Source organism: Neovison vison, chromosome 11, assembly GCF_020171115.1.
Source record: "Neovison vison isolate M4711 chromosome 11, ASM_NN_V1, whole genome shotgun sequence".
Lineage (NCBI taxonomy): Eukaryota > Metazoa > Chordata > Mammalia > Carnivora > Mustelidae > Neogale > Neogale vison.
In genome coordinates, this window is record NC_058101.1 from 58778592 (window position 1) to 58850680 (window position 72089).

The 72089-nt window shown below is 39.8% G+C and overlaps 1 pseudogene; it reads left to right on the forward strand.

Annotated features, from left to right (window-relative positions):
* The first annotated feature begins 13823 nt into the window (after positions 1 to 13823).
* Positions 13824 to 46782, forward strand: LOC122890227 (annotated as a pseudogene).
* Positions 46783 to 72089: the final 25307 nt, after the last annotated feature.

Sequence of the window (72089 nt, forward strand, 5' to 3'; positions counted from 1 at the left end):
TGGGTGATTCAGTCAGTTAAGAGTCTGACTCTTGATTTTGGCTCAGGTCATGAAGGTCGTGAGGTTGAGCCCTGCATGTGCTGGGCTCCATGCTCAGCAGGGAGTCTGCTTAAGATTCTCTTTCTCTACCCATCCCCACCTCTAAAATAAATAAATAAATCTTTTTTTAAAAGAATGTAACATTTCGTGAACTCAAATAATAATAATAATAGCAATAATGGATCCAGACAAGGATCATGAAGCACTTCTAATGTCACAGAAAGTCCATTAGATGCAAGGGAAAAATACACCATCTTCTAAAGATCAAGGTATTCTTGCCAAAAACTCCAACCTGAATCTATTGAGCTTCAAAATCTAAATAGCAATTTACCTGAAACAGAGAGGCAGAGGAATAAGATAAATGATGCCATGGGGATTCAATCAGCAAAGTCCAGAACATGGGAAAAGCTACACAGGAAGTGCTATAGGACAAACAAGCAGTTTTTCAACAAATAAATTACACAGGGAATAAAAGACTAGAGAAAGAGGAGAAAGAAGAGATTTTTGTTTTGTTTTTTTAATTGATACATATCCAGCAATTGCAATGTATGACACTTATTGGACTGTTGATAGGAAAAAACTATAAAATGGATATAAATTAATTGGAGAAATTTGAGCACTGACTCAGTATTTCATGATTATAAGCAATTATTTTAATTATTTAGATATAAAAATAGTATTGTCATTATGTTTCCTTAAAGAGTACTTCTCAATTAAAAACATGATGAAATTTATATGGATTGAATTATACAATGTCTGGGATTTCCTCCAAAATAATTCAGGAGGAAGGAGGAAAGTGGATGTAGGCACACATGTAATAACATTGGCCATGAGTTGGCAACTTGAAATCGCATCATGGGTGCAAAGGAGTAATTTATTACATTACGCTCTCTACTTTTCATGTTTCTGAAATTTTTCATAATTTTTAAAATGCTAACCAAGCTCAAAATGAATAGCATTAAGCAAAAATATCACTGAACTTAGCCAAAAGTGAAAAAGCCATTCTGAGCCAATCATTTCCCTCAGAACTGGCAGAGATGTCTCCCCAGTGCCCCAGTGGAGAGAGCCTGAAGCTGATATCAGAACTAGAGAACCCTTAAGCAGAAAGTAACAGTATAATAAAACCTATTAATTCTATGCAAGATATTTCCTTGTGTCTTATCTGCTTATCATTTTCACAAAGTCCTGAATTTAAAAAAAAAAAAAAACACTCTGGATTTTATTATAAACACCTGAACTGTATGATCCTATCTTACCACAAAAATCAATGTAGGATTTCCCCCAAAGGATCTAAAGGAGGTGAATAGCTCCTTGGTAACGTGGACTTTGCAAAGCTTCTTCTTCTCTCTCTCTCTCTCCTTCTCTCCAGATATGGCTCCAGTTACACACCCACATATATTTTTCACATAATTATGAGGGTTTAAAGAAAAGAAAATGTGACTCAGAGAAGGCAGATAGTTTTAAAGATATTCCAAATAAATTTGTGCATTCACTTAGTCACAAATATTTGAGTGCCTACCCTCTATTGAACATTGTCCTGGGTTCTAAGAAATGGTGCTGAAGAAAAACAAGAGGTTCATTTTTTGCCTGGTGGAACTCCCAGCATGGAGACACCTAAGGAAATAGAGGAAATAGAGTATACACCCAAGACACCCATGAGTAAGTGTATATAACAATCTACATTCATAGCAGTATTGTTCTCAGTATCAAAGAGGTGGAAACAACCCAAGTGTCTATCAGATGAATCTAAAAAAATAATAATAATAAATAAAATGTGGTAAATACACACAGAGGAATATTATTTGGCCTTTAAAAAAGGACAAAGACATTCTAGCACATGGTACAATTGGATGAACCTTGAGAATATTATGCAAAGTGAAGAAAGACAGTCACAAAAGGACACACACTGTATGAGTCCACTTATAGGAGGCATCTAGAATAGTCAAGTGTATAGAAATGGAAACTAGCACAGTGGTTGCCAGTGCCTGGGGATGGTGTAATAGGGGCTTACTGTTTAATAGAGTTTCAGTTTCAGTTTTTAAAGATGCATAGTGTTCTCCCCAGGAATGGTGGCAGTGCTGGTTGCATGACAATGTGAATGTTCTTAATGCCACTAAACAGTACCCTTAAAAATAGTTAAGTTGCTAAATTTTATGTTATGTGTATCTTACAACAATTATTTTTTTAAATTATAGTCTTCAGTAAATGCTACCAAGAAGAGTTATACAGCTATTTAAAAGGACGATATGTGTGCCTCCCTGTGTTTAGTCCCCATGCTCTCCTTCCCAACATACCCTATATTAGCTTAAGGGTCTACTTCTCCCACACATAGTCATAATGATACCATCTCTGCCTCTATTGCTATATACTGATTAGCCCAAGCCAATCACACCATGATACTGTTCTGACAACTATCATTGGTCTGAGGAGTGCTTTGGCACATGAACTACGTTGGTCCAATAATATTGAAGTAAATCATTTATATTCTATGGTTGGAAGAGATGGAAACAAGGAAGCACACTGGTTCCATTTGCTGCTGGCAACCATTTTGTAAACACAAGGGGAAGCCGCTTTGGGCTGAAGGTAATGCAGGAAGCAAATCATAGAAAAACTCAAAGGACCTGGTCACAGAGAGAAGTCACTGACATTGCTAAGCCCCTGAAACAACCAATTATGTCACCATTCCTACCTCTAGACTTTGTGGTTCACGCATATTCCTATTATAAAAGTCAGTTTAAGTTAAGTGTTTGATAATTCAGCCCAAGTCATCCTTTCTGAAGTAATACCAAATCATCCTTTCTGAAGTAATAATATCAAAGAAACAACAAAGAGGAGTAACTGCCCTAGTTGTAGAATTCAGGACAAGTAATACCCAGGCCCAGGGAATAGCATATGCAAAGGCCTTGTGGCAAAAGGGAATGGAGTTCCTATCCTTGAGTTTCAAAACGTGAAAGAAGTCCAGTCTGGCAGAAGCTCAGAGGAAAGGGATAGAAGGTGAACAAAGTTATAAGAGGAGGCTGAGAGATGGGGAAGAGGTGCCAGATCCTATATATAGGTCATACAAAGATTTGAATCTTAATCTTAATATCAGAAGGCATTGAAGGGTTTTATAACATCATGGGGACATGCTCCCATTGGCTACAATGTATAAAACTGATTGGAGGAAGGCCAATAAGAACACAGACAAATGAGTATTTCCGGCAGCTGATGGCAACCTAGGCCAGGGCAGTGGCTGTGGAGATGGAGAAATGTGGACAGATTTACAAGGTTTCAAAAGGTACCATCAGTAGAATTGGTGCTGGACTTAATACATGTCATGGAAGAAGAGGGAGGTGTCAGGGATGATTTCCAAGTGTCTGGATATAACAGGATGAATGTGAGTGTTTTTGTCATAGTAGGGAACACTGAAAGACAACTAGATTTGGGAAGATTGATCCAGAATTATAAATAAGGATAGAACTAATACCTAAAAACTTGACTCACTAAAGTAGCCTTCTTATTTTTTAAAAAGATTTTATTTATTCATTTGAGAGCAGGAGCACATGGGTGACAGGGTGAGGAAGAGGGAGAGGAAGATGCAGACTCCTCACTGAGCTGGGAGCCTAATGCCATGGAGCTCAATCCCAGGACCTGAAGATCATGACCTAAGCCAAAGGCAAATGCCTAACAATCTGAGCCTCCCAGGTGCCCCTAAGGTAGCATTCTAAAGTATAGCTAATAGAAATAAATAGTAGCAGTTAACCATTTACAAAGCATGTATTCTGACTGGGTCTCACAGTACACTGCAATATAATTATAGTCAACATTGCAGCAGAGAATATTTTCCCAGGAGCCCCTCAACAATGCTTCATATGCCACTATAATGTCCCCTTGTTCCTGCTTCCATCAAGAGGTAATGTCTATGTCCCCATACTGAATGTGGGCAGGACTGTAACCACTTCAATCAACAGAATGGGTCAGCAGTGCTGCTATTTGATCTCTAAGGTTTAAGTCATAAAAAGCCACTCATACTGAGAAGTGCTGTAGGAACACCCATTCTAAGGGAAGCCAGACCATGCAAGTGACCCAACTCTTCTGAGACCACCAAGCTGGGGAGTTCATATAAAGGTACTCTGGTTACCAGATTTCACTGACCTCCTGGCCAACAGTCAATGCCAACTTACCATTCAGGTGCAGGGGCCACCCTGGAAATATATCATCTAGCTCCACTCTGATTACCACCACTGTTTTCATGAGGAGAAGAAACAAGCTATCCCCATCAAGCCTTTCCCAAAAGAAATAATAGCTAATTGAGCAAAGTAACTGATTATGGTTGTTATTTTATGGAGACTTTTGGTGGAGTTTGTAAGACTCTCCCCACCATCATATAGGTGAAAAAGTGAAGACTGACAAAGATTAATGTAACTTGCCCAGGGTCACAGAGCTAGTGAACATAGCAGCCAGAATTAAAACCAAATCCCTCTGGCCCAGAACCTGGGCCAGATTTATTTCTTAAATCTCATTGTTGTCCCACTTCTGGTCACATCCCAAAATTAAATTGCTATTTCTATTACAAATCTTTCACCTTATCCCCAAACACATCTTCAAACCCAACCTCAAACACGTGCATTTTGAAAGTGATCTATTTTGCTTAAAAAAGAACAACCTGCCAGTAAACCAGAGAGATTTGGAAGTGCTTGAATAGTTTGTGTGTGTGTGTGTGTGTGTGTGTGTGTGTGTGTGTATGTGTGTGTGTGTGTGTGTGTCTTCCATCACTCTTCCCAAGCAGTAGGGAATTGATAGGAAATTAAAACAGACAACTTCCATTTTCTTTCAAGAGAGATTTATGACCACTGTCTACAGAATTTCAAGCTGTGAAGTGAACTGTAAAACAAAATGTTTTAAAATAATATGTTTAAAGCAAAGCAGTGTTATGTACAATTAATGTAAAAATTATCAGAAGTGATAGTTGCTGAGAAAAAGTAGAAGTAGAGAAATATGAGTAACGAAGTTACTGGCATTTCATGAAGCAGTAATCCATCAGCAAGGAGCACAAATCAAAGGGATAATCAGGTATATTAATGACTTCAGAGTAACTTCTTACTAGTCAGACATCTCAAAGTGGAGTTCAATCCCTTTGTCACTGCCTTAGTCCAGCCCTTAAGATTTTGCCCCAGCCCCGGGAAGCCTCCCTTAGCTGATCTTTCTGTCCCCAAGCCTCATCACCAGTTTTGCACAAACACCGCACACCGCACTCCCACTGGAATACCCAGTGTCTTCCCTGACCAGGATAAATCTTTCTCATTCTACAGACTTCCACTTATGTGCCAGTTCCTCAAAACTGCATCCCTGCTGGGATCCCATAAAATAATGTATGGAAACTGTTGTGCCAGGTAAACCTCATCCTGGTCTTGATAGGTCTGCTCAGAAGACAAATTCTCACCCTAGACCCCCATACAAAGCTTTAGCCTTCTTTGAATCTTTTCTGAAAGACAAAGATTTGATCAGAGTCTTCTGGACAAAAACTAAATTGGATGAAATAAGGAGGAGAGTGAAGTACTGAGGTCCGAATCCTAGTCTCCTGACTCACTAGGTATACGATGTCAGGCAAGCCAGTGACTTGCTGAGACCTACTTTCCCTATCTAGAAGAACAAAGTTTATACATGTATATCCCCTAATCCCAGAAATAAATGTAAGAACAAATAAAAACCCAGAGGTGATGAAAGGTGAAGACTCTGTAGGCAAGCTGACAAGAAAGGGAAAGAACCATGGATAAATGTACCTTCCCCTGACTCAGGAATCTAAGCCCAAGGGTGCTGGACCTCTCCTGACCCAACCTTCACACTGGTTTGAAAAGTTTAACCCTCACTAAAGTGTCCTCATTGCTCCTGTGAAAAATATGGTCCCACTACTAAAACTGTCTGGAGTAAAATATATTTCTCCCAGAAAATGCTAGTGGATTTATCACAACTGGGCCATTCATCTGTTAAAAAGCAGAATGGCATTTATTGCCAATTGCTCCCTTTATGGGAGAAAAGAAACAGGGAGCCTAATAAGCTTGGTTAATTTTTTTTCTTTTATGGCTCCAGCAACTGCACTAAATATTCCGTCTGCTTTTCTTACGCAGTTTGGAGGCGGCTCTGAACTTTGGAAGTGTTACGGGGAAGATTCCAGCAGAACCACATGCTGCAGCCTCACGAGAAGACACTGGGTGGAAAGAGACTCTGAGAACTTGTCCTTCCTGGGGGTTACATGATCACTGATCAGTTTACAAGGACCAAACTTCTAAAAATCCCTCAGGCAGTGAGCAAGCTATCTTGCAGGGACTTGACTGAGATAAATCTGAGATACAGTAAGGAGGCTTTTAAGTCAAATAGAAAAGCAGCATAGGTTTCTGAAGGAAGGTTTGTGGAGTTACACCAGGTCTGAGCCCTGACACTGGTTAACTGTGTTAACTTGGTTGACATCAAGGCACCGCAGAAGGCCCATTTCAAGGGCTCACCCCCGACATCCCACAGTACACACACATCCACCCTGATATTCCTGCTAATTTCATTCATCTCCCACTTCAGGAGTTTGAGAGCATCTGCTGTAGATCACACACTGCTTTCTCTGGAGCACAGCACTGCATAAAAAAGCACCAAAGGTTGGCTTTTAGAACCCAGCTCTACGTTTAAATGAACTTCCAGGCCAGCACTATCTGAAAGAACTTCCTGAGATGGTGAGAATATTCTCATATGTGCTGTCCAATATAGTAGCCACTAGCCACATTAGCTAATGAGTACCTAAAATGTGGATGGGGGGACTGATGAATTGAATTCTTAAGCTTATTTAATTATAATTAGTGCAAATTTAAATCTAAACAGCCACATGTGGCTACTGGATATCACACTGGACAGACAATTCAGATGGAGCCTGTTTGAGCCTCAGCAACTTTATCTGTAAAATACATCCTGAGCAAGATTGCTTTGAGGATCATATGTTATAATGCATAGAAAGCCCCTAGCCTTGTGCCCAGCATGTAATCAATGTTGGTAAGACAAGGAAGTGGGACCTTTCATGGATCTGTCTTCCTTTGGCTCTAGAATCAGAACTTTGAGACTTGATATTAATTGGGAGTGTCAGCATAAAAATTCCAACTAGTGGTTATCCTCCAGCCATGGGGAAGCAATCTATCTTTTAGCGAACTTTTCCACTGGTGGCCAAGAATGTTCTGCATGAGGAAATCTATTAACTACTTCATGTGAGTGAATATTTACAGGAAGTTAGAAACTGCTGACTTTAGCTAAGGAAAATGCCCCTCTGTGGAATTTCATGGCCAATTAAAGCTCTGGAATTTCATTGAGGGGATTTATAGATAAAAGTTATTAACTATACAAGTGCATTTTTAAATATGCTCTCACCAACTGCAGGTTATATTAAAGACGTGGCACTAGATTTCCAGTGGGCGAAGGAGAGCTCTTTTGGTGCAGTACTGAATAATAACAGAACTGTGATGCTCCAAGGTTGTCAACCACAGGCAGCATTTCACAAAGGCTTAGACCCCCAGACTCAGAAGGACCTTGAAGGTCTTTAAGACTATCTCATCCCAGCCCTCCTCCAGTGCTCAAATCCTCACAACATGTTAGCTTTAGCTTGAGCAACTCTTATTCGAGGGGATCTCCTTGTGTCCTAAAGCAATCATTGCATTATTGGACATTTGATATTGTTAGAAAGAACTTCCCCTGGTGAGCAAAACTCCAGCGGAGAAACATGGTATCATAGAAGAGCATTGAGCTCTGTCATTTTCAACTCTGTGAGCCTCAGAATCCTGAGACATAAAAGGGAGATAATAAAAATGTAGTGTAGGGCCACTGGGAAAACGGAGCTAGAAAGAGATGTCATGGAGTATGTTCCACCCCATTCTTTCTGCTGGCTCTGCTTCTTCAGCTCTGAAGGCAAGCTGAAGACGGCTAATCTCTCATAGTGCCACTCCCCACAGTGGTAATAACAGCAGTAGAAGTAGAAGTAGTCACACAACTACTGTTGTAATTTTTTTTACTAATATTATTATTCCTAATAATTCTTGCACATATTTGTAAATATATGGACACATGCCATCTCCCTTCACCCAGCTTAGCAAACGTACTTCCATTAATATCTCTCATGTATTAGAGTTTCAGATGCAGCATGGTTTTAATTCAATAAGTCTAGATTGCTGTGCTAGACGCCAGTTGACGCTGGGGACTGTAACCTAAGTGACATCTAAAACCTGTCCATCCCTCCAGCTTCACTTTCCGTGCAGCTGCTGGTGGTGGTGGTGGTTATACTACAAGTAACACTGATAACACTGGGTTCTCAGGATGACCATGAATTAGGCACTATGCTAAGTAGTTAGCATAGATAATTGCATTTAATCTTTAAAACAGCATTTGGAAGTATGTATAGCATTTTTGTCTACAGATAAGAAAATGGAGCAGGGCAAGTTAAGTAACTTCCCAAAAATATGTAAGTGAAGCTGGAAATTCATCCAAAAAATACAACCCCAAACTGTACTCTTTCCCACTGCATAATAGAGGTGTTAAATGCTTAAGCGCTGAAGCCAACCATGAAAGGTTCCAATCCCAAAGGTGGAGACACTCTCAAGAGATTATTACATAATAACAGTCCCAGCAAGAGACCAGGGGAACTTGAGCTCAAAGTGGAGACAGAGAGGATCAAGTGGATGGCTTCATGGGACTTGGGGCTTGATGGAATGAGAGATGGCAGAACCTTTCTCTGAGGGAGGGCTTTAGAGAAAGATAGGAAGAGATAGGGGAAGGATAGCAAGACCAGTGTCCATCAGGTAATGAGATCCATGAAAATTTACAAAATGCTGTTACATCAATCCACTAGCCAAGAGAACTGAAATATTCTTAAAGAGAATGGATACAAACTAAACATTCTTTTACCATGCTATCTGGCTATCGGGCTCCTTGGCATTTACTCAGAGTTGAAAACTTATTTCCACACAAAAACTTGCACACAGAAGTTTATAGCACCTTAATTCATAATTTCCATGACTCTGAAGCAAACAAGAAATGAGCTATCAAGCCATGAAAAAGACATAGAGGAAACTTAAATGCATATTAATGGAAAGGACACATATTGTATATTTCTACCTATATGATATTCTAGGAAAGTCAAAATTATGGAGACAATACAAAAAATCAGAGGTAGAAGGCACCTTGGTGGCATAGTCAGTTAAGCATTTAACTCTTGGTTTCAGCTCGGTTCCTGGTCCCAGGGTTGTGAGATTGAGTCCCACATTTGGCTCCATGCTCAGTGCAGTTTGCTTGAGATTCTCTCCCTCTCCCGCTGTCCCTCCTGCTCTCTTTCTCTCTCTCTAAAATAAACAAATAAATATATTTTAAAAATCATTGGTGTTAGGGTGTGTTGAAGTGGTGGGGAAGGGAGGAAAAGATGAATAACCAGAGCAAAGGGAATTTTAGGGCAGTGAAAATATTCTGTATGATATCACAATGATAAATATATGCCATTATACCTGTGTCCAAACTCCTAAAATGTACAACACTAAGAGTAATCCATGGATTTTGAGTGATTGTCATGTGTCAGTAGAGGCTCATCCTTTGTTTAAAAAATAAAAAGTCCATTTCCAATAAGTGATGTTGATAAGGTGAAAGGCGATGCATGTGTGCAGTCAGGAGATATACAGGAAATCTTTCTACCTTCTCTCAATTTTGTTATAAACCTAAAACCGCTCTAAAAATTAAATCTCTAAAAATTAAAACAAGAAACAACAGGAAAGGAAGCAAGGAAGGAAGGGAGGGAGGGAGGAAGGAAGGGAAGAAGGAAAGGAGGGAAAGGAGGGAAGACAGTCTCATAGAAATAATTTGACTTTTAGGCCATCAGAATGAGCATCATTCCCAGAGAACTGGTTCTCAAGCTCCAACATCTTTAGCCATTTTCATTTTATAGCCTTCCATCTGCCCTTTAAGTGTGGTCGTCTCCAAAACAAAGTTGCAACTTCTTCTAGTGGTCCAGAGACTTCCTTTTTTGAGCCCCAAGTCTGCTTCTGTCTTCTGCTCAGTTCTATTTCAGACCTCAGTATCTGAGGTGGATTTCTAGAAACCATGGATACACATCAGGGTTCTGCATTCTGTGTGAATGTTCCAATTTTTTTTTAAATTTTATTTTTTTTATTTACATTCAATTAATTAACATATAGAGTATTATGAGTTTCAAAGGTAGAGTTCAGTGTGTTCCAAATTTTTTAACTTGCCAGGAGTCACTGGCATTTCTTGAGTATCTATTATGAGCCACAAACTGTTCTAGCACTTATATGCATTAACTATCCTTGACTGACCCTGTAAGATAGGTGCTATTAATCATCCCAGTTTAACAGTTGAGAAAATAGACATCAAGTAATTTGCCAAGTACTAAATAGTTAAGCAAGTATTTGAACCCAAGCAGTCTGATGCCAGAGCCTGTGATTTAAAGCATTTGGTATATTTTTAGTTTGGGTCATCAAGTTCGTTGAGCTTCTTAAGCTGTGTCTTTCAAGGTGTGTGGGACTACAGCTTCCACTTTAAGTAAGTCAAAATATAAAACATCATAGAAAAGGAGAGTTCAGGTCTCAAATCAGATAGGGAAATTGATACCCAAGAAGGACAGTGACTTAGGTCACTTTGCCATGATAAAACTCAATTCAAGCTTTGGTCTCTCATTTCACTGCACTTTCAATGAAACAATGCAATACATGAAAATACTTTGAAAAAAAATTGCTATACAAGTTCAAGATATACTTATTATTGTTAACATTCCTCTCTCACAAGGCAAAATATTTTTCACACAATAGGTGGCTGACAGATATGTTTAGGCTATAAAAAGTGGACCTAGGAATATAATTTAAAATACAAGGTCTTAGGTAAGAAAGGCCTTTTTGGAAATATATAGAAAGACATTTTTGTATGGCCAACATTCCATTAGTACTCCAAATCATTAATCATATTTTGTGCTTCAAGTGAACCCAATGCCTTTGCCTGTAAACTTTTAACAGATTAGAAACAGGTGAGCTGCTTCCTGGACTCCCCTTCAGTATGAAAGCACTTGAGAAAATCTGCAGGGGTAGAAACTCAGGTCCAGGCTAATGAGGCCTGCACTGCCCATAAAATGGCCTTGTGGAATCAGCTGATGTGTCATAGAAGCTCACAGCTCAGACCAAAGAAACCAGTCAGAGAAATAAGATGACCACTTTATAGACTTAAAAACTAAAATTCCCCCAGGCCTGTGTGTATAGTGGTATTTTATGTGAAGTTAGACTGGTGGAAGTAGAAAACGAACTCACATCTTACAACTCCAAAATTCTAGGGCACTAACCAAGTATCTTCATCCTAAAGAGATGATTCCATCATGGAGGGAAAATGATCAATAGCTAATTGAAACACATCTACTGAGCAACTGCCTTTTGTCCAGAAGTGGACTGTGTATCTTGAGATTTCATGGTTAAGTGTTGGACATGATCTCAGCCACTCAGTGTCTATACCAACAATTAGTATTACAAATATTTTGAAAAAATCTCTAATGGTCCTTTCAATTCTTGAATGATCCTGGTTAATCTTTTTTTTTTTTTTTAAATGGAACTTATTTACTTGACAGAGACAGAGAGATCACAAGTAGGCAGAGAGGCAGGCAGAGAGAGAGGAGGAAGCAGGCTCCCTGTCTCACAGAGAGCCCGAAGCGGGGCTCAATCCCAGGACCCTGAGATCATGACCTGAGCCGAAGGCAGAGGATCTAACCCACTGAGCCACCCAGGTGCCCCGATCCTGGTTAATCTTAAAGCCACATAGAAGAATGACTAAAACATAGACTTGGGATCCAGATTTTAAAGGTTCAAATCCTAACTCTGACACTTACTAGCTGTAACACTCAGCTTGATCAAGTATCTAACTTGGGCAAGTTACTATCTTTCTGAGCCTCCATTCCCACCTCTGTAAAATGGGGTGATATTAGTACATACCTCATAAGGTTGTTGTAAAGATTAAATGAGTTAGCACCTATAAAGCCCTATGCTACAATTAGGCATGTACTAAACATTCTGTCAATATTCATTATGTCTCTACAGATTGGAAAACCAAAGTAATGTGCAGTACAGGCAAGAGTGACAGTGTCAGAGTGAGAAGCCCAAGGCCTGCTGCTGTGATGACATGTCAGATGAGATACTTCTTCCTTTGACCCTTTCAGAATTGCAAAAGGAATCCTCAAGCTATCCTGCCAGCGCTGGAAATGGGCAACCCTCCTTGAGCTGCATGGTGTAGGTTCTTGTTTGGATGTAATAATCTGTTTTTAATCTTGTGTGTAAATGAATACAGAGGTTAGTCATGAGGTGCATATTAATCTAAAATAAATGAATACATTTGAATTAATCAGACCTTCAGTCTATGTAAATTGATGATTTATAATGATATTAGCACAAATTGCAATGATAAATCATTTTAAAATTAGATACAATGTTCCTTAAGGCAGCAAGGACTCTAGAGATTTGAACATAACTTGTGACAACTTTAAAATGTAGATGTGTCTGGCTGTAGCTTGAGGGCAAAAGCAAAGGGCTAGAAGACCAGAGGACAATGTGGAACCACATCCCATGCAGGGACAATGGTAATGGGATCTGCAAAGTCACAAAAATAAGAAAAGAGCAAGAGAAAGTCAATGAAACAGACACATTCTGAATTACCCAGTTTATTTTCTGCCTTAGGACTGAATACCTTGAGCCTTTGATTCAATTCAAAGCCCAAGAAGGCGTTAAACTGAGGCAGCTTAATAAGAAGGAACGATTTCAGGGGGCTCCTCCACTTGTTGGTGATTTAGGGCAAACTAACTTCATTGAGGCTGCTGATTTCATCTGAAAAATGGCTTCACCATCCCAACTTTAAAGTACTGTTATGAGAATTAAATAATATTGGATGTGAAGTGAAAATCCCAGTTTATGAAAAACAGAGTAGTAATGTTAAAAATGGAGTCAGACTGCCTGGGTACAAATCCTGGCACTGCCACTCACTGGCCGTAAGACATTCAGATAATTCTATAGTCTTTCTGAGCCTCTTTTTTCTCCATTATGAAATGGGGATAATATTAGGGCTGATCTCTTGGATTGGTATGAGAATTAAATGTAAACATGCAGGTCTTATAACTAAGGAGGTACTTGGTAAATGTTAGCTGTTAGTATAAATGATTGTCATTGATGTTACCATGATTCCTGGGTAGTGATATTGCGTGAAACTGGCCTAAGAAGAAAGGAGGAACTATGATGGACATACCAATGGAAGAGAGAATATGTGGCCAGACAATCAAGGGGAAGAGGAAGAAAATATCCCTGCAGGGAAGAAAATACATAGCATCCAGACTCAATACTCTTCCCTTGTCCAAGGAAGACATTGTTGACCACATATATTATCTTCCCTGCCAACCCTTAGACCACCATTTTTTTTTCATATGTACAAGGTTATAGAACTGCATGAAGAGAGGATTATCTGAAGGTAAAAAATGGAGCAATACTTTGCAAGACAAAGAACAAGGGGTCAGAATCACTCTGGGCTTCCTCTCCTGGGAATTAGCACTGTCTAGAAAATAATGAAGGTCTGTGATGAACTTAAATTTTCCCTTGTGTCCAAAACTGTGATTTTCATCTGTAACTATTTATAAATAAAAGTACCAATGCTCTGAGATCCCATCAGAATTTTTGAACCACCTGGTTGATGGAATCATTCTGGAGCCTTAAGACAGAAATTACAAAAAGACTGTGAAACACTGCTCCATAACCATCATGGATGGGAAGGAGAATGAGTAAGAAATAAACTGTGGCAAGAAAGCATCCTTAACTACAAGTTAGTGAACCACAAGAAAATCTTTGTACACATGTCATAGAAGGAGGTACTGAGGCCATCTCCCAAAGGCTTCAGATGAGGATGAGGTAACCACTTTTGTGTGTGTGTGTGTGTGTGTGCACTCAAAATTCATATTTTTGAACTTCTAACCCCCAGTATAACGGTTTTTGAAGAAAGGGTCTTTGAGAGATAATTAGGTTTAGATTAGGTTATGACAGCAGGGTCCTCCTGATGGAGTTAGTGCCCTTATAGAAAGAGGAAGTTATAAGTGCCTTCATAAGAAATGTTTATCAGATCTCTCTCTACCATATAAGGATGAAGCAGGAATGTGGCTATCTGTATCCAGGAAGATCCTTACCAGGGGCTGAATTAGCCTCCACCTTGATCTTGGACTTCCCAATACAGAACTATATGAAATAAATGTTTGTTGTTGAAGTCACCTGGTGTATGGTATTTTGTCATAGCAGCCTGGGTAGACTAATACACAGTTATTCTATCAATGGCACTTGCAAGAGTTAGAGTACAAATTCAGGATCATCACCTCATCTTTATTTTTTTTTCACCTCATCTTTAAATTACAATATTTCTCTTGTGTGTATAAGTATGTCCGTGTGCAGGCACACACACACACACACACACACACACACACACTCATACATGAAATGTGCAAACATTTGGCCATAAGTTGAAAAATCTAATATTAACCATTTATTCTTCTCCCTCAAAATCATACTTTCTCAATTATCTTATAACTTATAATAAATAATAATAGAATGTTTTCCTCTAGCCAAAAATAAAAGCTTTATCTCCCTGATGGTCAACTGATAGCCAACCTATCTATCAACCAGTTTTGTTCCTTTAAGTGCATAACTGCTATAACTTTGAGACACTGATTCTAAATCACCCAATATCACCAAATAAACTGTTTCTTAAAAGGTCAAATCAAATGACAGAAAGGACATCAGAATTTTCAAAGGCACACAGCAGATTTGCTCAAAGATACCCTCTCTGGAGAAACACTCAATGTGGATCCATGAAGTCATGCACAAGGATGCTTATTACATCATCATTTGAAACAGTAGCTAGAGTTAGGAAGCACCCTACATGTCCATCAATAGGGGAATGGGTAGGCAAAGGTGTTTTGCATTGTTTCGCTTTTAATGTGGTTAACTTTATAAATACTAGATCTCCAAAAAAGAGTATTGACTAAAAAAAAGATGGATACACAAAAGTAAAAATGACACTTTTTTAAAATTTATTTTCAGCATAACAGTATTCATTGTTTTTGCACCACACCCAGTGCTCCACGCAATCTGTGCCCTCTCTAATACCCCCTACTTGGGAGGTTCCCCCAACCTCCCACCCCCCGCCACTTCAAACCCCTCAGATTGTTTTTCAGAGTCCATAGTCTCTCATGGCTCACCTCCCCTTCCAATTTCCCCCAACTCCCTTCTCCTCTCTAACTCCTCTTGTTCTCCATGCTATTTGTTATGCTCCATAAATAAGTGAAACCATATGATAATTGATTCTCTCTGCTTGACTTATTTCACTCAGCATAATCTCTTCCGGTCCTGTCTGTATTGCTACAAAAGGTGGGTATTCATCCTTTCTGATGGAGGCATAATATTTCATAGTGTATATGGACCACATCTTCCTTATCCATTCATCCGTTAAAGGGCATCTTGGTTCCTTCCACAGTTTGGCGACTGTGGCCATTGCTGCTATAAACATTGGGGTAAAGATGGCTCTTCTTTTCACAACATCTGTATCTTTGGGGTAGATACCCAGTAGTGCAATTGCAAGGTCATAGGGAAGTTCTATGTTTAATTTCTTGAGGAATCTCCACACTGTTCTCCAAAGTGGCTGCACCAACTTGCATTCCCACCAACAGTGTAAGAGGGTTCCCCTTTCTCCACATCCCCTCCAACACGTGTTGTTTCCTGTCTTGCTAATTTTGGCCATTCTAACTGGTGTAAGGTGATATCTCAATGTGGTTTTAATTTGAATCTCCCTGATGTCTAGTGATGAAGAACATTTTTTCATGTGTCTGATAGCCAAAAAATGACACTTTTCATGTCAAATAAAATGCAAATACAAAATAACACTTTGTATTGTATGAAGATACGAAGGCAAATTCATAAAAAGGACTAGAAAACTGCATAACAAACAAAGTGGTTTACTTCAAGAAGAAGAGAAATTAGATGGAGAAAGGGCATTTCTAAAAGTATAATATTCCAACTTTAATAAGGATGTATATATACATTATTATTAGCTAATAAAAATACTATTTTTTTAAATGAAACACATGTGGTAGTTGCACTTGTGCTCTCCCAGTTCCTGCCTCCCTCCTCACACCACCCTGGAGGCCTCCCAGAACCGCAACCCATCTGCCACCAGCGTCGCTGCACCCGTGAAAGAACTGAACCCAGTTGGGGGACGCCCAGGGCCCCGTGGCAAGAGGCTACAGCAGGAGCTGATGACCATCAGGATGTCTGGTGACAAAGTAATTTCTGCCCTCGCTGAATCAGACAACATTTTCAAATGGATGAGGACCATCTATGGAGCAGCTGACACCGCATATGAAGACCTGCATCGTAAGGTCTCTCTGGAGTTCCCGAGTAGCTACCCTTCCAATGCCCATGGTGAAGTTCCTCACATCCTCCTACCACCCCAATGTGAAAACCCAGAGGAACATCTGCCTGGATACCCTGAAGGACAAATGGTCTGCCGGGTATGATTTCAGGACCATCCTGCTGTCCATCCAAAGCCTGCTAGGAAAACCAAACATTGGTAGTCCTTTGAATACCCATGCTGCTGAGCTCTGGAAAAACCCCACAGCCTTTAAGAAGTATCTGCAAGAAACCTACTCAAAGCATGTCTCCTGCCAAGATCCCTGTCTGTCCAGCCTCTCTCCTTGTGTTGTCTTTTTATTTTCTTCTTAGATAGTCTGTCTTTTTCTTCATTTCTGTCGAGGACTCTGTATCTTAAGCTGTGGTGCCATTTTTGTTTCATCTTTGCTTTTTTAAATTAAGTCTCTGGTTGAGCCCTTGTGATGAATATATTAAATAAATAATTGGGTTTTTTTAATTAAAAAAATAAATTTAAAAAGCACATGAGGCCACATAGGCCACTTGCAATATTATAGAGCAATTCTAATGCTAACTGTGCAGAGGGAGTGTCAGACTCCACAGGCTAGGGGCTTCTCCAACAAGACTGTCCTCGCTTCAAATACCTGACACAAATTTGGGAGTCCCCAGGTCACCTGCACTTTTGACCAATTAATTGCAAATCCAGAGAATCCCATGACACTTCTCAGTTTTGATAACTTGGTAGAACAACTCACAGAACTCAGGAATGTGCTATCCCTATGATTACAGATTTATTATAAAAGATATCAAGAACTTCTCAAACTCAACACACACAAAACAGATAATCATGTCAAAAAATGGGCAGAAGACATGAACAGACACTTCTCCAGAGAAGACATAAAAATGGCTAACAGACACATGAAAAAATGTTCATCATCATTAGCCATCAGGGAGATTCAAATCAAAACCACACTGAGATACCAACTTACACCAATTAGAATGGCCAAAATTAACAAGACAGTAAACAACAAGTGTTGGAGAGGATGTGGAGAAAGGGGAAACCTCTTACACTGCTGGTGGGAATGCAAGTTGGTGCATTGGAACCACACTGTTGGAAAACAGATTCCTTACAAAATTAAAAATAGAGCTTCCCTATGATCCTGCAATTGCACTGTTATGTATTTACCCCAAAGATATGGATGTAGTGAAAAGAAGGGCCATCTCTACCCCAATGTTCATAGCAGCAATGGCCACAATTTCCAATCTGTAGAAAGAACCAAGATGCCCTTCAACAAATGAATGGATAAAGAAGATATGGTCCATATATACTATGTAGTATTATGTCTCCTTCAGAAAGGATGAATACCCAACTTTTGTATCAACATGGATGGGACTGGAGGAGATTATGGTGAGTGAAAGGAGGGAAGCAGAGAGAGTCAAGTATCATGGTTTCACTTATTTGTGAAGTATAAGGAATAATACAGAGGACATGGGGAGATGGAGAAGACCAGTGAGTTGGGGGAAATTGGAGGAGGAGACAAACCATGAGAGACTGTGGACTCTGAGAAACAAGCTGAGGGTTTTGGAGAGGAGTGAGGTGGGCGTTTGGGTGAGTATGGTGGTGGGTATTATGAAGGGCATGTATTGCATGGAGCACTGGGTGTGGTGCATAAACAGTGACTTCTGGAACACTGAAAAGAAATTAAATAAATAGATATAGATGATAGATATAGATATAGATAAAGATAAAGATATAGATATAGATATATAGATCAATCAGTCAGGATCAGGCAAATGAAAAGGAACAAGGTAAAGTCTGGGAGGGTTCTGAATGTAGAGGTCCCTGCTCTCAACCTTGTGGATTCAGGTTATGTCACACCTCTGGCACACTGATATTTTCACCAACCTGAAAGCTCCACTAAGCCTCGATGTTCAGAGGTTTTACTGGGGACTCATTATGAGGGCATAATTGAATAAATCATAAGTCATTATGAAGACATGATTGAATGCAATCTCCAGGCCCCGCTTTTCCCTTTCTCCCTGGTTTTTGAGAGATCTAGCTGATCTCCCTTGGCTCAAAGCCTCAACCCTCTAATCACATGGTTTGCCTTTCTGACTTCAACAGCCCACATCATGAGTCACCTCATTAACATAAACTCAGGTATGTCTAAGGGGCTCATAAATAACAAAGATGCTCGTATTACTACAGAAATTCCAAGGATTTAGAGTCTCCTTTTCAGAACTGGAACAAAGGCCAGCCACATTCTTTATTATACAATACCAGTCCTCTGGTGACAAGCACAACTGCACCTAACTCACTTCAGGCTCGTGGATCTATAAAGTGTCAAGGAGGCATACCCTATTAAATTTGGTCTCACAAGTTACCAAAGAAGTTACACATTAGACAGGACTACAGAAGAGCTGCTCTGCATTACCTATATAGATTTTATAAAAGTGATTTTGTTCTCATAAATACAAATTTTCTTTTTCTCTTTATTGCTCATTGTTGTAGCTACATTTTGGTTAGCTATTGTTTATTGTGCATTATCTCTTAGCAATCCAATCTAATGCATAAAAGAGGGGAAAAAACACCACAAAAACCTGTCCTATATCTGTCCCTAAGTTTTTCCTATAGCAATGCTAATACTATGAAGACTAGCCAAGTGGAGAAGAAATCTAATTATGAAGTCAGATAGATCTGGACTCAAATCCTAGTTCTGCATCACACTCTATAACTCAACCCCACTCCACATGTCTCTTACCTGCACAGCATCTGCATGTTCTCATTGTGATGATAGAGATACAAGAGATTTAGAACTGGCACATTGTAATTTCCACCCCCAATTATAGCAGTCAAAGTGTGTCATATGACTGAATCTAGATACCTAATGGAAGACACTAAAAATTTACATGGAAAAAGTGTCAAAACAGAAAAGGAAAAGAAATGGGGCCAGTGTAGAATCTACCACAATAGCTATCACTTTCTCAAAACTTATACTATACTAGGATATTTGCTAAGTATTTTATATACATTAATACACAACAACATTTTAGGATTTTGCAGATCAAGAATTTTGAACTTACACAACTAAAGTAAATTGAAGGTCAAAGAGCCACTACTAGAGGCAGAATTGGAGTTCAGACCCAAATTTTCTGACTCCAGTTCTTACCCCAGAATTATGTAGCCTTTATCAATCCCCCATACCTTGATGAAGCCATAAAAGTCAGCAGAAACCACAATCATGTGGCATTAGAGTGCCTAGCTTCTATGTTGTAATATAAATTTTCTTGAAGTGTCACACTTCCCTCATTATCTGGTACTCTTTAGATTACCTGGTTATGAATTCCAGTACTGTAATGTTAAATATGGTTAGCTGGGATAAGTCACTTAACCATTCTACCTTAATTTCCTCATATGTAAAAGGAGAATAAAAGTGAAATGTCTACCTTAGAGGACTGTTATATAAATTAAATGATGGGATAACTAGTCCTTTATAATAAAGGTATCTAGCATTTATATAGGGCCTCCTATATTCCAGGCATTATTCAAACTTTTTTTTTAATTACCTCATTTAATTCTCACAGGGACCTGTAGGTATAGTACCATTATTCTTCTCAGGTTGTATTCAAGAAGACTGAGACATGAATAGTTTAGGTAACTTTCTTCAGGTCACAGAGCTAATAAATGGCAAAAGTCAGAACCTAAGGAGTCAATTTGCTTCTTTCTAAAGAGACTTTATTTATTTGACAGAGAGAGACACAGCAAGAGAGGGAACACAAGCAGGGGGAATGGGAGATGGAAAAGCAGGCTTCCTGCTGAGTGGGGAGCCAATGTGGAGCTTGATCCCAGGACCCTGGGATCATGACCCAAGCTGAAGGCAGACACTTAATGACTGAGCCACCCAGGTGCCCTGGCAATTTGCTTCTTGATTTCTACTATTAAACTCAGAATACTAGGATTGCCAACAACATCAATGATTTTTTAATTGTGGTCAGTGCAGTGTTATTTCAGAGAAGGTACTCAGGGATTATGCCTACACAAGTGTTCTATCACTGGGCTCATTAACCCCTGTCAGAAAGGACAACCTAATGGTCCACAAAGAACTAGACAATGAACCTGGAGGACTCCCATTTCCTAAAAAGGACAGTTGAAATACTAAGGCTGCAGGTCTCCCACCAGACTGGTCCTCTCACTGCAGATTAAAAACAAATAACTCTCAAGAGATCCACTTGTGAGGCCTTACACTGGATCTTCTGGCAAAGAGCTGAGGAGGCACTTAACAAAGTCAGGACCCTGAAGTGTGACTGCTTCTATGAAGATTGATCTGAATGGCTCCAAATAAATAAAAATGTGCTGGAGATGCTGTCTTTAGCTTCAAGGCCTGAGACATTTAGTGTGAGCACCAGATACACACACACACACACACACACACATACACACACACACCCTATGACTGCTTTAAGACTGCCCATCTTTCCCAAGGCCAAACCCTGTCCTTTCTGATGATTTTCCTAAGTAGAGATTGGAGAATCATAATACGTCTTCTGTTTCATCCTACAATCAGAGTTATGTAATACAGCAGGGAACACAGACACCACAGAAAAACTGACTAGCTGAAACGTAGTCTAATTGTTGGATGCAGCAGAACCAATGTCCATCCCTTGCTTTTCTGTCTTTCTTTGCTCTGCCTTTGCCCTTGCAGCTACAATGGTGTTTGGGAAGAGATGGCCTCAATAAGCATGATCATCTCCACCCAACTGTAAACTAGAGCCCCTCTTAACCTTTCACATCATCTCACTTCTATCAATAAAAAGAAAGAAAAGCATCAGGGCAAGATGATAAAAGAACAAGGTTCAGAAACATAAACTATCTTTCTTCCAGTTTCTTTCACTTAATACATTTGTAAACGTCATGAATTCATTTTCTTATTCATTTATTTTTTTTATTTTAAGATTTTATTTATTTATTTGACAGACACAGAGAGACCACAGTAGGCAGAGAGGCAGGCAGAGAGAGAGAGGAAGAAGCAGGCTTCCCGCTGAATAGAGAGCCCTATGTGGGGCTCGATCCCAGGACCCCGGGATCATGACCTGAGCCGAAGGCAGAGGCTTAACCCACTGAGCCACCCAGGCACTCCATGAATTCATTTTCTAAGCAAAAGGAAGACCCTAAAAGATTTTGATTTACTTGTGACTCTTGAGAAGTGATATTTAAGGATATTAAGTCAAGTGTTAATATAGTGTATGGGTTACAAAGGAAAAGTCTAGAGTTAGAGACAATAGTTCGGGAGTAGTTAGTAGAAAGACAACACTGCCTTTGCCACACCATTTACTCTTTCTGTACATACAAAAAGTCTAAATTCCCCATCTACCTTGTGATTAGGTTGAAGCCATGAAACTGAGTTCCAGCAAATATAAGATGGGCAAAAGTGATGTAAACTATTTCCAGCCATTCTGTATAAGCAATTTATTCTAAAGAAATAGTTGTAAAGTTGCATGAAATTATATTACAAGAGTATTCATGTAGTATCATTCATAATAGTGAAAACTTAGACCAAAACTCCAACAGGGTAGTAAATACCTGAAACTTGGTATATCTGAAACTTGAAATTGTGTACAATTTTCAAAATGAATAAAATAGTTCCAGTAAGTATGACTATTTTATGTCATACCAACCGTTCTATTGAGAACAACCTAAAAACTGGTTAAAATACATTTTAAAAAGATATTTTTTGAAGGTATCAGAAAACAACCAAGGCAGATAAGAATTAAGAGGCCAGAATCTCAAGAAAAGAGAAAGTACCAAGATGAACTGTACTCCATTGTCACTTTTATCCTTTGGGCTTTTGCCAATATTCTGGAAGGGGCATTGAGGGTAAACAGAAAACAAATACAGTTGCAGCAGTCTCACTAAAACAGAAAGACAAAAAAAAAAAAAAAAAAAAAGGAACTAAAGGTGATGAAAACAGCCAGGAGTGAAGGGGTCCAGAGAAAAGGGCACTACAGAAAAGTAAGCCCAAAATTACTCATGTAATTTTGCCCAATTACTCACTGATTCCTGACGATGGGTTTATAGAACTGGATAATGGGGGGAAAAAAAATCAAACAAAAAGCAGCTACTAGGAAGATTAAAATCTAAGCAAAGACATAGGCATTCTTACAGAAGTAGGATGAGATAAATTGGAGACTAGAGTCCATCATGGAAGAAAACCCCAATAGAAAACCCAGATTTTAGATTGAGAACATTATAGACTAGAACCAAAAATAAGGAAACATATAAAAAGATAAGCCCTATAAAGCCAGAAACCTAGCTTAAATGGATAACTCCTCATATGTTATATAACTACAAGAAGAAAAGTAAATCTTCTCTCAAGGAAAGTAATGTCATTCAGAGCTTCTAAAATTTTCTATATACAATGTTGGGAATTTAATAAAAAATCATGGCAGAACAAAATAACAAATGATCAAAAAACAAAAGAAAAAATAGACAATAGAAACTTATCCAAAGGTGATCAGACAACTGGATTTCAGAAAAAATTAAAAGAAATTACAGTTAATGAACTCAATAAAATATAGGATGAGATAAAGTTTTACTGTCTATAAACTAATATTTATAATAAATATATCAATAGAAATTCTAAAATTGAAAGTATAACAATTAAAATCAGAATAAAAGGCAGATTAAAGAAAACAAAGGAGAAAATCAGTAAACTGAAACAAATCAGTAAAAAAATGTCCATTTTGATGCATACACAAAGAGATGAATATAGAGAAAAAATGGAAAAGGATGCATGGACTATGGAGGCAGAAGAGAGAAGAGATACAATTAATCAGAAAAATATTCAAAGACTGGCTGAGAACGTTCCAAAACTGGTGAAAAACAATAAGTCACAGATTCAAGAATATCTCAGAACCAAAACAACATGAATACAAACTAAAAAAGGTGACAAAAAGGACATCATAGGAAAACTATTGAAAAACGTAGACAAAGTAAAAATCTTAAAAAAAAAAAAAAAGAAGGCGGAAAAAAATCTCTTTTGACTTCTTAACAGGAATTACAGAAGTCAAAAACAATATAATGAAATTTAAAGTGCTAAGCAATAAAACCTTACCAATCTGGAATATTTTGCTCAGTAAATTAAACAAAATTTTTTTTAAGATTAAGACCAAATACAAGAGGGGCGCCTGGGTGGCTCAGTGGGTTAAGTCCTCTGCCTTTGGCTCAGGTCATGATCCCAGGGTCCTGTGATTGAGCCCCACATTGGGCTCTCCACTCAGTGGGAAGCCTGCTTCTCTTCCTCTCTCTCTCTGCCTACTTGTGATCTCTGCTTGTTAAATAAATAAATAAATAAATAGAATCTTTAAAAAAAAAAACAAATACAAGAAACATAAATGAAGGAAATGGAAAAACATCCCATCTTCATGGAGTGGAAGAACAATCTTTTGGGTAATCTCAAAAAGAGTAACAAAATTATAGTGTGTATTAATGGAGGAATGTAAATGTATGTGAAATAAATTAATAGCAGAGGACATAATTTACAAAAAATAATTAATTCTAAGGGAAGAAAAACATGGAAGAAAAAATATATACTGAAGGACAATAAGTGAATGAGAACAATGGAATAAGCAAATAATAAAACAATTTAACAATATATAAGCAACTTACAATAAATGTAAATAGGCTAAATATTTCAACTCAAAGCAAAAATTGTCACACTGGGGTATTCAAGCAAGAATAAGCACACAAGTATCATATGGTTTCACTTACTTGTGGAGCATAAGTAATAACACAGAGGACATTGAGAGATGGAGAGGAGAAGTGAGATGGGGGAAATCTGAGGGGGAGACAAACCATGAGAGACTGTAAGCTCTGAGAGACAAACTGAGGGTTTTGGAAGGGAGGGGCTGGGGCGTTGGGTGAGCCTGGTGCTGGGTATTATGGAGGACACATATTGTGTGGATCACTGGATGTGGTGCACAAACAATGAAGTTTAGAACACTAAAAAAGCTAAAATTAATTTTTTTTTAAAAAGGAAGGAAGATTGCATGTGTCTATCTTGAATAAATAAATTTAAAAAGAGAATAAGTACACGAGAACAGAGAAATATATACCAGGCAAAAAATAATTGAAAGAAAACTTATGTATCTATATTAACCTTATAAATAGTTTTAAGGTAAAAAGTGTTACAAAAAATAGAGAAATTTTTGTAAGAATAAAAGGTTATATATATATATCTCCTAAATTTCTAAACATTTAAAAAATATAGCCTTATATTTATGCCAAAACCTGACAGAAATACAAGGGAAAAAATCTACAAATAAGTACTGATTTTTAAACAGCTTTTTTTGGTCTCTTGGGTGGCTCAGTTGTTAAGCATTTGTCTTTGGCTCTGGTCATGATCCCAGGGTCCTAGGATGGAGCCCCACATCAGGCTCCCTGCTTAGCAGGAAATCTACTTCAACCTCTCCCACTCCCCCCTGCTTCTGTTCCTGCTCTCTCTCTCTTTCTCTCCGTCAAATAGATAAATAAAATCTTTTTAAAAAATTAAAACAACTTTCTCAGTAATCAATAAAGTAAATAGACCAGAAAAACAAATAAACAAACAAAAAATCAACAAGAATACTGAAGTTTTGAATATCATGATTAACCAATTTAATTAAATGGTCATATATGGAGCACCACAACCAACAAGTACAGAATACACACTTATTCAAGTACACATACAACATTTACTACCTGATCATATGCTTATCTCTAAAGCATACCTCAGAAAATTTCGAAAATCAATCAACACAATGTGTTCCTGATGTCAAAGGTAATGAACTAGTAATCAATAACAAAAACAAAAATAGAGAGGAGGAGGAGTCCAGATAGCGGAGAAGTAGCAGGCTGAGACTACTACTTCAGCTAGCAGGAGATCAGTTAGAGAGCTTATCTAAAGATTGCAAACACCTGCAAATCCATCAGCAGATCGAAGAGAAGAAGAACAGCAATTCTAGAAACAGAAAAACAACCACTTTCTGAAAGGTAGGACTGGCGGAGAAGTGAATCCAAAGCCACAGGAAGATAGACCCCGGGGGGAGGGGCCAGCTCCCGGCAAGCGGCGGAGCAACAGATCACAAAATCAGGACTTTTAAAAGTTTGTTCCGCTGAGGGACATCACTCCAGAGGCTAAACCGGGGCGAAGCCCACGTGGGGTCGGCGTGGCCTCAGGTCTCGCAGGGTCACAGAAGGATCGGGGGTGTCTGAGTGTTGCAGAGCTTGCGGATATTGGAACGGGAAAGCTGGCTACAGAGACAGAGCTGACAGTAAGCTCACAGGGAAACCTGGCTACAGAGACAGAGCTGACAGTAAGCTCACAGCTCGGTGTTGCCTTGAACCGGTCGCAGGCTCGGTGAGCTCGGAGCGCGGCCAGAGGTTAGGCAGACGGGAGTTACTAGGAGCTGTTCGCTGAGGGCGCACTGGGGAGCGGGACCCCGGGCTCTCAGCTCCTCCAGGCTGGAGACCAAAAGGCCACCATTTGTATTCCCGTCCTCCGGAACTCTCCGGAAAGCGCTCAGGGAACAAAAGCTCCTGAAAGCAAAGCCGAGCGGATCACTCAGCCCGGCCCCTGGTAAGGGCGGTGCAATTCCGCCTGGGGCAAAGACACTTGAGAATCACTACAACAGGCCCCTCCCCCAGAAGATCAACAAGAAATCCAGACAAGACCAAGTTCACCTACCAAGGAGTGCAGTTTCAATACCAAGGAGAGCAGCAGAATTCCAGAGGAGGAGACAACAAACCACGGAACTCATGGCTTTCTCCCTGTGATTTTTAGTCTTGCAGTTAATTTAACTTTTTTCTTTTTCATTTTTTTTTTCTCTTCTTCTGCTAAAATTTTAACTTTTACCCTTTTCTTTTTTAACGTTTTCTAACTAGTTTATCTAATATATATAAATATTTTCTTTTTTATACTTTTCTTTATTCGTTTTCTTTTTTTTCTTTCTTTCTTTTGGAACCTCTTTTTATCCCCAAATCAGAAGAGATCCCAATCAGAAGATATCCCCAATCAGAGGAGATCCCTCACCCAACCGTGAGGGGGGAGAAATCCCCCCTCACGATTTGAGATCTCTTCTGATTGGGTTAAAGCATATTTTCCTGGGATTGCTGCCACCCTTTTAGGATTTTACTTGCTCCTTCATATACTCTTAGCTGGACAAAATGACAAGGCGGAAAAATTCACAACAACAAAAAAAGAACAAGAGGCAGTACTGAAGGCTAGGGACCTAATCAATACAGACATTGGTAATATGTCAGATCTAGAGTTCAAAATGACAATTCTCAAGGTTCTAGCCGGGCTTGAAAAAGGCATGGAAGATATTAGAGAAACCCTCTCCAGAGATATAAAAGCCCTTTCTGGAGAAATAAAAGAACTAAAATCTAACCAAGTTGAAATCAAAAAAGCTATTAATGAGGTTCAATCAAAAATGGAGGCTCTCACTGCTAGGATAAATGAGGCAGAAGAAAGAATTAGCGATATAGAAGACCAAATGACAGAGAATAAAGAAGCTGAGCAAAAGAGGGACAAACAGCTACTGGACCATGAGGGGAGAATTCGAGAGATAAGTGACACCATAAGACGAAACAACATTAGAATAATTGGGATTCCAGAAGAAGAAGAAAGAGAGAGGGGAGCAGAAGGTATACTGGAGAGAATTATTGGGGAGAATTTCCCCAATATGGCAAAGGGAACGAGCATCAAAATTCAGGAGGTTCAGAGAACGCCCCTCAAAATCAATAAGAATAGGCCCACACCCCGTCACCTAATAGTAAAATTTACAAGCCTTAGTGACAAAGAGAAAATCCTGAAAGCAGCCCAGGAAAAGAAGTCTGTAACATACAATGGTAAAAGTATTAGATTGGCAGCTGACTTATCCACAGAGACCTGGCAGGCCAGAAAGAGCTGGCATGATATTTTCAGAGCACTAAATGAGAAAAACATGCAGCCAAGAATACTATATCCAGCTAGGCTATCATTGAAAATAGAAGGAGAGATTAAAAGCTTCCAGGACAAACAAAAACTGAAAGAATTTGCAAACACCAAACCAGATCTACAGGAAATACTGAAAGGGGTCCTCTAAGCAATGAGAGAGCCTACAAGCGGTAGATCAGAAAGGAACAGAGACAATATACAGTAATAGTCACCTTACAGTCAATACAATGGCACTAAAATCATATCTCTCAATAGTTACCCTGAATGTTAATGGGCTAAATGCCTCAATCAAAAGACACAGGGTAATATGAGGAAGTAGGAATGCAACATGGGGGCTTAAGTGGGTAGGAGAAGAATCCATGAAACAAGATGGGATAGGGAGGGAGACAAACCATAAGTGACTCTTAATCTCACGAAACAAACTGTGGGTTGCTGGGGGGAGGGGGGTTGGGAGAAGGGATGTAGGGTTATGGACATTGGGGAGGGTATGTGCTTTTGGGTAAATTGGAAGGGGTGGTGAACCATGAGAGACTATGGACTCTGAAAAACAATCTGAGGGGTTTGAAGTGGTGGAGGGGTGGGAGGTTGGGGTACCAGGTGGTGGGTGTTATAGAGGGCACGGCTTGTATGGAGCACTGGGTGTGGTGAAAAAATAATGAATACTGTTTTTCTGAAAATAAATAAATTGGGAAAAAAAAAGACACAGGGTATCAGAATGGATAAAAAAACAAAACCCATCTATATGTTGCTACCAAGAAACTCATTTTAAACCTAAAGACACCTCCAGATTTAAAGTGAGGGGGTGGAAGAGAATTTACCATGCTAATGGACATCAGAAAAAAGCAGGAGTGGCAATCCTTATATCAGATCAATTAGATTTTAAGCCAAAGACAATAATAAGAGATGAGGAAGGACACTATATCATACTCAAAGGGTCTGTCCAACAAGAAGATCTAACAATTTTAAATATCTATGCCCCCAACGTGGGAGCAGCCAACTATATAAACCAATTAATAACAAAATCAAAGAAACACATCAACAATAATACAATAATAGTAGGGGACTTTAACAGTCCCCTCACTGAAATGGACAGATCATCCAAGCAAAAGATCAACAGGGAAATAAAGGCCTTAAATGATACACTGGATGAGATGGACATCACAGATATATTCAGAACATTTCATCCCAAAGCAACAGAATACACATTCTTCTCTAGTGCACATGGAACATTCTCCAGAATAGATCACATCCTCGGTCCTAAATCAGGACTCAACTGGTATCAAAAGATTGGGATCATTCCCTGCATATTTTCAGACCACAGTGCTCTGAAGCTAGAACTCAACCACAAGAGGAAATTTGGAAAGAACCCAAATACATGGAGACTAAACAGCATCCTTCTAAAGAATGAATGGGTCAACCAGGAAATTAAAGAAGAATTGAAAAAAATCATGGAAACAAATGATAATGAAAACACAATGGTGCAAAATCTGTGGGACGCAACAAAGGCAGTCCTGAGAGGAAAATATATAGTGGTACAAGCTTTTCTCAAGAAACAAGAAAGGTCTCAGGTACACAACCTAACCCTACACCTAAAGGAGCTGGAGAAAGAACAAGAAAGAAACCCTAAGCCCAGCAGGAGAAGAGAAATCATAAAGATCAGAGCAGAAATCAATGAAATAGAAACCAAAAAAACAATAAAAACAATAGAACAAATCAACGAAACTAGGAGCTGGTTCTTTGAAAGAATTAATAAAATTGATAAACACCTGGCCAGACTTATCAAAAAGAAAAGATAAAGGACCCAAATAAATAAAATCATGAATGAAAGAGGAGAGATCACAACTAACACCAAAAAAATACAAACTATTATAAGAACATACTATGAGCAACTCTACGCCAACAAATTTGACAATCTGGAAGAAATGGATGCATTCCTAGAAACATATAAACTACCAAAATTGAACCAGGAAGAAATAGAAAGCCTGAACAGACCCATAACCAGTAAGGAGATTGAAACAGTCATTAAAAATCTCCAAACAAACAAAACCCCAGGGCCAGAAGGCTTCCCGGGGGAATTCTACCAAACATTTAAAGAAGAACTAATACCTATTCTCCTGAAACTGTTCCAAAAAATAGAAATGGAAGGAAAACTTCCAAACTCATTTTATGAGGCCAGCATCACCTTGATCCCAAAACCAGACAAGGATCCCATCAAAAAAGAGAGCTATAGACCAATATCCTTGATGAACACAGACGCAAAAATTCTCACCAAAATACTAGCCAATAGGATTCAACAGTACATTAAAAGGATTATTCACCATGACCAAGTGGGATTTATCCCAGGGCTGCAAGGTTGGTTCAACATCCGCAAATCAGTCAATGTGATACAACACATCAATAAAAGAAAGAACAAGAACCATATGATACTCTCAATAGATGCTGAAAAAGCATTTGACAAAGTACAGCATCCCTTCCTGATCAAAACTCTTCAAAGTGTAGGGATAGAGGGCACATACCTCAATATCATCAACGCCATCTATGAAAAACCCACCACAAATATTATTCTCAATGGAGAAAAACTGAAAGCTTTTCCACTAAGGTCAGAAACACGGCAGGGATGCCCATTATCACCACTGCTATTCAACATAGTACTAGAAGTCCTAGCCTCAGCAATCAGACAACAAAAGGAAATTAAAGGCATCCAAATCGGCAAAGAAGAAGTCAAATTATCACTCTTCGCAGATTATATGTGGAAAACCCAAAAGACTCCATTCCAAAACTGCTAGAACTTGTACAGGAATTCAGTAAAGTGTCAGGATATAAGATCAATGCACAGAAATAAGTTGCATTTCTCTACACCAACAACAAGACAGAAGAAAGAGAAATCAAGGAGTCAATCCCATTTACAATTGCACCCCAAACCATAAGATACCTAGGAATAAACCTAACCAAAGAGGCTAAGAATCTATACTCAGAAAACTATAAAGTACTCATGAAAGAAATTGAGGAAGACACAAAGAAATGGAAAAATGTTCCATGCTCCTGGATTGGAAGAATAAATATTGTGAAAATGTCTATGCTACCTAAAGCAATCTACACATTTAATGCCATTCCTATCAAAGTACCATCCATCTTTTTCAAAGAAATGGAACAAATAATCCTAAAATTTATATGGAACCAGAAAAGACCTCGAATAGCCAAAGGGATATTGAAAAAGAAAGCCGAAGTTGGTGGCATCACAATTCCGGACTTCAAGCTCTATTACAAAGCTGTCATCATCAAGACAGCATGGTACTGGCACAAAAACAGACACATAGATCAATGGAACAGAATAGAGAGCCCAGAAATAGACCCTCAACTCTATGGTCAACTAATCTTTGACAAAGCAGGAAAGAATGTCCAATGGAAAAAAGACAGCCTCTTTAATAAATGGTGTTGGGAAAATTGGACAGCCACATGCAGAAAAATGAAATTGGACCATTTCCTTACACCACACACAAAAATAGACTCAAAATGGATTAAGGACCTCAATGTGAGAAAGGAATCTATCAAAATCCTTGAGGAGAACACAGGCAGCAACCTCTTCGACCTCAGCCACAGCAACATCTTCCTAGGAACATCGCCAAAGGCAAGGGAAGCAAAGGCAAAAATGAACTATTGGGATTTCATCAAGATCAAAAGCTTTTGCACAGCAAAGGAAACAGTTAACAAAATCAAAAGACAACTGACAGAATGGGAGAAGATATTTGCAAACGACATATCAGATAAAGGACTAGTGTCCAAAATCTATAAAGAACTTAACAAACTCAACACCCAAAGAACAAATAACCCAATCAAGAAATGGGCAGAGGACATGAACAGACGTTTCTGCAAAGAAGACATCCAGATGGCCAACAGACACATGAAAAAGTGCTCCATATCACTCGGCATCAGGGAAATACAAATCAAAACCACAATGAGATATCACCTCACACCAGTCAGAATGGCTAAAATCAACAAGTCAGGAAATGACAGATGCTGGCGAGGATGCGGAGAAAGGGGAACCCTCCTACACTGTTGGTGGGAATGCAAGCTGGTGCAACCACTCTGGAGAACATCATGGAGGTTCCTCAAAATGTTGAAAATAGAACTACCCTATGACCCAGCAATTGCACTACTGGGTATTTACCCTAAAGATACAAACGTAGTGATCCGAAGGGGCACGTGCACCCGAATGTTTATAGCAGCAATGTCCACAATAGCCAAACTATGGAAAGAACCTAGATGTCCATCAACAGATGAATGGATAAAGAAGTGGTATATATACACAATGGAATACTATGCAGCCATCAAAAGAAACGAAATCTTGCCATTTGCGACAACATGGATGGAACTAGAGCGTATCATGCTTAGCGAAATAAGTCAAGCGGAGAAAGACAACTATCATATGATCTCCCTGATATGAGGGAGTGGTGATGCAACAGGGGGGCTTAAGTGGGTAGGAGAAGAATCCATGAAACAAGATGGGATAGGGAGGGAGACAAACCATAAGTGACTCTTAATCTCATGAAACAAACTGTGGGTTGCTGGGGGGAGGGGGGTTGGGAGAAGGGATGTAGGGTTATGGACATTGGGGAGGGTATGTGCTTTTGGGTAAATTGGAAGGGGAGGTGAACCATGAGAGACTATGGACTCTGAAAAACAATCTGAGGGGTTTGAAGTGGCGGGGGGGTTGGAGTTTGGGGTACCAGGTGGTGGGTATTATAGAGGGCACGGCTTGCATGGAGCACTGGGTGTGGTGAAAAAATAATGAATACTGTTTTTCTGAAAATAAATAAATTGGAAAAAAAAATAGAAAAAAAATCCCCAAATGCTTGTGAATTAAGCAATGATGCAATACACTTGTAAACACCACAAAGGTAAAATAAAATGAGAAAAGATTTGAATTATAAGAACTGAAAAAAAAAGAACTGAATTATAACTACTAATAGTGTTTAAAGAAAAATGGATAGCCTCAAATACAGACATTTAAAAAGAAATAAAAAAGGCTGAAGATCCATGACCAAGCTTTTATCAAGTAGCATGAAAAAGAACTGTAAATGAAATTCAAGGGAAATTTTAAAAAGTAAAAATTTTAAGATTAATACAATTTATAAACTTCCTGCTACTTCAAGAAAAAGCAAAATGGGAAGGGCACAAATTACTGATATCAAGGAGAAAAAGAGACACCCTCACAGTTTTCTACAGCCATAAAATAATAAGACAAAAGCAATGACTTTTGGGAATAAGCTTGAAAACTCAGAATAAATAGAAAGATTTCTTAAAAGTATAGTTTACCACAACTGACATGGAATAAATAAAAGGTCTAAATATTCCTGCATGCATTAAAGAAAGTTGATACATAAGTAGAAGTTTCCCCACAGAGAAAACATCAGTCTACAATAGCTTAACTAGGGAATTCTTTCAGATATTCAACAAGAAATAATGCCAAACTTACATTAACTCTTCCCATGAATAAGAAGAATGATATCTCTTGTTAGGATATTAGCATAACTTCAACCCCAATATCTATCAATGAAATTATAAAACAAAATAGTACAAACCAATTTCTGTAATTAACACACATGCAAGAGTCCAAAACAAAGTAATAGCAAAGCAAATGCAAATAAAGTGACATGTGAAAAGGGTTTATTCTGCTAACAAAGATTCTCTCCTTGGCCAAAGTTTAATCAAGTTTCTATGAGCCCTGCACTCAAGGAGCCCAAAACTTGGGCTTTTGCCTCCAGGCTATTGAATCCAGTTTTAGCAAGAATCCTGCGAAGTCAGTTTAGCCAGAAGCCCTTACTCACCGTCATAATCTAAACAAATTTCTCATCTCCCATCATCCCCAGGTTGTATCTGATTACCCTGGCCTGCTTTCACAGCAAGAATCCTACTACTATGTCAGTTTAGCAGAGAACTGCCCTACAATCTTAGTAATTTTTTATCTGCTGCCTTCCTCCCCGAAACCTTGTCCCATGGCTATAAATCCATACTTTCCTTTGTCTTATTCTGAATTGAGCCGTATCTTTCTCTCCCTTACTGCAAAACCCCATTGCAGTAGTCCTTGCCCCTATTATGACAGCACTGAATAAAGTTGGCCTTACTATTTTAACATGAGTCATGATACTCTCTCACTAATGCTGCTATCACCTCTTCTATTCATCATTATTCTAAAAGTTTTAACCAGTGCAATGAAATACAAAAAAATTAAAATAAAAAATTAAAGTGTTATTATTCACAAAATTATAATATTAATAGAAAATGCAAAAAACTATAAATAAATTATGAAAATACATTATTTTTAAGATTTCTGATTACAAAGTCTGCAGAAATTAATTAAATTTCTACATCCCAATATCAAATAATTAAAAATGAAATTTACAAAAATATAAGTAACAATACATACCAATCAAATACATCAATATATAGGACTAAATATAAATTTTTAAATGGGCAGGGCTTCTACACACACACACACACACACAAATAAACATTATTAAAGAAAGTTAAAGAAGAACTAAATTAATGAAGAGTTATACCATTTTCATGGATTAAAAGACTCAATATCCCAAAGATATCAATTCTCCCCAAGTTGATCTATAGATTAAATTCCAACAAAAATCCCATGGAAATTGATTATATGATTCTAAAATGAATATAGAAGTGAAAAATATTCAGAATAGTGAATAACCTTGAAGAAGACCAAAATTGAATGATTAATATTACCAGATACCTACTCTTAAAAAACCACAATTCTAAGTGTGGTGGTGAAGAAACGATAGACCATAGACTAAAAAGGAATAGAGTCGAGTCTCCAGAAACAACCATCCATATACACACTTCTGACATAGCACAAAATTTACCCATGAAATGCAATGAAAGAAGCACAAATCTTTTCAATAAATAATTCCAAATCAATGAACCTTACCTCTCTCCTCACACCACATACAAAAACTGGTTTCAGATTCATCATAAATCTCATTGTGACAGGTGAAACACTAACAGAATATAATATAAGACAATAGCATCATCAGGATAGGCAAAAATTTCTCAAACAAAATGCAGAAAGCACTAATAAAAGAAAATATAGATAAATTAGCCTTCAGTGAAAGATGCTTCAGAGTGGGAAGTCAAAGCACAAAGTGAGAGAAGATATTTGCAATACATGTATCCAAAAAGTACTTATATTCAGAATATGTGAAGAACTCCAATAATCTCTAAGAAAAAGAAAACAACCCAATAAAATAAAGGCAAAAGATTAGTCCAGGCACTTATCAAAAGATGATAACCAAGAGGCTAATAAGCATTTGAAAAGATGTTCAGTAGTAACTCATAAGGAAAATACAAAATAGAGCCAGAATGAATTACTATTTGATAACACAAAATTGGCTTAAATTTAAATTAGAGAAAAACTCCTACTTCGTGCTGGAAATAACATAAGCAACTGGAACCCTCATACACCACCTGTGGAAATATAAATTCTTACAATCACTTTGGAAAAACTGTTGGCAATAACAACTAATGCTGAATTTGCATAGGTCTTCTGTCACAGCAATTTCATCCCCAAGTGTGTGCCCAAGAAATAAATATATATGCATGTTCATCAAAAGATAACATATGTCTAAAGACATTATTCATAGTAGCCCAGAACTACCAATAATCTGAAAGTCCACCAAAAGCAGAATGAATAGGTTATAGTAGAATCATATAATAGAATACTCTGCAGCAATAAAAATGAACTACTACTCCACACAATAGGAGAATTTCACATCCATAACAAGCAAAAGAATCCAGACACCAAAAAATTTCATGTTAAATGATTCAGCTAATATTAATCTCAAGAAAAGGCAAAATATATCTATGGTGATGATTCAAAATAGTAGTTACATTCAGAGAGAATGGGTAAAATGACTTGAAGGGGTATGAGGGAGAATTCGGGGTAGTGTTATATTCCATCTTATTTTAAATGATGGTTACATGGCTATATTCATTTGGGGGAAAATTGTAAGGATCTGTGCTAAAGTTCTGCACAATTTATGACATACTTTAAACACAATTTTTTAAAGTTATGATCTGTATACATAGACATAAAAAGATGTCCAAACTAGGGGCACCTGGGTGGCTCAGTGGGTTAAAGCCTCTGCCTTCGGCTGAGGTAATGATCTCAGGGTCCTGGAATCGAGCTCCGCATCGGACTCTCTGCTCGGCGGGGAGTCTGCTTCCTCCACTCACTCTCTCTGCCTGCCTCTCTGCCTACTTGTGATCTCTGTCTAATAAATAAATAAAATCTTAAAAAAGAAAAGATGTCCAAACTATAATATTAAATGAAAACAGAAAATTATAAAATAGTCTCTATAGTACAGGTCTATGCTGGAAAAATAAACTTTTAAAAAAATGTGTTTTGGACCTGGGTGACTCGGTCCATTACACGCATATGCCTTCCACTCAGGTCATGATCCCAGGTTGGGATCATGTTGGGCTTCCTACTTAGTGGGGAGTCTGCTTCTCCCTCTCCCTCTGCCCTGCTCATACTCTCACTTTCTCTCAATCTCTTCCAAAAAAAAAAAAAAGCATAGTGCATATGGATTCAGAAGAATATGCCACCTAGAAAGAAGGTTGAATGTGATAATAAGAGACTTCCCTTCCAAGTTTATATTCTTTATTATTTTAGGGTTTGTTTGTTTCTTTTTCACAACAAGCATAGTTACTTAACTGATGGTGATTTTTTTTAATAAAGGTTTTGAAAAGCAATTGAGAAAATGAGGCCTTGAAGTAAACTATAATTCAAATAAAGACATGGCAATCGAGAGACATTTAGTATAAAATATAATTTGAATTTTTATCCTTTTGCTCCAATAAATGCCTGAGCACAGGCAGTGGAAAAGGAGTCTAGATGTCTGTAATGTTTTGAGCAGGATCGTAACCCCTCTATCAAAGTTACATATTTTAACACAATGCCAGAAATCAAAGGATGTTCAGGTCTCCTATTGCCCTTCTTTCATCCTGCTTCCAACCCTTAACTATATGCTATAAAATAATTTCAACCAACTTTATTTCTCTCCAAAGTCTTCTGTATTTTCTCTCTCAGGAGTAGAATGTATTCTGCCATATTACTTTCAATTACCATTTAATAATTTATGAAATTACTCAGCATCATACCTGCAGTATTTCGGTCAGGCCCCATTACGTTGTAATGAGGTTTGATTTAACATGGTCATTATAAATGCTGCTAAAGGTTAACAGGGAAAAAAGTTTCATTCCAATGCATTTGATTTCAATCATTTAAGAATAAAATAAGCATCTGTCACTAAGCATGGAAGTCCCTTTTTCTATAAGCACCAGGGTATGATTATTTCTCTCACAAAATTTTAGCAGAATATAAAGGACTATAGTCTGGCAGAAATCCAGCTCGTGGGAAACATGGTGCAGAGCAGAAATTTCCAATGATTGTGCCATAGATTTCTTGGGCAGAACCATCTTTTGTTGTGTAATTCTGGCAAGATATTCAGCATTCCTGACCTTTGCCCACTAAGCGCCTAAAAGGTCAGTTACTGCTACAGCCAAAAGTAATCCCACAAATCTCCAAATGACCTCTTGGGGGCAGTATTTCTCCCAGTTCAGTACCACTGGTTTAAAGAATTAACCACTAGTTTGCAAGTTTAGCCAGTTTCATTCTGAAACTCTAATTTATGCTAGACATAATTTTTGATGTAATCAGAGAAGAAGAAAATGTAACTGTGATCTCAATCACCTTGTAAGGAAGGTAGATCCGTTGTTTAGTGAGCCCCTACAGGTGACCTGAAGGGCCAGTCTGTATCAGCTGTTGAAAGCTGTGCACCTCTCCCACACCCTATGTTTAGTGACCCCCACATCGGTACTTAGAAATCAGGCATGGTGGGAATTTTGGGAAAGCCAGTTGTTAAACATTCACCAGTATATACTGTTATTGATGCATATGACTAAGTTTTGGATAGGAGTGAGGGAAAGAGAAAGAACTTAAAACAGGACTGAAAAAAGGAACAAAGAACAGAAAATTGCAATCCTACTTTGTGGTGACCATCAATATTCAGTAAATTCTTCTCAACTTAAGAAATGCTTGAAGCAAAGGAGCAACCAGTGAAGATGCTGAGTTTTGCCTCAATGTTGGTCCATTGATTCACTCACCGAATATTTATTGAGAATCAAGTGCCAAACACTATTTTCACCATTAAGTTGCAAGAGCCATTCAAAGACAACACACATAATTACAGAAACATGAGACAGAGAAGATCCACAGGAAACTAAATTTCAGAGATATTACATACAAACTTTATGGAGGATTTTGAACATTTCCTTAGAATCAGTGAAGCTCCAAGTAAATCATACCTGGATGTGAAAGGAGTAAGGAACTGAATTTCACATGGAGAACACTAATTTAACAGAGGTTTTGTTGGGGCAAAGCATCCAATATCTTGGCATCCAATACTGAATTGCTTTCCCTCTCTCAATCCCAAAAGCAGTATCCTTCCCCAAACACTGAGCCCTGGCACTTGGGAGATGCCAAACTCAAGGGAACACCAGATGGTGACCATTTAGGAGGCCATGTAACATGAAGACATCCCTCTTGGAGAAGCTCAAGGAAACATGAGATCTATCTTCAAATGTGTGAGGATCATCAGATTAAAGAGAAGTTAGATGTCTTCTTTCTAGCTCTTTAAGGGCAGCAGTAGAAACAATGGACAGAAATAACAGGGTAGAAGATTTCATCTCAAGAAGAGAAAAAAATTTCTAGCAGAAAAAAATTTCTGGCTAGCATTGGAGCAACTAAAACCTCTATGACCTGCCTAGTTCCAGTTGGCCACACTAGCTCCAGCATCTTCCACTCCTGCTCTGCAACTGATGTTCAGTGAAGACCAAACTGTTTGTAGTTTTGGCACATGCCAAGTTGTTTATATTCTCTCAGTTCCTGGCTCCTGCCTGAAGATTCCTGTCACCTCGTCTTCATTTGGCTATATGCTCCTTATGGGCATGGCCCTCTTACCTGCTCTGGTGACATTCTATATATATCTTCAGCATTGGCCTTCTGCATGCATATAAAAAATAATGAATCTCTGTGAGTGTATCTATTGCTGTATCAATTGAAAATAGCTAAATGGATTTGCATCTAATTTGGGCACTTTATGGAATGGTCTGTATTAAAATATAGAGTATTCAGCAAACATAAAATTCACTTAGGTGGGACTTGGTGTTACTCCCAAACAGCAAGACAGCCATCTTCCAGAGCAGCTAAATCTGATGCTCTAGGAAGTGGAACAAGAACTCCCAGTTGGGTCAGGCAGCAGGTCTACTTGTGGATACAGAAAAATAAGGAGAGGTTCAAATATGAATCCCAAGTCAAAATTCATAAGGATAGGCACTCCAAGTTGCAAATGTAACTTGAATTTGGTCTGATTTTCACAAATGTAATGTTTACCCATAATGGAGAAGCATTCTTGATCATCACTAGCTGGTCCTATTTAACAAGTCTGATTATACTTCCTTTTTCTCTCCTAGGTCAATGACTTGGTCAAAGTCAGAGATGTTGTTGTTCTGTTGACCATTACATCTTCCATACCTAGCTAGAGGGGAAGGAAGTAAAGTTACCTGGTAGATGATTCATTTGTCTCTCAGTTATCAGAGGACACTCTAGAGAAAGAAGAAAAGCAAGATAATCTAATCTAATCACCTGTAGACATGCTGATATCTGGACCTCCTGGAAAATGAAGGCATGGTATTTCTTAGAAGAAGATCATTATTTACAGAATGTTCTTAGCAGGATATCCCTGGTTTAGAATCACTTGTGGTAAACAAACCTAGAATCTATGGATTTATATGCCATAATTTCCAAGATCACATCACATAAGTTGTACAAATATCTGGGGGTATAAAATGGAGATGTTTCCTAACTCAAACCCTCTCCTCTGGGTGCAGTAATCCACAAATCTCACTTAGGGATTTCACCTATTATGCTGGGCCAGAGAGTCCATATGTGATGCAGGAAGGCAAGATCTGGGAAATCATACAGGATGTCCCAGACCTCTCCCTGCTTTGCCTGTCCTACTTGATTCCTTATATCTCTGAAATTATTAGCAAATCTTGGTAGTATGTAAGACCTCTGATCCATGTAAGTCTGATTTGATGATCCAATCCTCTGTGTTAGCTAGTATAGGCATTTATTAAGGTAGCTCAATAAATACTGGCTAAACCAAATACCCAGACAGAATGTGCCCTCCTATGCATAAGTTAGTTCCCATTGCTAGAATTATTACAAGTGGAGCTGAAAGACAATCTTTAAAAGATACCATCTAATGGGGTTCTCTGTTTGATGACTGCTTCTACTAGATTAAACTTTTAAAACCTCCAGTGTTAATATTCTATAGCACAACGATCTGTCATTGGAAGTTTGAGTCTCTGCACTCAAATCTCATCCCAGACCTCAGTGGTACTATAAGCAATCTACAACAACAGAAAGTTCAATTCATATGGCTCCTGCTACCACAAACTGACTTGAGAGACAGAACCAAGAATTATTTGCTCTTAACAAAGCCATTAAAAAAAACAATTTTGATATATTGATTCTATGATCCTCGTAATAACCCTGTGAGATTATAAAGGGAGAAAATCTATTTTCCTATCCAATTAGACTCAAAGAGGAAAAGTGATTTTTCCAAACTCACACAGATAATATTTATCAGAGATGGGGTTTAAATGCAAGTCTTTGGTCTCCAGAGACAGTGTTCTTTCCTTAATGTTCTCATACTACCTGTCTCATTCTTTCCAACCTTGGACAAAGAAGTAACTGCAAAGCTCTCTGAAGCACAATTTTCTCTTTTGCAAAATGGCAATAATGGCTGTACCTGGTGTATAACACTGTGAACCTGCATGATAGCAAATGTGTGTTTAGTACTCAGGCAAAACTGAGTACCAAATGGTATTACAATAATGATCTATGTGTCTTCATCACATTTTATAATATCATACCCCTTTCACATTCATTGTCTCATCTTATTTACTCTAACCATCATTTAAGATGGACAGGGTGGGCATTTTTATTCCTTATAAGACTATAACCAGGACTTAAAAGGTTAAATGAAATGATTAAAGGTGAGGAAGTGAAAATGGAACTCCTCCTTGTCTGATTCTAAAACCCCATCTTAAATGCTACGAAGATTTTGTAAAACAATAAGAAATTTCATTCCCTCTCCCCTTGACAAATTTACAGTTTTGTGAATATCTAGGGCTTTTTAAAATGTCATGTATATAATACAAAAAAATCAACCTATCTAGGAAGCAAGGTGTGTGACTATGGGTTTCAAACAGTGTTTCAAGATCAAAGGCAAGGAGGCTTCATTCGCCATTCACATGTGCAGAAATAAGTCTTCAGGGGGAAAGCCAAGAAGACCTATGACCACCACCTAATTCCAAGCATATGATGCAGATGCAGAGCTATGCACACTGTATGTATTCTCTGAATCCTTGGTCTTATACATAATTAAATTGGGGGTTAAAATATAAATGAAGAGATAGTAAAGTCATCTTAAATTTTCCCTGATCCATGTAACCAAGGTTTTTCCAAGAAATTCTGAACCAGATTTCACTGTCTTCATCTGTAAAATACAGATCAGAGAACCTGTTAGGTCTGCTATGAGAATTACAGCTGTCTGCTAAGTTCTGTTCTTCCTTTCTTCACAGGTACACTTGATTTCCCAGCCTCCTTTGCAATTTGGCATGGTTGTGTGACTGGGTCTGAGCCAAGGGGATGTGAGTGGCAGCGATGTATCAAGATGGGCTATAAAAACCCTCATATTCTTCCATGTTCTCTTTTTTGTGGCTAGAGACCAATAAGGACAATTGGGATAGCCTTGGAAGCCATGTGTTAAAGATGGCAGAGCCACTGTCACCTAAGTCCCTGGAAGATTGCATGGCAGAGAAACTGTCTCCCCACCACCAACCACCTCTGCTGACCTGGGACATCCATCCCCGCTAGACTCAGGTAAGAAAAAACAAGTTTTCTTGTGTTTGAGCTACTACATTTTTAATTTCCTTCTTGTAGCAATTTAGCCCACATAAACTAATACAAATGATAATGTGAGCTGCAACTATAAAGGGTTATTTTTCTTCAGTGTCATTATTCTAAACTCAGCTCTTCCTCAGTTTAATTTTTATGACATATGTCAGCTTCAAAGTCAACCTGTTCATTTTAATTATATGTTGTTCACAATAATGAAAATATCTCTGTGCTACCACTCTACAATCTCTCTCAAGCTATAGCTTTTACCATGGCAATTCCAAATCAAGAAAATTCAGTGCATCCTAATACCAATTACTCCAAGTTTGGAATGATCTGCTGCAGTAGACAGCCTAGTCACTCCTAGTAGGAAGAAGCAGTTCATGGATTCTGTTAATTCCCATTCACAGCTAAAAAAACTGAAACCCAGAGAGATACATAATATGGTGAGATTTGGGGGGCACCAGAGAGGTCCTTCCTTTCTGGCATATCTGCCTTTGACAGAGCATTGCTAGAGAAAGCAATGTAAACTTTAAACTGAAATTCAAAACAAAACAAAACAAAAAAAATTAGTAATGTGGACTGCTAGTAGGTATAATAAGGGTTTCTAGTCTCTCTTACCTGAATCCATCTCAAATATCACTTTTAAATTATTGTTTATAAAGCACCACTTTGTTTACCCTGCAGGTTCTGTGTTCCGAACTCTTGACTGCTCCCAAAGTCAAGAACTTCTGATGGCTTCCTATTGTCATTTATCTTGGTTTTTAAGATTCCCTTCCAGGCTCCTCTCACTGTAGTTAATCTCCTCCCTTACTGTGCACTCCCTAGTCTCCTGTGGTCTTAGTACCTTTGCTAGTGCCTGACAGCCATTCATCTCTACCCCTTTACCTATCTAAGTCAGGTTCAGTCCATTCTGTCTATATCATGATGAACATGATTATGCCAAAGACCCATTTCCCATGGATTTTGATTCCTGAAACCCATGGCCCTCTAGGTCAATACACAGAATGGACATTTCATTCTTTGCTATTTGGTTTCATGAGGTTTCTTTCTGTTGTCTATGGTGGATTTTAAATTCTATAGAGAGGAAAAATTCACACTACAAGACATTATAGTGGAGGGAGTGGGATTCTACTCACTTAACACAGGAGAGTTCCTTGAAATCCCTGGCCCACAGTTTGTACATCATTAAAAATGAATTTAATGAACTATCCAACTCTAGCATTGAGTAAATGTGTTTTGCATCCCCATATCACTACTTCAACAAAGACTCATTGAGTCCCTGCTAAACACCACACATGATTCTAGGAGCTGAGGATTCAGTGATGATTTATCTTCTTCCTCTCACAGTTAAGGTGAAGAAGCTTGCTTTGGAACAGAGTGAGTCCCCTGTTACTAATGACATGCAAGCAGAAGCTAAGGAGGTGTTGGTTGGAAGTGCTGGAAGTATTTTAGTAAAGACTCCTATAATCAGCAGAGGCCTACAGTTTCTGTCAGGAGGCTGGGAGCCACACACACTTCCTACCTTTTGGAATCCAACCAATAAGATACAGTCATAGGGTCAGTTTGCAAAGGTCAAACAGGAAGCAAACTATTGACGCGTGTATTGATTTGGTCAGCTTGTCGCCCACTAGAACCCAAGACCTGACATTTACTGCCCACCCGCTTATACTCACTGACCTCTATTTTATATTTTTCCTTCAGCTCTTCTTTCCAGCTTACCTCTTTATTCAGGCAAATGAAACCCCAAAACCCACCCCATTCCAGACTACCCAGACCTTTTGAGCCATCCCCTGACTCAAGCCCACATGGGTACCATGGAGTGACCTCTGGAACGACTTACCATTACCTTTACTAACCTTTACCATTACCTAAGACTTACCATTACCTTTACTAACCTAACCATTACCTTTACTAACACTAAAATCTCCTCCCAGGAAGGAGCCTCAGCCTCATTCACATAACACACAATGTATGGATAACCATGTTTTCTAAGGTGCATGTGCGACCTTGTGCCTGCCTCTACATACCATAACAAGTTTTCCCAATCTAAATATTCATCTTAACCCTAAATCAAAGGAACCCTTTCACCCTCTTTAGGGGAGCCATGGCTTTGCAAGCCATTCCCTGTGATCTCCTTGTTTGCTGCAAATAATTTTGTTTGACAGCTTGACTGAGTACTGATTCTGATGCACCAGGAGCGAACTCATGCTGGTTTGGTTACAGGCTCACACTGCTAGAACAAAATATCACAGGATATTTGTGCCTTAAACAACATTTCTCATTGTTCTGGGAGGCTGGAAGCCCAAGATCCAGTTTCTGGTTGAATCAGTTCCCAGTGAGGACCTTCTTATCCTTACGTGTCAAAGACAGGAAGCTCTGGTTTCTCTACCTCTTCATATAAGGATGCCATTCCCAACATGGGAAGCCCACCATCATTTCAACTTCATCTAAACCTAATTACCTCACAATGGTCCCACCTCCAAACACAATCACATTGCAGGTTAAGGTCTCAACATAAGAATTAAGGTGGGGGAAGGGGGCGGTGTACAAAAATGTTCAGTCTATAACATGTATTAAGTAAATGATACATTTGCTATGATGTATTTATTAATTACATGTGTAGTAATTAAATATAGATGCAAAAACTAATAGCCATGCAAGCATCAGATATTCCTTAGCAGAGTTCTGGTAAAATATAGGATAGAGAATGTGGCTGGTCCACAGGCTCCCCACCTCCCACCTAGAAAACAAATCTTAAGGGAGGCTGATGGAATCGGAACAAGTGAGAAGCAAGCCTGGAGAACAGCCTCTAAGCAGCCTTTCCCAACCAGCTGCAAGAATTAACCCTGGGGCCCACCTTAGCCACTCAAGGTCATGTCATCTCTCCTAGGAAAGAGGGAGACACCACAAAAGTTCTTGCATTCCTTTCCCCCTGTGGTTGCTGGACACAGGAAGAGGGCTCACCCATAATTGTTCTCAATATCTTTTCAAAAATACAATATTAAGATTTAATCTGTTGTAGCATCTAGCATAGCAGAGAGCCACTGTGAGCCTTTCAAACCATCAGATCACCCCCATGACAGAAAAATAGCCCCACATATAAATGCCCCACATATAAATGAACCTCATTTGCCATCCACAGCTCACAGACCTGGCCCTAAATGACTTACAGAAACCTCCCCTGCAAACTACATCCCCATCTGCCAGATTCTGTCATCATAACTCAACCAACATTCAGTCTTACCCTGCAGGTTCTATGTTCCGAACTCCAGGCCACGTGCCTCTTCCTGAATACAGCTCAGTGTCCCTCCAGCTCTGCCCCCCCCATGGCCACTCCAGATAATGCTTCTCCCCTAGTGCCAGGCCTCTCTCACAGCTTTTACAGACCCCACCCATCATCCTGTCCCATGCCTGCAAGAGGATCCCACTACATAAACCAGGGCCTGTGGGAGGGGCTCAGTAAATGTCTGCTGATCTTATCATTTTGAACAGCTAAGGGTTGAGATGTCTTTACCTGCCTTTTAATTCCTAATGATAATAATACTATACTCTTTTATTAACTGCTGGCTATGATAGAAGGTATGCCAATGAATTCACATACATTATGTTCTTTGACTCTCAAAAGAACCTCTAACATAAATGCTTCTATTACTGGCCCCATTTTATGATCAGGAAGCCAAGGCTCTGAGAGTTGGGACCTTGGCCAAGCTGGTAAGAGGTGGTAGGGCCCAGTGTTGTTGTTAGCCGAAAGGGTGTGGCTTTTTTTTTTTTTTAAGATTTTATTTATTTATTTGACAGAGAGAGAGACACAGCGAGAGGGGGAACACGAGAGGGAGAAGCAGGCTTCCTGCTTCCTGCTTCCACATGAGCAGGGAGCCCCATGTGAGGCTCAAGCCCAGGACTTGGGATCATGACCTGAGTTGAAGGCAGATGCTTAACAACTGCAGGTGTCCCAGGGTGGTCTCTAATGTGGTTTTAATTATACCTCGAGGATTATGGAAAACCTCCCTTTCCATGTTCTGCTATTAATCCTGGGGATTTTTCTCCCTCCGGAAGATTCATCTTTGTCTGTGCACCCTGAACTGGAGTGGTCTGGTTGTGGGCGGACAATTTCTAGCTCCAACAGGTTGGGACATCCTCAGCCAGTCCTGTAATCTCTATAACCTTTACCTTGCCATCTGCAGAATGGGGATAATGCCACAGCTTTGCCTTTTCCTGCCAGTATTCCAGGATTGTGGTGAAAAGCCAGTGGGGTGCTTGCATAACAGAACATTCTGAAAGAATAAAACAATCCTATCAGAATATGGTTGAGCATCAGAATGACCCAGAGAGCTTGTGAGACCCAGGTTCCTGGAGCCCATCTGCAGCTTTTCTGTCTCAGCAGTCCTGGGTGGGACCTGAGAATCAGTATTTCTGAAAAGGTCCTGGGTGATGCTGATGCTGCTAGTTTCAGACCACATTTTGAGAACCACCATCTGATGCCAACTCCTGTTCTCAGCAAAGTGCCCCCAGTGTACTCCCAAAGTCATCTGCCTTCTGTGTCAAGAAGGGTCACAGTGCAGCCTGGATTTCAGTCCCAATCATCAATCCCAGGGACGTCACAAACAAAGAAACAAAGGGAAACTGTCCTTCTTTCTCAGACAAGTTATTTGTCAGGTCAGACTCTTGGTGGTTAATGTGAGGGTGGGGGTGCCAAGCCAAAGAGTCGTGGTGACGAGCATAAGACTTACAGGTAAGATTACAGCAGGCACCAAACAGGCTGGGACATGAGTCACGGCAGCGGCATCTGGGAAACAGTATTAGGAGAGCGCCTTGCAGATTGCGAGGCCATTGATGGCTGGCTCCAAGACGGCCCTCCGAGGCGCAGAACAAAAGTACACCGTGTGCTCCAGTAAACCTCCTGGGAATGCTTTTGTCCAGATCTCCTGACAGGCTAATAGGAGTTTTTCCTTTTCCTGACGAGGGAATCGTTCTCTCTTTGATGCCTTTCTGAGTGTGTCTGTGGTTGATAACAGCATAATTTCACTCAGAAAATGTCCTTTTCTTGTGTCCCTCTCATTCCCCACACAGTGCCTGCTATAGGGGAGGGGCGCGCTGGGGAGAGAATGAACCGCAGGTTTTCCCTGCACCCTTAGCCATCTTGGGCCGACTGGTCCAGAATAAGAAGGCCAAGGCCAGACTTCAACATGCTCCAGGCCTGTGGGCGGGCACTGTGTTCCCTGGTGAAGGGGGCACCTGGGCAGCCTCAGACACCCCCACTGTGGGCACTGAGCTGCCATCGTCATGAGGATCAAGCCCTCTCCTCTCGTCTATGGGGCCCCAGTGGAGCTGCTGCAGGACGCCCCTAGGTCACCTTACCGCTGAGGCCTCACCAGAATCTCCGTGGGAACAGGCAAGGGGCAGGGAGGTCCACCCAGTCTGCTCCTTGATTTCTGCCTCCAGTGTCCTCCTGGGTATTCCACTACCCCTTGCCTGCAATAGTCTGGGCTCCTCAGATATGCAAGTGACTCATTTTCCATCCATCAGAGATGAGACTTAAATAAATAAAAAGGTACTTCGTGGGGCGGCTGGGCCTAATGATAAGCAATTATAGGAAGCCAAATGAAGGCAGTGCTTTGTGCGGGGCCTGTGAAATTGGTTAAGCAAAAAAGAATAATGACCCGTTTCAGTGATTCATCCCTTTGCTCATTTCAGAGGGAGCATTATCTCAGTTAAGTGATGCAATTAATATGAAAATGAGGGAATCATTGTTTAAGGAGATGAGAGGAAATCGGGGAGGGCCCCCCCATGCCACAGTGGGGAAGCATAGGGACCACTGAGATGAAAATTTGCATAGGTCAGTAGCAATGTGAAGCCTTTAGCACGTATTCAAAGCTTAGCTTGCATTGTAATACTTCGCCATTAAATTCTCATTATGGTGACCTGTGTCCAACACAATTTAATTTTTCAGAATCTTAATGATAAAAAGTTAATTACGTTAAGGTGAAAACCTTTTGTACTGGGCCCTAAAATGAAACACAGAAAGGGCACCCTGAGTACCTCAGAACACCGCAGGTAGTGCCAGAGGGGCTTAAATTACTGTTTTATTAACCATAACATGATTTGCAGGTTGATTTTTTTGTGAGCTTTGCAGGATCTTTTGTAATGAAGTCGAGAGTGATAAATAAGGTGTTTGCTTCTCCTCTTCACTTTTTTTTTTTCTTTTTTTCCTTTCTCCTTTCTCTGGTGGTATTTTTCCACTCAGTAGCTAGCAGACTGTAACCCAAGGACTGGTCTACATCTCGGACAAGGAGAAGGAAGAGAACAGGGATTTAGGATGGAGCAGGTAGCATAGAGCAGAGAGGATCAAGAATTAGGTGCAAAGCTGTTACTTTCTGTGCCTTGGGCATGGGACTTTAAAACCAAGGATCTCCAAGCAGAGAAGAGGAAGGGAGCGTGGTCTGGTCTTTACAGCATGGAGCTTCTGGCACTTACTGGCTCTGTGCCCTTGATCCAAGTACCTAATCTCTCAGAGTTTCAACATCCTCTTGGGCAATAAATGGATATGTTGCTTTCCTTGCAGGAATTATTGTGAGGATTTGGAATCAGGTATATACCACAGTTCCCACCAGTAGGAAGAGGGGAGCACTGCTATCCACATGAGCATTCAATGTGCTGTTAGAACCTATGCTTCACACACAGCAAGAATATGGTAAACATCAGTTCACTTCCCAGGGTGAGCCTCCATGACTTCCATTAGGAAGTCAGAGAGTGAATCGTGATTTTAACATCCTGACAAGACAGCAAAGTAGCAAAGACTGCTGATCCCTTCCACATAATCCAACACTGGCAACTCCAAAAATAGGGAAAGAATGGCCAACGGATCTCTGAAATTAGGAGAAGATCTATGAGAATCCAAGGAGTAAGAGAAGGTGATGGGGACACCTGAAAATGGAAAGGGGTAGGAGACACAATCACCCAGAGAAGATGTCCGGGCAGACCAATGCCAGGCAACAGTAATAGGGTAGCATCAGAATGGCCCAGCAGTCAGCTGAAGGGGGAGCATTGAACTACATACACAGGCTGACCAATGTCTTCTTCCTCCCACACCTCTAAACCCAAAAGCCAGGTATTTGCGACCAAAGGAGATGAAAAACTGCAAAAGAGTCAGTGCTAGGGCAGAGGCAGGGGGTGTAAATGAGATGTGGCAACTCCTTCTCTTCTACAGGAAATGACAGCCAAGGCCTAGACTTTACCTTTTAATGCTGGAAAAAAAAAAAAAAAAAAAAAAGGGGAAATACCAGCTTAGAGGGGAAAATAACACCATATCCTAGGAGTAAAATGGCTCTGGTAATAAGAGTAAAAACTTATCCAGCACTGAGTGTGTGTGAGGCATGGCTCTACATGCTACAGGTATCAGTCAATCCTCACAACTATTCTGTTATCCCAGTTTTAAATATGAAAGAAGAAAAGCACAGAGAGGTTAAGTGATTTGCCTAATATCACACAGCCGGCCATGGGCAGAGCTGGGCTTTGAAAGTAGGAAATCTGGCTCCAAAACATGTGCTCTGACTACCTCACTTTACTGCAGTCCTGACAGAAATATGATGCACTGAATTGTCTGTGCCAGCTGAAGAAAATTAATATATCAGATAAAACTAAAGAAAATTTAAAATGTTTATTAAATGTCCCCATAAAAAGGAAAAGGAGGTTATCTGAGAAGTAAACCAGGTACCAGGTACAAAGTTATTTTCAAAAAAATAACAAAATAAAGACACTATGCATGAAAAATACAATACTTATAGTTGAGAGAAAGAACAGGAAATTGGGGTGCCTGGGCGGCTCAGTCAGTTAAGCACCTGCCTTCAGCTCAGGTCATGATCCCAGGGTCCTGGGATAGAGCCCCACATTGGGCTCCCCGTTCAGCAGGGAGTCACTTCTCCATTTCCCTCTGCCCCTCCTCCCCATGCTCTTTCTCATGTGCTTGCTCTCTCTCTCTCTCAAATAGATAAATAAAATCTTTTTAAAATAATTCAGTAGAAGGATTGAATAATAGAATGAATATAACTGCAAAATAAATTAGTACACTGAAAAATTAAATCAGGGATGCAACCAGTAACATCAGGAATGGATACAGGGATAAAAAGTATGGATGAAGACAATCGGTCAGTATAAGGATCAGCATATGCACCAGAGGACCCCTAGGAAGAGGGAAAAATATAAGGGAGAAAATATGCAAATAAATGACTAATAACTTTTTAAAATTAGAAAAACATGTGGGGGCACCTGGGTAACACCGTGGGTAAAGTTTCTGCCTTCTGCTCAGATCATGGTCTCAGGGCCTAGGATCAAGCCCTGCATCGAGCTCTCTGTTCAACAGGGAGCCTGCTTCCCCCTCTCCCTCTGCCTGCCTCTCTGCCTACTTGTGACCTCTCTCTCTCTGTTAAATAAATAAATAAAATCTTTATATATATACATATATATGTATATACATATATGATTGAAACATTTATAGAATCCAAACTTATAATAAACCACACATACTTTAACCCAACAAAGAGAAAAATAGCATCAATAAACACTTGAAAAATGATTTAAAAGCTTTCAAAGGAAAAGGTCACCTACAATGAAATAAAGATCTAATTGACATCTGATTTCTCAGCAGGAAAAGAAACACACAGAAAAAACTCTGAAGCTAAAATTTTACATCCCTCAAAACTTCTTTTTGAATGCCAGAGTATTTTCTGGTCCATAGGATTTCACATGGGCTACTACACAAAGACTCTCTTTGAAATATACTTGGAGAAATGCTTCTATATGAAAAGAAATAAATAAAGCTTTACAAGATAGGGGACATACAGTAAGCTTAAAAAACAAACAATAAAAAATATGGCCAAAAGATGTTTGAAAATGTGTAATAACTGCATTAAATATTAAGAGACTAAACTCTCTTATCAAAAGTCAGAGACCTGTGGATTGGATTTAAAAACAAGATCCAGTAATTCATTGTATACAACAGACCCGCTTGAAGAACTATTTCAAAAGTTGAAAGTGAATAAATTAATGAGCTGTGGCAGGCAAATATGAAGTGAAATGACAATTTTGATGCCAAAAGAGAAAAAATAAAGTAGGAGGCAAAAAGAAAGTAGAAAGGGACAAAGAGGATATGCTACTAAAGGAAACAAAAAATCAAGAAGCTGTTAAAGTCTTGAAAATAACTCTATCCAAACATAAAACATTTAAAAATCTATTAATTTTAATGTTCTATGTTTAAGTTCTTGCAGTCCTGGAGCTAGAGATAGGGTTCCCAAGTGCCACCTCAATACCCCATATTGTTTTGTTAATCACCCCCCATACCTTCACAAGTCATCCCTTCTTTAAAGTTTCTCCAATTGAAGCATCTGAGTTGAATTCTGTTCCTGGTAAGAAATTGATCTAACTTTAACCTTAGTTAACCTTAACTGATCTAACTTTACAGTGTACAACCTTCTGGAAACAAAAGTTTATGTTTGTATCAAGGAAAGGACAAGAAAAAAGAATAATATATAGGTTCTAGAGTCAGACAAATGAGGCATGAGGAGTCTTGGTTCCATTTCTGCTTACCATTTGTGTGACCCTGGGTGAGATGCCCAAATTCTCCGAGCCACAGTATTCACAAATATAAACATTATATAGTAATTCCTGCTTCATAATGTTTTCTGAGTATTCCCGTATAGCAGTCACTCAATACATTTTGGTAGTGATAGAAATAGTAGAAGTAGTAGTATTAATGTTAACACTAATGATGCTGCTAAGAATTTAAAAAGTTGTGGCTCTTGGTGTTATCACTGGGCTTTTTTTTTTTTTTTTTAAGATTGTATTTATTTGACAGAAAGAAAGACAGCGAGAGAGGGAACACAAGCAGGGAGAGATCTCAGACCTGAGCCAAAGGCAGATGCTTAACTGACTGAGCCACCCAGGGGCCCATCATTGGCCTTTTTATGGTGCAAATAGTCCTCTGTGTTCAATTACACTAAATACGTAAAAGCAAGGAATATATTCTTTCTTCAGTAACAAGAAAACCCAATTTATAATTCTTTTGTTTTATTTTTTAATTTAATTTTATTTTTTCAGTGTTCCAAGATTCATTGTTTATGCACCACACCCAGTGCTCCAGAATTCTGATATCTTTTTTTAATTTATTTTTTATTTACTTTCTGCATAACAGTATTCATTATTTTTGCACCACACCCAGTGCTCCATGCAATCCATGCCCTCCATAATACCCACCACCTGGTACCCTAACCTTCTACCCCCCCACCACTTCAAACCCCTCAGATTGTTTTTCAGAATCCATAGTATCTCATGGTTCACCTCCCCTTTCAATTTCCCCCAACTCCTTTCTCCTCTCTAACTCCCCATGTCCTCTTTTTAAAGATTTTATTTATTTATTTGACAGACAGAGATCACAAGTAAGTCAGAGAGGCAGGCAAAGAGAGTGAGGAAGCAGACCCCACGCTGAGCAGAGAGCCCAATGCGGGTCTCAATCCCAGCAACCTGAGATCATGACCTGAGCCGAAAGCAGAGGCTTTAACCCACTGAGTCACCCAGATGCCCCCAGAATTCTGATATCTTGATGAGTGTGAACACCAATAGACACCGACCCTGATGTATTGCTTCATCTACCTTTGAGGTGAGATATTTAATATATGAAGAAACATTCTCAGTAGATCTTCCTCTGAATAGATTCACATGAGGTTTTACAGAGTTGGCTACACTAGATGACATCGGGATGTCAGGAAAAATGCCAAGAACTGGATAACAATGGATCAAAGGGAGAAGACAGGAATATGAAACTGATGAAAGGAAGATTCTCTGTACAGGAGGAAGGAGATATGTTCATCAAACAAGCAGTTTGGTGGCATTTTGAGGATAAAAAAAAGGATATGCAAACATGACAGGCAGTAAAAAATCGTAAGACTTGGGAACTCAAAAGGATGAGGTAAGAATCAGGAAACAGGGAAAGTTAAAATAGTGAGAAGACTAAAATCAAAGCATCCTCCTGCCCCTATCAGGAAGCCACTCATATTATGCGTGGTGGGACAGAACACTACAGGACCCGTTTTAAGCCTCAGGGACTTGTAGCTAAGACAAGTATCCAAAAATAGTAATCCCAGTCTCATGAAGGAATGCAATCTATCTTTAGCCAGTTTTACTCATTTTACGGATCAAAAGCATTCTTAAAGATTCACATGTGACACCACATGTAGTGTCAGTGGCTCCCAAGCATTGTTTAGCATACAGTCATCTGGGCAACCTAGTAAAGCTCACACTCCCAGATTAAAAGCTCTGGAATAAGAGCCCAGGAATCAATATCTCCAACAAGTATTCCAGATCACTTTTCTGCAGCCAGATAGGAAGATAGGCTTAGGGCACAAGCAATGTGTAGAATCACTGCTCTGTAGGGCCCCAAGCGGTCCATTACCCTATAAGTGCATCACTTACTCTGTTTACCTGCTTGTTGACTTTCTTTGGGTACTAGCATGTCCTATTAACAAATTCCTGCAGTAAATAAGTGTTCCTTGCATATCTACCAGGGGCGTGAATGAAGAACAAGGCGATTCCTCACCCCCCCCTTCAAAGAATTCAAAATGTAGAGAAGATCAGACCTTTGCACTATGAACTACAACACAGTAGAGTAAAACAAGACCATAAGGAAGTACAGCAACAGAAGAGAAAGGAGATATCGATTTTGACTGGGGTAATTAGGGAAGACTCCATAAAAGAGGTGGCATTTGAACCGAACCTTAAAAGATGAGCAGGATTTAAATTAGAGATGAAAGAAGGAAGAGTGCTCCATGCTGAAGGAAGAGCACAAGCAAATGCTCGGATGGGTAAGAAGGTAGGTGTGTCTGACTAATGACGAGTGCTCAGTATTGTTAGAATATCTCAGGTACATCATCTGAGACCAGATTATCAGAGGCTCTGAGCATCTCGCAAGGATGTTGAACTTTGGGTAATGAGATGTGGGGAGAGAATAAAGATTTTGGAGGAAGACTGCAGATATGATTTAAGCCTTGTTGTAGGAAGATGACTCTACTGAATGTTACATTGACTATTACAGAGGCAAAGGACTAGAAGTGGGGTGATAATGATCCAAATGAGAAAGAATGAGGCTCAAAGGAGGGCAGTAGCGCTGAGTGTGGAGAGAAAGGAAGTGTGGCCACTCTAGTATCAGTCATGTCACTTACTAAATGCATGTCTGTGGTCAAAGCCGTTACTTCCTCTGGGTCTCAGTTTCCCTCTTTGCAAAAGGAGATAAATGACTAGTCTTCTTCCCTGGGTTATTTTGGGATGTATAATCATTAAAATCATGTCAAGTGCTTTGTAGGGATAAGGAGTTATTGACGTTAATGATGATGATAAGGTCTCTAGCAGCAGAAAAGGGGGCAGTCAGAAGCAAGTGTGAGACCAGTAGCACTAAGGAGGATGGACAGACCTTTCTTGAGCATTTTCCTCTTTAACCCATTTGGAGTTCTTATGAAATCCCCTAAAACACAATTCCAACAAATCCTAAATCAACCATTCCAGCTTCATCTTCCTCATTTTGGACTCTAACCTGGCCCTTTGAAGCACTAGTGCATCTTAGCTCATGTTTTCTTCATAGGCACCCATCTCAAAAGCTGGACTGGTTTAGAAAGTAACAGAAAAGCCCACATCTCACCTGAAGCTTAATGTCTGCAGGCAAATGAGGAATGGCATGAATTTCTTTATTAAGCAGATAGGCCATCTTCCCTGGCAGGAGAAAAGGAAGCAACACAAAATGTAGATCCCTGGGGACAAGACTAGGGCTCTAATGCTGAATATATATCTCATTTTTTTTTTTTTCTGGCAGGCAAAGGTAATATAGGAGGAGACACTATTCAGCCTTTTAAGTGATGTATTTGGCTCCAGCGGAAGACCTAAGGAGCCTTAAGCATGGATCCCTGTGTCATTCTCCACTTGCCTTCCATCCTTCTTTTCTCCCCCATCTGCCCCCAAGACCCCTGCCAGACCGCTCTCTCAAGGTCCAGTCCTGATTATACATCTGCTCATAAATATCAAGAAGAAACATCAGGTTCCAAATGCTCCATACCATGATTATTGACTGCCAAACCTGCTTCTCCTTTGTTGCCTCTCCAAAATGCCCATAGAAACCCACCCTCCCAAAGCCCATCTGGCCATCAGGAGCTGTTGCCCAGAGCCCACATGGAGGACTAGAGCAGGGACTTGGCCAGGACAAAGATCCTGACTCATACCCTTTGCTCTTTTTTTATATATATAATTTTCCTATTTCAATACAGATGCCATATAATAGTTACATCAGTTTCAGGTGTACAACCCAGTGATCTGACAAGTTAATACTTTATGCTGGGCTCACAACAACTGTAGTGTAGCTATCTTCCCTCTTTTCTTTCTTTTTTAAATATATTATGTATTTATTTGAGAGAGAGAGAGAGAGAGAGGGCATCAGAAAGCACAAGCAGGGAGATGGACAAAGGAAAAAGGAGAAGCCAACTCTTAGCTGAGCAGGGAGCTTGATGTGGGGCTCCATCCCAGGACCCTGAGATCTTGATCTGAGCCGAAGGCAGATGCTTAACCTAATGAGTCACCCAGGTACCTCTACCTTCACTCTGTTTATGCTACACCACAGAATCCCTTGAGTAACGTCAAGGTCAAGAAGGAGCAAAATGGGCTCCATCATGCTCTGAATCAGACCTGATACTAAAACTAAGAAGGCAAAAAGCTAGGTACAACCTTCTGATTTATGGAAAGACCAGAAAACCAGGATATTAATTATGATCATTATATTCTTTAATAATGAGATTCAGTTGACTTATAACCAGTTATAGGAGCTCTGTCTTTCACTCTGCATTGTTAATTGTACTTACTCATTTTTACAGTTGCTAAATTATAAAATACGCTAGAGTTGTGAAGGAGAAGGAGGGATTTATGTGTGTTCTGTGCCAAGCTGTATGATAGAAAGTAAAATTTAAAGTGTTAAAGAGTCCACAAGAGAGCCAATGTTATTCTCCCCAACCCACAGTCCCTAGATCCACAGATAAGAAATCCTCCACAAAGGAGAAGTCCAGGGCCATCATCTCCCTCTGCAACCATTGCAACCAGCTTTCAATCTGTGGCTCAGGTCTCCTAAGGCACTTTGTGATTCCAGGAGTGGCTCCAAATTTGTGTCACGAACACCCCCCAGGAGACCCATGCCTTTCTTTTTTTATTTTTTTTTAAATTTTATTTATTTATTTATTTGACAAGGAGACACAACTAGAAAGGGAACAGAAGTAGAGGGAGTGGGAGAGGGAGAAGCAGGCTTCCCGCAGAGCAGGGAATCTGATGTGGGGCTTGATCCCAGGACCCCAGGATCATGACCTGAGCCAAAGGCAGATGCTTAACGACTGAACCACCCACGCACCATGCCTTTCTTTTTTTTTTTTTAGAGAAGGAGAGGAAGGTAGAGGCAGGAGAGAGAGAATCCTGAGCAGGTTCCAAGCACAGCACAGAGTCTGACAAGGGGCTGGATCCCACAACCCCAAGATCATGACCGGAGCTGAAATCAAGAGTCAGATGCTTAACCAACTGAGCCACCCAGGTGCCTGGAGACCCATGCTTTCTTAACTACCTAGACTCTGTTATGAGGGAACCAAAATTATCACCACTGTCATCATTAATGTTCTCCAATATATTGTGCGACCTTGAGCAAGTTACTAATAAACTTGAGCCTCCATTTCTGGTATGTGGCGTGTGAGTTAGAATAACTTCTATCTCTATCACACAGGGCCTCACACACAGAAAGTGCTCAATTCATATCGGCCACTGTTGGTACCAATTAAAGTACCATGTACAGCCAAAACTTACCCAAACATGAATCTTCTACCTGGCCAAAGGATCTCCCACCCTAGTGCAGTTTCTATCTCCCAGGCAAGCTTCACCTAGTTGGTTTAGCAAGGAAGATGGAAACAAGCGATGATTTCATCCCTCAGGTAGAACACTCTCCATACAGGAAAGGTGCCCTGCCTCATACATCATAGACTGTCTCTCATTAATCAGTTGCACATACTTACACACACTGCATTATATACAGAGACAATGACGTTGGAAAAAGAGTATCTTATCAGCTATTATAAAACTCTCCCTTGTGAAAGATGCTGCATTTTTGTTTTAGAAGAAATAGTGGACACGGTATTTCAGCTAAAGGGTGAGGCCCTAAGGAGCAAGTACAGCTAAAAATAGATGCTTGGTATTCTGCCTTCTAAAAAAGATCGATTTTTCCAGTTGTGGAAACTTTGCTTTGCTAAACTCCCAGGTGTCTTGGCTCTGTAAATCCAGGGACACAACGTGGGAAGAAGAACTTGTCCTACTTAATAAAGAGATGAAGAATTTGGAGTTCCCCCAAAGAAAACCTAGCAGGAAAATCCCCTGATGGAGGCTTCACCTTGAATATAGAGGGACAGGGGGAGTCCCAGAAGTGATGAGAATTCAGTAAATGAGACTAGAAGACTCAGTGCTTCTATCTGCTGGCAACCTGAAGCAAGGTGAGAGAAAGACCTTATGGACCAAAGTGAAATCTACAAAACATATAGTGGGACCGAAGTAAAATAGGCTTGGTGAGGTCTTTGCACAGCTTAACTATTCAACAGCAATTTGTCAATTACTATGGTAGTTTATACATTCTAAGATGCACATTTTTTTCCAGACTTTAATACTTTTACAGTCAGGATTTACCTTACAACTGATGGGGTGTTAATAGTAGTTGACAATTTAGGGATTTCTCTTTCTTTCTTAGAGATAAGGAGAAGCATTAACAGAGGTTATCTTAGGTGTGTCTTACAATTAGTAGTATCTCAGATTTTTTGGAATATGGTGGTTTCTTCAATAGTTGTACCAGTGACTCCAACTCTCCAGACCAGGATTCACAAACACTGGCAGTATCATAGTCCTCAGCATTACCAGGTTAGATCCTGGCCAGCTAAAATTAAACTGACATCTCCCTGAGTGCAGAGAGTTCTTACCTGATCTCAAACATGTGATAGAGCACAGAGCACAGGCAAATTTAATTTTACCTGACACCTTTGCCACAGGCTGATTAGCCAGCTGACAATGTACTTTAATTAACTCCCTGGGTCCTAAACATTTTGGATTTTTCCATTTTTGGATTACCACAAGGAAAGGTAACTTAGAGCACTACTCCACCATAAATGAATACTTTTAAATCTACTTATTGTGTTCTCTCCCTGCAAAATTCTCTGTCCATTCTTCCCATTCAGTTAAGGAACAAACATGATTTTCATTTCACATTTTTCTTTTCAAAGAAGAGGTTTGAGCTTTCTGATTTTTTCTCAGTCTAGTGGAAACCCTGGAGACAAAATGTCCAACACAAGGTCTTTTGTAGACTAAGGAGCACAGTGTAATGAGACCCTTACTCCGTGATGCTACAGACATTTAGTAAAAACTCCCAGACACACAGCACATACACAGCATGCCTACACTCACTCACACACTCACTTATACTCATACACAGGTTCACACACACTTCTTGTTAAGGATCACAATTTTTGAATCTAGATAGAGAGAGAACATCCAACGTGAATGGTTGAGGTAATGGCTGGCCTCTGTAATGTATGAACATTAACTAGAGTCATTCATGTACAAAAGTTTAAAAAGATGCCAAACCGAGAAAGGGGTCTACAAGAATTTTCGCTGATTGTAGCTTGGGTGATGGGGACCGGATCAGCAACAACTAAACTCCCCAGTCACTCACTATGTCCTAGGCACTAATGCACAATATCACTAACATTCAAGACGATCCTCTAAGGGAGGTTCCATGGTCAGAAGTGCAATGTCGTGAGCCTGAGGTTACAAGAATAGCAAGCACCAGGTCTGGGAGTCAGATGAAGGACCATTGATCCCCAAAGTGCTAGCTCTCTCCCTTTACCAGGTTGCTTCTCATTATCAGCCATTGTCTCCTTTTTCCAGCTCCTTTTCCAAACTCTTTTTGGAAGAGTTTCCTTGCTCTCTCAGCTAGCCCTGGTTCTCAGAATGAGGCTACACTGACAGCATCGCCAATCTCCAGGTGGTAAGTAACCTTCTCGCTTTGCATCTAACCTTGTGTTCCCCATTCTGTGCTGACAGGTAGTAGCAGTCCCTCCTTTCTGAAAAATGTCACTGAGCCATCTTCAAGGAAAAAAAAGGCAATGCTGACATTCTACTTTTCCTGTGACTCCCTGGAGAACATTTAATCCCCATGACCTTGTGGCTATTTAAAAAGAGCCAATCCCCAGACCTTGTCAGTTGGTGACAGCCAGCATTTTGTCTAATGGGCCCGAGGGTAGGCACAGTTTGCAGTGGGGAAGGGTAACATCTGGCTGGTGTTTAAAAAGCAAATGGGGTTTCTCAATGATTATTATTCATCAACAGTATTCAAAGGCATGTTTTGTCTGGATTGTTGTCTATAGAGAAAAATAAATCCCAAGCACAGATACACAAAATCTACATTGTTTTTATGATAAGCTAGAAAGATGCCTCTTTCTACTAAAGAATCAGAGGAACTCCAATTTGGTTTGTATGACATCAAAAATTGAATATTGGGGCGCCTAGGTGGCTCAGCGGGTTAAAACTTCTGCCTTCGGCTCAGGTCATGATCCTGGGATCGAGCCCTGCATCAGGCTCTCTGCTCCGCAGGGAGTCTGCCTCCTCCTCTCTCTCTGCCTGCCTCTCTGACTACTTGTGATTTCTGTCTGTCAAATAAATAAAGAAAATCTTAAAACAAAAAAAGATTTCATTAAAAAAATTGAATATTACAGTGTATTTAAGAAATACTAAAGCATAATAACCATGGACATTAATAACTACCACTTATAAGTGGACCTTAATAACTACCATCAAATATCTTGGTGATCTGCATTACCTAATCAGCTCCTCATAATAACTCTCTTTCTATAAAAAGATTTCCCATTTTACAGATAAAAAACTGAAACTAAGTCAGAGAGGCCAGGATGGGGCCCACTCTGAGAAACGTTTGTCATCTGGCTATGACAAGGTTAGTATAGAAACAATACTAAGTTTAACAACTTTTACAGGCATTTAACACTGCCTTGACAACCAGCCAACATTTCTTTTATTTATTCATTTATTTATTTATTTATTTATTTTTAGTATTTTGCTTTTACTTTTTGTATTGTACAAAAGCATCAGCCTACAATGGATTGGAAATTAAATAGCAATCTGTCCTCCACCACAGATGGCTTTAGAAGCACTGTTCCCAAAAAAAATCTCTTGCTCTGGAAGGATGGTCAAATTGGTAGGGGAAAAAATAGAATGATTCGAATCTAATCTAATCATTTGAATGATTCTAACTTGCCATTTAGTGATTAGTCATTTTTCTTCAAAGTGGCTAGGGTGTCAGATGGGGCCCCAGCATCTATATTATTTGACACCCTACAAAGATGAAAGGTCTGGAAAAGAGGCATCTATAGACCTTCTTGTTCACTGGTCTGGTACTAAGGAGATGACTCATAAGCATTGTTGAGTGTGTGAACAAGTGAACAGCTTCTGATGGACAGACATGCTTGAGAAGCATTATTTTCCACATTCCCACCTACCATCAAGATTTTACCTATGTCAACAGGCTGAAGATACCCATGATATTTCATCCTGCTAGGTAAGAAAACCAGATGAATGAAAAGGGTAATGAAAATTGTGAAAGTCTAGTGCACTAGACTAGAACTAGACTAGAACTAGTGAACTAGAAAGCAAAGTACTGGCCCCCCAAAGATGTCCACATTCTTAACCCCCAGAACTGTGAACATGTTGGGGCATGTGGTAAAGGAAAAATAAGGTCAAAGATGGAATTAGGGCTGCTAATCAGCTGACCTTTAGATAGAGAGATTATGCTGGGTTGTCTGGCTGGGGCCTGTGTAATCATGGCATCCTTCAAAGTATAGGAGGGAAGAACATTAATGGAAGAAGAGTCCAGGCAGAAGAATTGAGTTTCAGGTCCAAGAGAAAGGACGTTCTTTGGCATGTTCCCGGTGCAGAAAGAAGGCCTGAGGTACTGAACTGAGGGAGTGAGAGAGAGATCGAAAGAGATGAAGCTGGAGCGAGAGGTAGAAGAGGTCCATGAGAGCCTGGAAGGCCACCACCAGGGAACAGGGTTTACCCTACAAGTAGTAGACTGCGATAAAGGTTTAAGTAGGGGGATAATACAATATGATAATGAGCTGGTTTTTTATAATCTCCTAGGCACTTCACAAGGAGCCAGACCTCAACCAAGTTCAGCACTGAAGTCATCATCTCATATATATCCCTTAGTCAGTGTACTGAGATACACCAAGTCACCCACCCAGAAGCCTAAGAGTGATCTGAGACTCCTCCTTCCCAACCAAGCTCCTCAATTTCCCCTTCTAACCAGTTATCCATACACATTCTCTGTGCCATGTCCATGTGTTAGGGAAGAAGAAGTCACAACTGCCCCCCCCCAGCCAGAGACCCTGCCTCTGCCATTGCCCACCTCTAGCCATCCTCCACCCTACAGCAAAGACATGTGCCCAAAGGCAAACCCGTCCTTCCCCTGCTTTAAACCCTCCAAAGGTTTTCTACAGTCCACAGAATGAACTCTAACTCCTGGGATCTGCACAAAGGTGAGGCAAGTGAGACACTTTCCCCAGGGACAAAACTTAAGGAGGTGCCAAAATACTCAGAAATCAAGATAAATAATACATAAACAACTTTATTACAATACCATTTTACAAACCAAAAAAAGATTGTCTATTTGGTTTTTTTCTTAAAGATTTTATTTATTTCTCAGAGAGAGCACACTGAAGCAGGAGGAGCAACAGGCAAAGGGAAAAGCTGGCTCCTTGTGGAGCAGGGACCCCCAATTCATGACTTTATCCCAGGACACTGGAATCATGACCTAAGCCAAAGGCAGACACTTAACCTACTGATCCACCCAGGTGCCACACTATTTGAAGTACATAATTCAATGATTTGGTATATTGTGCAACCATTACCATTGTATTCTAATTTTAGAACAGCTCTACCCATCCCAAAAAGTGGCCTTGTACCTGTTAACAATCACTCTCCAGCACCCTTGCCACTTGCTCCAGGCCTAAACAATCAATAATCTCTACTTATTTGCATATTCTAGACATTTCATGGAAATGGAATCACAGAACATGTGATCTTGGTGACTTGGCCTCCTATCCACTTTACCATACCATCTTTCCAAGGGTCATCTGTGTTGCAGCATGGATCAGTAATTCCTTCCTTTTTTCATGGTCACATGCTATTCCATTGTACGGATGTGACACATTTTATTGATCCTTCTGTCAGCTGATGGATATCCAAGGGGTGATTTCTATCTTTTGACTACAACATATACTGCTGTCAAAATTTTTGTGGACATATGTTTTCATTTCTCTTGGGAGAATACCTAGGAGTGGAATTGCTGGATCACATAATATCTCTATGCTTGACTTTCTGAGGAGCTGCCAAACTGTTTTCCAAAGTGGCTGTACCATTTTACATTACCACCAGCAACATAGAATCGTTGCACTTTTCCCACAACTCCACCAATATTTATAATGCTCTTTTTTATTACAGTCATTCTAGGGAGTGTGAAGTACTACCTCATTGTGGTTTTGGTTTCCATTTCCCAAATGGATAAGAATGCTGAGCATCACTTCGTGTGATTATTAGCCATTCATAAATCCTCTTTGCAGAAATGTCTACAGAAATCATTTTCCCTGCTTTTAATTAGAGTTGTCCTTTTATCCTTGAATTGGAAGTGTTTCTTATGTATTCTAGATACAAGTCCCTTATCAAGTATATAACTTGCACATATTTTCCCCCTGTCTTTGAGTTATCTTTGTCCTTTCTTGATGGTATCCTTAAAACCACAACAGTCTCAAGTCCCACTTATCAATCTTTTCATGTATTGCTTGTGGTTTTGGTGTCATGTCTATGAAATCATTGCTTAATCCAAGATCATAAAGATTAATTCTGGTGTTTCCTACTGGGAGTTTTATAGTTTTAGTCCTTACATTTAGGACTATGACATACTTGCAGCTAAGGTTTGTATATGGTGTGAGGTAGGGGTCGAGCTTCATTCTTTTGTATATGGATATAGAGTTGTCCCAGCAATAATTATTGAAGAAATAAGTAATATTTTAATGCAATAAACACAAGATCAGGAACAGTACCATGCTGGGCCATATTGGAGCCTGAGGCAAAAAGTAAAAAAGATTAGTAAAACTAACCTATTACTATTTAAAAAATTGATATTTTTATCTTGATTATTGAGGGGTTTTTATATTTTTTATTTATTTTCATTGTTCCAGAATTCATTGTTTATGCACCACACCCAGTGCTACATGCAATAGGAGCCCTCCATAATACCCACCACCAGGCTCACCCAACCCTCATCCCCTCCCCTCCAAAATGCTCAGTTTGTTTCTCAGAGTCCACAGTCTTTCATGGTTTGTCTCCTCCTCCAATTTCCCCCAACTCATTTCTCCTCTCCATCTCCCAATGTCCTCCATGTCATTCCTTATGCTCCACAAGTAAGCGAAACCATATGATAATCGATTCTCTCTACTTGACTTATTTCACTCAGCATAATCTCTCCCAGTCCCAACCATGTTGATACAAAAGTTGGTTATTCATCCTTTCTGATGGAGGTATAATACTCCATAGTTAAAGCCTCTTTAAATTTGACATCTGAAGTAAATGCTTCACTCACTCACTCACCCTTGTCACAGTCCTGATGACCGCTAAGCTTAGCCTATGAGGCTTCCCCATCCTACCTCCTATCTGCTCCTTGAACTATCTGCATCTCAGCCCACCATGCCTCAGCTTTTACCAGTAAAATATAATTTTGCTCGAACACATTTGTTCAAATACAGATTTGGCCATACTGTCAGCCTTCTCTCATTTTCTTGACAGGCTATGTCAGGCTTCTCTCATCTCTTCACTTGGCTTGGAATACCTTTCTCATTTTCACTGTTTAGCTCTTTCCTATCCTACAAGATCAGATACCCCCACCCACAGAAAGAATTCCTTGAACTTCTAGTTTAGGTTAAATTCTTCTCATCCTGTTTCCACACGGTCTGGTCTTCCTACAACATACCACTTATCACACTTATAATTACCTATTACTTGTCTTCTCTCCCTCTAGATTGCTGTTCTTTGTCCTTTGTGTCCAATTATCTCTTATCCACCTGAACATTCTCAGGTCTTAGTACAGAGCCTAGGATATGAAAAATGAAAAACAGGATGTTTAACAGTTCATCTAATGGGAGCTTATCAGGGAGAAAGTGATCCTATCTGCCTAAAGTGAGCAGAGATGATTTCCTTCAGGAATCTTGAAGAAGGACAAGAACTAAGTACCTGTTACAGAAGTCCTGTCTTCTGGAAAGTGAGGCATCCCAAGAACAGAAGCTGTGTCCCATGCAAAAGCTCTTTGATGACACTCCTCTGATGAAACAAAGCCTCCCAAGACCTCATTCAAAGGTCAGTCTAGGTACAGGAAAGTGATACAGAAATTCAGTAACAGGAACTGGTCCTAGGGGCCCACAGGTGAGACAAGGAAGTGGCTGCCTGCAGAAAGCACTGTAGTGAGCAAAAAATAAGGACATATTCACATTGAGATCACTTCATTCTATTCATTCATTCATTCATTCATTCACTCACTCACCAAACATCCCATAAACATCTATGAATCATCTTTTGGGCTGTGCTGGATGCAAAATGTAAGAGTCAAAGGTTAGTCTCTTACTGAGAGAAACTCATAATCAAATGAACTGCTACAAACCTACTATATGAAAGTGAGACAGCAAGAAGATAAAGATGTTGACCACAAAGTCTAGCTTTCAGTGGTTTTACTGGATTCTTCTGGTTGCCCCCCGAACCCATCCTCTACCTTTATCCACTCTGCCATACCCTCAGAAGCTGAACTTCTTAGACAACACCAACAGGCTCCCTTGCCCACTGACTTACAACTGGCTAGTGTTGCACAACAATAGGAGTTTGAAAGGAGAGAGGCAATCAGGAGTGTAGCATTTATTACTATTGTTATGGTATTGCCATGCTGGTTATGTCCTAGGTCAGATGTCCTGCTGTGAGCTTCATTCCACACAGACCCCCTGACTCCTGATTCTCTTTCCCTTCTCCCCATACCTTCAGTCTTACAATGGCAACTAGATTTCATAGCCCTGTAGTATTAGACTTTGTGCTTTCCCTAAATCCTGCTTTCAGCTTTGTAAATAGTCTTTTATAAAAGTCTTCTCAAATTACCCTAATGTGAGTGTGCCATCTGTTTCTCACTGAGATCTTAACTGATACAATGAGTTCCTAGGGGATATGTGACAAGAACATCAATAAATAGAGGATGGAATGAGGAATCTATTCAGACATGTAAATGAATGCATATGGTCATCCACTGGGAAAGGTGGGCATGGGCAAGAGTCAAAGTCAGTGAATTGGGATTGTTTGCATGCTTACCTAGGAGGCTAGACCAGGACAGAACACTGATTAAGGATATATGGTGGCCTATCCTTAAAGGATAGCAGATTTGGAGAGCAAGGAATGTTCCTTCCCTCCAGAGAAATGCCTGCGGGACTGTGACTTTGAGCTTTCTAGGGGTAGACAGTGATGAAGTATTAATAAGCTTAATCCTTCTGGGTCACCCCCTCTTTCCATGCCACCCTGGAACCTCAGAGCAAAGGAAAGGGTAAGCTGATGCACCCCAGCTCTAGAGGAAAAAGGAAATAAGGTTGTTTTCTAAGAGCTGTAGAAAATATAAGTAAAAGAACAAAACAGAACTCACAAAATCATCTTAAAGAGTCAAAATGATTTCCAAGGCCTATAAAAGTTGCTTGCATCCTGACATATCTAGGGGTTATCTAGATGTTTCCAGTGTGGGAACGTCCACATTAGAGAGAAGCATGCATTAGGCTCCTTCAACTTGACATCACTGAGTATTCAAATCACACTACTCACATCCCTCTTTCCATTCCATCTCCCTCATAAGGCCTTAGGAGTTGTATTTAGTTGCCCATGTTGTTTTTCTGCAAGAAAAAGGATATTTGATGTTAAAGATCAGTACATTTGGCATCAGTTTTTATTTTTCTTTGGTCTTCTGTAAGCATTGTTAGCATTAGTTGTTCTCCTCAAGGTCAGTAGGCTCTGGAACATTTGGAACGTATGATTCCCCAAAGCCGAGGTCAAACTCCTGGGCTGAGGAAAAGTCATGATGGTCAGTCCCAGGCAGAGGCCTCTTGGCAGTTCACCACTTAGTGACACTTGCACACATGCACACACACGTGCAAACACACACTCACACACACACACACACACACAATGACATCTTGATGTGCCCTGTCTCCTTCATCCCCTTGACCAGTTGATTGACCAAAATTCAGGACTTCACCTTAATCAATTTTCAATTTCATAGGTTGACTTTGCCTCATTGTTCTTCTTGATGGATTCTGTCAGTCACTGTATTTGCTGCCTGTCAAACTAGAGTAATCCGGAAATTTGATAAACAGGCATGACCCAAATGATTGATAAAAATGTTAAGCAGACAGGCAGGTTGGTATCTCTTCTTTTAAAACTCTGGTCTGTCATCTTCCTTTGAAGTGGAAAGCCCAGAACCAAAAGCCATATTCCAGGTGTGGTCTAACTTGCGCACAATGGAGCATGGCTGTCACCTCCCTCACCTCAGTTCTGTGCCCCTATTGACAATAGGACATGAACAAAGTATCTCCCTACTAAAGCATGGGTCATATTTCTACCAATGAAAGGACCTCAGTGGTTTTTTATCCTGCTAGTATTGAATCACATCAGTCTATCTTGTTTTTCTATTGGACTCAAGTGTAGGCCATTTGATTCTTGTTCAATTCTGCCTCATTATGCTCCTACTGTTACTTCAGTATGTTGAGATCTATTGGGATCCTGGAACAATGGATCAGACACACTCCTTGACTTTTTTCTGACTCCCTATCACCATTTCATCCCTAGTTCTGTCTCTGTATTTTAATTCCAGCAGTATAAACCACTTCTAGGTCTCCACAGTGTCCTTTAGACTATGAATACACTGTGATCTCTTCAACACAGATGGTCTCAGATTAACACAAAGGTCCACACTCCAGGCTCTGACCCCCACTATTCAAGCACTGGTCAATGCTACAGAAGGCCCAGCAGCCAAAGGATATGAGGAGTCTCTGGGACACATGGATAAGAGTCTCAGTCCAGTTCTGTCTCCACACTTATAAGGCTATATGAGTAGCACATGATACAGAAGACTGAGGACACACTGGGAATCTGCCTGCCTCTCTCTACCTATGGCAGAGGCTGTTCATTGTTCCCCTGCATCATTCTCTTCTCTTAAGAACAGACCACCTTGGGGGGCCTGGGTGGATCAATGGGTTAAGCCTCTGCCTTTGGCTCAGGTCATGATCTCAGGGTCCTGGGATCAAGCTGGGATCAAGCCCTGAATTGGGCTCCCTGCTTGGTGGGGAGCTCACTTACCCCTCTTTCTGCCTGGTGCTTTACCGACTTGTTATCTCTCTCTGTCAAATAAATAAAATCTTAAAAAAAATTTTATACACACACACACACACACACACACAGAGCTCCTTTTTAGCAAAGTACATAGGACCACCTGGAATCAAAACAATATTTCCAGTTCCTTTACAGCTGGGAGTAGTCATGAGATAAAGTCCTGACCAATGAGACACAAGAGGTTATTTATGTGAGGCTTACAGGAAGGTTTCTTAGAGGGATGGGATGAACGATCTTTTGTCCTTGTCTGCTCATGCCAGCTGCCTGCCTAGAATGTGGACATGATGCCCAGCTTCCATCCACTGGCTTTTCTGGCAGCCATCTTAGAACCACGCAGTGAATTTGAAGTTAGAAGTGGTTCTAGAGGCTTGTGGAGAAGAAAGATTAAAGCCTGGTCTCCAAGTCACCATCCCATCCCATCCCATCACCCAGGGCCTAGACCATCATTACACATCTACTTTTATGAATGAGGCAAGAAGTTGTGTTTGTTTGTTTGTTTGTTTTTAATGTAAGCCCCCTTACAGAAGCTGCTTTCAGCTTTATTTAGCTAAAATTACCCTCACTGTTTGACTGGAAAATGCTCCTGCTCTCTGCTACTGTTTTCCAACTGCAAGATGAAACTGGCCATCTGACATGGAGGACTCCTTGACACCCCATCCATTCCCATTAACTTAGCACATTCTTACTTTGCACCTATCATAGGTCCAGCATTGGCAAGGTGCTAGGAATACAAAGGCAAAAGGTACAAGGAGTTCAGTCTGCAGGCTTTATTTTATGGCTATTTTTCTTACTATTTCTTTCTTCTTTTTATTTTTTTTTTCAACAAAAATGTATGAAGGTGCTAGCCTTTGGACAGGCCTTGGGCCTAGGACTAGCATATTTAGCAAATAATAATATGAGAACAAAACCTTTTTCTGTGTAAATATGTTGTATGCAGTTAGTTTTTGTAATGAAAATGTACATTGTTGATGTACAATGTACAATGAAAATTTCATTGTTTATCTGAAATTCAGATTTAACTAGATGTCTTGTGTTGTATCTGGTAAGCCTACCACATTGAGTAAGACTACAAGGTTTGTTCCTTCAAAGAGCACCTTTCCTAGTGGAGGGATGGCAAGTAAGCCAGTGGGCAGCTCAGTATCCTCACTGAAGGTAAGGATGAGGAACATGAAGAAGATAAAACAGCTACAGTGTTAATGGGTTGTCAGGGATGACCCACCGGGAATTAACATTTCACCAGAATGTTGAAATGAGGCCAACCAAGCCCAAGGAGGCTAAGCCCTGGCAGAAGAGCCAGAAAAAGCAAAAGTCCTCAAGTAAGAACGTGTTTTGAAAGTTCTAGAATCCCAAGGCCAGTGCCATCAATGTTGAGGAGGGAAAAGCATACCTGAGCCAAGCCATGTAGAAACTATAGGTAATGGAAAGCAATTGCACTAGTAAGTATTTAACCCAAAGATTCAACAGCATAGTGATACAAAAGGGCACCTACATCCCAATGTTTATAGCAGCAATGTCCACAATAGCCAAACTGTGGAAAAAGCTGAGATATCCACATACAAATGAATGAAGAAGTAGTATATATACATATTGAAATATTACTCAGCCATCAGAAAGGATGAATATTTACCATTTACATCAACATGGGTAGAACTGGAGGGTATTATGGTGAACAAAATAGGCCAATCAGAGAAAGACAATTATCATATGGTTTCATATGTGGAATACAAGAAATGGGGCAGAGGAAGGGGAATGGAAGGAAAGGGAAGGAAAACTGAATAGGAAGTTATCAGAGAGAAAGAAAAACTATGAGAGACTCTTAACTCTAAGAAACAAACTGAGGGCTGCTGGAGAGGAGCAGGTGGGGGGATGGAGTATATGGGTGATGGGCTTTAAGGAGGGCACGTGAGGTGATGAGCACTGGGTGTTATGTGCAACTTACAAATTATTGAACTACATCTGAAACTAATGATGTACTATATATTAGCTACCCGAATCTAAATTAAAAATAATAATAATAATGGGATACCATCAAAGGGTTATTTAGCAGGGGAGTGATATATTTAATTTATTCAGTTTTATTTAGTTTTCTTTTTTAAATTTTCGTAGGACGACTTAACATGAGATTTACCCTCTTAATAGACTTTTTTTTCAATTTATTTATTTTCAGAAAAACATTATTCATTATTTTTTCACCACACCCAGTGCTCCATGCAAGCCGTGCCCTCTATAATACCCACTACCTAGTACCCCGACCTCCCACCCCCCGCCACTTCAAACCCCTCAGATTGTTTTTCAGAGTCCATAGTCTCTCATGGTTCACCTCCCCTTCCAATTTACCCAAATTCCCTACTACTCTCTAACGCCCCTTGTCCTCCATGCTATTTGTTATGCTCCACAAATAAGTGAAATCATATGATAATTGACTCTCTCTGCTTGACTTATTTCACTCAGCATAATCTCTTCCAGTCCCGTCCATGTTGCTACAAAAGTTGGGTATTCATCCTTTCTGATGGAGGCATAATACTCCATAGTGTATATGGACCACATCTTCCTTATCCATTCATCTGTTGAAGGGCATCTTGGTTCTTTCCATAGTTTGGCGACTGTGGCCATTGCTGCTATAAACATTGGGGTAGAGATGGCCCTTCTTTTCACGACATCTGTATCTTTGGGGTAAATACCCAGGAGTGCAATTGCAGGGTCATAGGGAAGCTCTATTTTTAATTTCTTGAGGAATCTCCACACTGTTCTCCAAAGAGGCTGCACCAACTTGCATTCCCACCAACAGTGGAAGAGGGTTCCCCTTTCTCCACATCCTCTCCAACACATGTTGTTTCCTGTCTTGTTAATTTTGGCCATTCTAACTGGTGTAAGGTGATATCTCAATGTGGTTTTAATTTGAATCTCCCTGAGCGCTAATGATGATGAGCATTTTTTCATGTGTCTGATAGCCATTTGTATGTCTTGATTGGAGAAGTGTTTGTTCATATCTTCTGCCCATTTTTTGATGTGTTTGTCTGTTTCGTGTGGGTTGAGTTTGAGGAGTTCATTATAGATCCTGGATATCAACCTTTTGATAGACTTTTAAACACAGTACAGTATTGCTATCTATATACATAAAGTTATAGAGTAGAAGTCTACCATGTACTTAGCCTTCACAAGTGAAACTTTATATCTTTTAATTAAGAATTCACATATTCCCTTCCAAGCCCCTGGCAACCACGTTTCCACTCTTCACTTGCATGAGTTTGACTATATTAGGCACCTTGAATAAGTGAAATCATAAAGTATTTTTCCTTTTCCTTCTGTGGCTGGCTCATTACACTTCACTAATGACCTTGAGGTTCATCCATGTCATCACAGATTTCCTTGTTTTAGTTCTGAAAGAGCTTCCTGATTATTGGGTGGAAGTGAGATGAGGATGGAGTCATGATGACTCCAGGGAGAAGAGCGGGGAGGCTTCTCAGTACACACCTGAATGAATGGAGTCTTCATTGGGGGTTGGCAGCATGGTTGGTGAGAATAACTCCACTGGGTATGCATTTCTGAGATAGAACAGATAGGACTAGTAAATAAATTAACCAAGGGGCTGCAGGAGAGAGGCAAATCAAATATGACTTTGAGGACTTAGTCCTAAGTAATTGAGGAGGGAAGATCTCACATACCCAGTTGGGAGTACTGCCCCAGTGAGTGGGGTGGGTAGGAGAGTGAGGAGTCTGGCTTGGTGGTATGATTTCCATTAAATATTCAAATGGAAAGATGGTCCATTCACAATTGCTTTTATTACCCCTAAGTTACAGGAGAGAAAACTGTAGGACACACACTCAAGTCTGTCCAGATACAGCTTGTTTCACTAGACCATATTATTTTAAATCTCTGCACCTGCAGAGGTGAGACATGCACCAAATGAGATCATAGATTCTAAAGTGTAATGATTATGAATGTGGGACACTATCTGAAGACAGGCCAGGGCATCAAACCCACAGGAGTCAGAAAACAGGTAAAATGTGTCCAGTTCTGCCTGGAAGCTGTGTCCACTGCATGCCAGGGTCAATCACATTTCCCAAGACAGTCTGCTCCAAAACCAGGCTTCACACCATCACCTCTGAATCATTTGTGCCACCATTGTTAAATAATTTACCTCCATATAGACAAAATGGGTCCACAGGCTCCCCAAACATTGTGGGGCTAGTGCATAATTTACAGAGCAATGCTCAGCCTCCCCATGCAAGGAAAACAATGAGGCTTGGACACCTGCCAAAGTCGAGAAGGGCATCAGCTGGAATAGATAGAAAAAGCAGCTTATGGACAAGTATGTCAGAGAAGCAAAGTCACCTACTGAATCCTAGATTCCCAAGGCAAAAGCAAGTCAGGGAAATATGAGGATCAGGCTGCCTCCCCGCAGGGGTTGGGAGCTGGGGAGAGGGAGCATGTGGTTAGCATGTGTTTTGGAAGTCTGAATAAAATATTATCGATGCCACACTTTTCCTGATTGCTGAGAACATGAGACCCAATCAATCAGTGCTGTCCTTTGCAAATCTGCATTGCCTCTGGCAAGAAACATATTTAGCAAATATCCAAGCATTTTGAAGTGGATGGAAGATAACAGCTTGTGTTTGGGAAAAGAATAATAAGAAGTGTAATTTTCTGTGCCTGGAATTCTTTCCTCTCCACCCCTTAGGCACTGGAAAACTTCCTCTTCTTTTCTAAGAACCATCTCAATGGTCACCTCCTCCAGGAAGTCATCTTTTACTTTCTAAAGCAGATCAAGTTTTCATTCTCATAAAGAACTCATTTTGTGGGGCACCTGGGTGGTTCAGTCAGTTGAGCATCCAACTCTTGGTTTCAGCTCAGGTCGTGATCTCAGAGTCATGAGCTTGAGCCCTATGTTAGGCTCCATGCTCAGCAGGGAGTCTGCTTGAGATTCTCTCTTTCCCTCTGCCTCTGTTCCTTCCCTGCTTTGCTGAAATAAATAAATAAATCTCTCTTTTTTTCAACTACGTTTTGTAAATGTTGGTCTCC